This window comes from Pongo pygmaeus, chromosome 23, assembly GCF_028885625.2.
Source record: "Pongo pygmaeus isolate AG05252 chromosome 23, NHGRI_mPonPyg2-v2.0_pri, whole genome shotgun sequence".
NCBI classification, from domain to species: domain Eukaryota; kingdom Metazoa; phylum Chordata; class Mammalia; order Primates; family Hominidae; genus Pongo; species Pongo pygmaeus.
In genome coordinates this window covers 53986641-54055208 of record NC_085931.1, presented here as the reverse complement: position 1 = coordinate 54055208, position 68568 = coordinate 53986641, and the positions used below count along the sequence as shown (strand labels likewise).

General features: G+C 51.1%; 1 protein-coding gene and 1 pseudogene across 9 annotated transcripts; one reads left to right on the top strand and one right to left on the bottom strand.

Moving 5' to 3' along the window:
• Positions 1 to 10773: 10773 nt before the first annotated feature.
• Positions 10774 to 12045, bottom strand: LOC129023169 (small ribosomal subunit protein eS25-like; annotated as a pseudogene).
• A 2663-nt stretch (positions 12046 to 14708) lies between these two features.
• TTLL1 (TTL family tubulin polyglutamylase complex subunit L1) lies at positions 14709 to 64691 on the top strand. Of its 9 annotated transcripts, XM_063662983.1 has the most exons (13): positions 14717 to 14858; positions 15196 to 15258; positions 16616 to 16829; positions 18008 to 18039; positions 28639 to 28755; positions 34351 to 34559; positions 35588 to 35768; positions 39818 to 39952; positions 40216 to 40324; positions 44589 to 44732; positions 52470 to 52556; positions 57768 to 57931; positions 64430 to 64691. In XM_063662983.1, exons 3-13 carry the CDS (start codon positions 16794 to 16796, stop codon positions 64557 to 64559), a joined length of 1344 nt encoding a protein of 447 aa, XP_063519053.1. In that variant the 5' UTR covers positions 14717 to 14858; positions 15196 to 15258; positions 16616 to 16793; the 3' UTR covers positions 64560 to 64691. The 9 variants fall into 9 exon arrangements, with proteins under 9 accessions (XP_054325990.1, XP_063519053.1, XP_063519054.1 ...); XM_063662984.1 differs by lacking the exons at positions 16616 to 16829; positions 18008 to 18039 and adding an exon at positions 24193 to 24236; XM_063662985.1 differs by lacking the exons at positions 16616 to 16829; positions 18008 to 18039 and adding an exon at positions 24193 to 24278.
• The last annotated feature ends 3877 nt before the right edge of the window (positions 64692 to 68568 follow it).

Here is a 68568-nt window from a genome sequence, read left to right as displayed (position 1 = left end):
TTACAGGCACCCACCACCACACCTGGATAGTTTTTGTACTTTTAGTTGAGACAGGGTTTCACCATGTTGGCCAGACTGGTCTTAAATCTTGACCTCAAGTGATCCACCTGCTTCAGCCTTGCAAAGTGCTCAGTTTATAGGCATGAGCCATCGTGCCCAGCCCTCTCTCTCTCTCTCGCTCTCTCTCTCTCTCTCTCTCTCTATATATATACACTTTCTTTTTTTTTGAGACAGAGTCTCACTTTGTCTCCCAGGCTGGAGTGCAGTGGCGCATTCTCGGCTCACTGCAACTTCCACCTCCTGGGTTCAAGCCATTCTCCTGCCTCAGCCTCCCAAGTAGCTAGGACTACAGGCATGTGCCACCATGCCTGGCTAATTTTTTGTATGTTTAGTAGAGAGGAGGTTTCACTGTGTTAGCCAGGATGGTCTCGATCTCCTGACCTTGTGATCCGCCCGCCTCAGCCTCCCAAAGTGCTGGGATTACAGGCGTGAGCCACCATGCCCGGCTTTAACTTTTTTTTTACAGACATTATGTTGAGTGAAAGAAGCCAGAGACAAGGCCGGGTGCAGTGGCTCACGCCTGTAATCCTAACACTTCGGGAGTCCAAGGCAGGTGGGTCACCTGAAGCCAGGAATTTGAAACCAGCCTGGCCAACCCTGTCTCTACTAAAGACACAAAAATTAGCCAGGTGTGGTGGCACATGCCTGTAATCCCAGCTACTCGGGAGGCTGAGGCAGGAGAATTGCTTGAACCAGAGAGGTGGAGGTTGCAGTAAGCCAAGATCGTGCCACTGCACTCCAGCCTGGACAACAAGAGCGAAACGCCATCTCAAAAAAAAAAAAAAAAAGAAGCTGGACACAAGATAAAGCATGCTGTAATTCCATTTCTATGACGTTCATAACTAGGCATAACTAGGCACAACTAATCTATGGCATTAGATGTGAGATTGGTGACTCCCTCTCCAGGGTGGGGTTAGGTATTGGCTGGGAAGGGGCATGATGGAAGCTTCTGGGGTAACACAGATGGTGGCTGCAGGGGTACGTATGTATGCAAACATACATTGAACTGAATGCTTAAGATCTGTGCGCTTTGGGGTATATCAATTAAAACTCAATACTAAAAAATAAAAGCAAAGCAAAGCCCAGTGGATCAAACTGGAAATAGTCAAGATCAAGGATTTTAATCCAGATCTGGATTCACAGCCGCCAGGGTGCTTGGTAGGCCAAGGCCATGGTGGGCTCTGAGAGGCCAGCTTTGCAGGCGACAAGAATAATGTAACTGAAAACAGGACCAGTGCATTTCAGAGCAAATTATGGAGGCTCAACCCACCAGGCCTCTCAGCTCAGTGCCACAGCCATGTAACAGACACGCGTTTGGGCCAGATATCCAAATGGCTAGTGTGACCAACATGAGCTACTGTGGCCTGTCAGGGGGAGGGAGAACAGGCCTCCATTCTGTAAGACAATTCCAGGAATCCAGGGTCAGAAAAGAGGTGATCTCAGCTCCTGCAGCATTGCGGAGGCCTTGGGCAGCAGGCCGGGGACGTCCTACAGTGATGGCCACTGCTGTCCCTGCCAGGAGCAGGCTCAAGGCCCCAGGTTATCACTCAAGCCGGGTCTGACGGGAGGGGCTAGGCCCATGTGGTGTAAGCAGGAAGGACCTCCAGTCCTGCGGAACCTCCTTTCGCCCAGAAATAACATCCTTTCTGACAGCTGAGCTTATCAGAGTGATAGCAGATATTTTCAAAACAATAGCAGCCCTAGCAGCTCCTGGGGTTCAACCTGCACCGTCAACGAGGATGGAATTGGCAGTGGGCGCCACCCACACCTCTGCTCTCAGGGCACCGTGGGAAGGACCTCTTCATCTCCATTTTTTTTTTTTTTTTTTTGGAGACAGAGTTTCCCTCTTGTTGCCCAGGCTGGAGTGCAATGGTGCGATCTTGGCTCACCGCAACCTCTGCCTCCTGGGTTCAAGTCATTCTCCTGCCTTAGCCTCCCGAGTAGCTGGGATTACAGGTGCCCGCCACCATGCCTGGCTAATATTTTTGTATTTTTAATAGAGAGGGGATTTCACCATGTTGGCCAGGCTGGTCTCGAACTCCTGACCTCAGGTGATCTACCCGCTTCAGCCTCTCAAAGTGCTGGGATGACAGGCCTGAGCCACTGTGCCCGGCTGGGAAGAATCTCTTCTAGCCAACCCTCCTCTGGTCTATCAGCCCCAACACGGGTGTACCTTTTTGCTCCTCTGCACCCCAAAAAGCGGACCCTCAGTAGATATCTGTTGCACAAATTAGTGGATTTTTCCATCCCGTTTCATCTCCACAACAACCTTATGAGACAATTTCTGCTGTTGCCACTTTACAGGAGAGGAAACTGAGGCCAGACAGGCAAAATGATGCCCTGAGGTCTTGTGGGCCATGGGAGGACCCAATTTCTCATTCCAGGCCCACAGGTCTCCTGGTTTCACCACTCTCTCCAACTTTCCTTCTCCTGCCTCGAAGAATGAGGAAGACTCAGGAGACTACAGCGTGCTGGGATTTTCCCCTCTTGTGAGTAACTGTTTCTTTTAAAGTTCTGTAATAGTTATATCTTTTTTGCCCCAGGAAGTTTATGTTACTATGTCCCCACGAATCATGAAAGAGATGCAAAGAAAAGCAGCAACGATGCTCTCAGCATTTCATCCTTTGATGGCCTGTCAGACAGGCAGGAGCCTGGCCGTCTTGTCAGCCTGTGCTGGGAATACACACAGACACACCCTCTTAGGAGGGCAGTCTGGTGAATACCTCAAAACATTTAAAATGTGGGGCAGGGCTGGGCACCGTGGCTCACGCCTGTAATCCCAGCACTTTGGGAGGACGAGGCGGGTGGATCACAAGGTCAGAAGATCAAGACCATCCTGGCCAACATGGTGAAACCCCATCTCTACTAAAAATACAAAAATCAGCTGGGCATGGTGTCATGCGCCTCTAGTCCCAGCTACTCAGGAGGCTGAGGCAGGAGAATCGCTTGAACCCGGGAGGCGGAGGTTGCACTGAGCCGAGATTGCGCCATTGCGCTCCAGCCTGGGTGACAAGAGTGAGACTGTCTCAAAAAAAAAAAAAAAAAAAAAAAAAAGTGCATGGTTGGTCCGGGCATGGTAGGTCACACCTGTAATCCCAGCGCTTTGGGAGGCCAAAGCAGGCGGATCACTTGAGGTCAGGAGATCGAGACCAGCCTGGCCAACATGGTGAAAACCTCTCTTCACTAAAAATACAAAAATTAGCCAGGCAGGGTGGCGCACGTTTGTAATCCCAGCTTCTCTGGAGGCTGAGGCACGAGAATCACTTGAACCCAAGAGGTGGAGTTTGCAGTGAGCCGAGATTGCACCACTGTACTCCAGCCTGGGCAACAGAGTGAAACTGTGTCTCAAAAAAAAAAAAAAAAAAGATCAGCCTGGCCAACATGGCAAAACACCATCTCCACTAAAAATACAAAAATTAGCTGGGCATGGTGGCGGGCGCCTGTATTCCCAGCTACTTGGGAGGCTGAGGCAGGAGAATCACTTGAACCTGGGAGGTGGAGGCTGCAGTGAGCCAAGACTGCGCCACTGCACTCCAGCCTGGGCAACAGAGTGAGGCCCTGTCTCAAAAAAAAAAAAAAAAATGACCCAGATATGTATTTCATTTAGGACATTCTAGATAGAAGCACCCCTGTGAGCGAGCCAAGGTGAGGAACACAAAGTCTGAGTGTTGACATGTAGCAGCAAAAGCTAGCCTGGCTCTTTGCCTCGGAAGGAAGGGAGCTACCAGCCAAGTTGGTTGCAGGGGGTAAGGCCGAGAACTGCAGGGGCTAGAGAATTCCAGACAGGAGGCCCCAGTGGGAACCTGGAACCTGGAGGTGGGTGGAATCCCTTGTCTCAGCTGCCTGTGAAGCATTTGCAGGGTTAGTGTTATTTCTGCTTCTCTCTAACCTGGTGAAGTGTGTATCATGAGCACATTTCACAGACGCGGAAGCTGACTTCAGCCAGGGTCAGCCCTCCTGCACAACCCCAGTTTGAAGTCAGGTGTATCCAAGTCCCAATTTCTTTTTTTTTTTTTACTTTTTGAGACGGAGTTTCGCTCTTGTTGCCCAGGCTGGAGTGAAGTGGCATGATCTGGGCTCATGGCAACCTCCGCCTCCCAGGTTCAAGCGATCTCCTGCCTCAGCCTCCTGAGTAGCTGGGACTACAGGAGCGCACCACCACGCTCAGCTAATTTTTGTACTTTTAGTGGAGACGGAGTTTCACCATGTTGACCAGGCAGGTCTCAAACTCCCGACCTCAGGTGATCCACCCACCTCGGCCTCCCAAAGTGCTGGGATTATAGGATTATAGGCACCGAGCCCAGCCCCAAGTCCTAATTTCAAGGTCACCCATTTTCATATTCCCAAACCTTCGCCAGGAACCTCCCCTGAGTGTCCGGACTCCAGAGACACACACAGTGTCTAAAGTCCCTGCCCTCAGGGCACTCACCATATAGGGGGTGGTTGGAATTGTGAAAAAAGTTTCCAGCAAATGGTGTGGAGGCCTGAGTCCTCCCTTTATACCAGGGTCTTCTTTAGCAGGGTGGGATTGGGTCCAAGGAAGTCGTGAACCCATATGGAGCTCATTTGGGATCAGACGTGTGCCTTGGTCAGAGTGCCGGACCAGGCAGATACTCTTTTTTTTTTTGAGAGGAGTCTCGCTATGTGGCCAGGCTGGAGTGCAGTGGCGCAATCTTGGCTCACTGCAACCTCCGCCTCCCGGGTTCAAGTGATTCTCCTGCCTCAGCCTCCTGAGTAGCTGGGATTATAGGCATGCACCACCACGCCCAGCTAATTTTTGTATTTTTAGTAGAGACAGGGTTTCACCATGTTGGCCAGAATGGTCTTGATCTCCTGACCTCGTGATACACTCACCTTGGCCTCCCAAAGTGCTGGGATTACAGGCATAAGCCACCGTGCCCAGCTGGACCAGGCAGATATTCTATAGGGTCCGGGCCAGGGCTGTGTTGGCCCCAGACAAGCTCTGGGCCTGGGTCAGCCTCTGCATGTCCATGAGCCTCAGGTTCCTTCTGTGCTAAACAGGGAAAACCTAAAAGGGACTGCTGTGGGGTCAAGTGGACGTCCTGATGTAAACCAGACCTTAGTTCTCATTTTCCTGCCTTTCCTGTTGGGGCTGGGAGCTTAATTGATTGACAGAAACTTTTTTTTTTCTTTTTTTTGAGAAAGAGTCTCGCTCTGTGGCTCAGGCTGGAGAGCAGTGGTGCCATTATAGCTCATTGCAGCCTCCAACTACTGGGCTTAAGCAATCGTCCCGCCTCAGCCTCCAAAAATGTTGGGACTACATAGGCCCAGCAGGAACTCTTCCACCATCTCTCGCCAACACAACCCTGCCTTCCTGTTGCCCCATTGCCCTTCCCTGACTCCCTCAGCTGTGAGTACTGCCTCCGGCGCTGTCTGGGGGTGAGGTGTGCAGTGCGCCTGACGGAGGGAGCAAGGAGGGCTCACTGAAGTCAAGACCCACATTCCTGGCACAGTTTGCTGTCTTCAATTCTGCCTCCTCAACAGCATTGCAAGGCCGGGTGCATGGCTTCTTCTTGATGGAGAAACCAAGGCCCAGGGACCTGGAGGGCCAAGGTTAGGTCCAGTGAAGAGGATCAGAGGTTCAGCTCTCTTCTTCTTCTTCTTTTATTTATTTATTGAGACGGAGTTTCGCTCTTGTTGCCCAGGCTGGAGTACAATGGCACAATCTCGGTTCACCTCAACCTCCACCTCCCGGGTTCAAATGATTCTCCTGCCTCAGCCTCCCGAGTAGCTGGGACTACAGGCATGTGCCACCACACCCAGCTATTTTTAGTAGAGATGAAGTTTCTCCATGTTGGTCCGGCTGGTCTTGACCTCCCAACCTCAGGTCATCTCCCTGCCTCGGCCTCCCAAAGTGCTGGGATTACAGGCGTGAGACACCGCGCCCGGCTCAGATCTCTTCTGAGGCAGTCTTGCTGCATCCCAGGAGGGCCCAGGGCTGAGAGCAGTCTGAGGGTCCTAGCTGCCCGCTCGTTATAGGGTGCAGTTCTTCCCGCCATCCTTCACAGGACTTACTGGTCATCTTTCAAGGCCAGGCCCATGTAGGTCTCTGGGGTACAGAGTAGAGCCTCTCCAGGCAGGTGAGAGCAGCAGACCAGTGACTGGTCAGGCCCGTAAGATGGGCTCTGTGCTGCCTGGGCTCCCTGAGCCTCCCTTACCTGCACCCCACCTCCCAGGCTCCACTATCCACAACCCCTCACCCACACACCTCTGCCTTCCCCCTCCACCATCCAGCTGATACAAAAGAAAGAGCACCAAACACAGAGGCCTCCAGACCTGGGCTCAGATCCCCTCTGGAAGCCGCTGGCTCCTCCTGGCTTGCAGGGGTCCAACCCCAGGCAATTTGGAGGAAGACGGAGTAAGGATTGGTTTCTGCGTCTCACTGGGCCGTGGGAAAGCATGCAGGACCCAGCTCCTGGGAAGATCAGCCCCATCTTCCTCAGCTGGGGCCCCTGCTGTCTGTGCTAGGTGCTGCTTAGCAGGGGGTCAGGGAGGAGCTCTAGTCCCTTCCAGCTTCAAGCCCCTTGTCCCAACCCTCCCCACCAACCTCGGGTCCTGCTGTGGGTGGGGTGAACACACACATACACACACAATCATTCACACATGTTGGGAATGAAGTTTTTTGTGTCACAAAAAAAAAAAAATTAACGCAGGAACAAATGATCTCTCAGCAAGGTGAGCTTTTCTTTCTGCAGAAAGGGTGCTACTCAGTAGCTGCCTAGCCTCAATAGCTGCTCAGCCACGAGAGCACACTGAACAAAGGAGACAGTTATTTGTAACCTAACACGTCTACCCTACTGCCGTGTCCAGTTTCCATTGGCTGGAATAGGACCTCACATTTTACACTTTAGTCGACTGGCTATTAGTTTAAAACGTTTTGGCCAGGTGCGGTGGCTCACGCCTCTAATCCCAGCACTTTGGGAGGGAGAGGCGGGCGGATCACGAGGTCAGGAGATCGAGACCATCCTGGCTAACACAGTGAAACCCCGTCTCTACTAAAAATACAAAAAATTAGCTGGGCGTGGTGGCGGGCGCCTGTAGTCCCAGCTACTCGGGAAGCTGAAGCAGGAGAATGGCCTGAACCCGGGAGGCGGAGGTTGCAGTGAGCCAAGATTGTGCCACTGCACTCCAGCCTGGGCGACAGAGCGAGACTCCATCTCAAAACTAAAACAAAAACAAAAACAAAAAAACGTTTTAATTGGGTAAGGGGGACAGAACAAAGAAAGAAAAGGAAGTTGCCCAAGGATAGTTAAGGAAGCATCTCCAAATAAGGAATGGGATGCACTATGGGCTGGGGCTTGTCTAGTTCTGTCCAGGCATGCCAGAACAAGCTAGGACAGCTGATTTGGAATATATATATATAGTGGATAGCAATCCTATAGTAATAAATTGTGACTTTTTATAATCTTTGAAGAACTTTCCCAGTTCTTACACACACACCACACACACACACTCACACAAACACACCACACACACAATAACACAGTCGTTCACACACACAACACACATACACTCACACACAACACACATACACTCACTCACACACACTCTCACACTCTGGGCATGCGGTCCTCTCTGAGCAGCCTCCCTTGATTGATCATGAACAGTCTTCCTAGGAGCTGCCCTCTGTGCGGGCTGCATGCTGAGCACGGTCACCCGCATGGTCTCATCTGATTGTCACAGCTGCTCTGGGAAGCTGGTTCTATTATTAACTCCATTGTAAAGAGCAGGAGCGAGCAGAGGTTAAGCACTCGAAGTCCACTTGTGGGGAGGCTCTCCGGGGTACCAGTCGGTACTTTTGTTATTGTCCTTTACCCTTCCCTGACCGGACACCTCCTTGGCTTTACCTGGGTGGACACTTGGGTCCCCAGGACTGGGGAACTGGGGCACGGGGGACTTGGCTGCCCAGCAGGAGGGCAAAGGGGTGGAAATGGATGAGAAGGGAAGGGGGAGAGAAGGAGGGAATGGAAAGCCAGGCCCCCCAAGGGAAACAAACAACCACCCTGTGGGCAGTTCTTGGAGGAATAACAGGTGAGGAGCAGCCCTCGTCTCCCACCAGCTCTGGGGATTGAAGATTCTTTTCTTTTCTTTTCTTTTTTTTTTTTTGAGACTGAGTCTCCCTCTGTTGCCCAGGCTGGAGTGCAATGGTGCAATCTCGGCACACTGCAACCTCCGCCTCCCAGGTTCAAGCAATTCTCGTGCTTCAGCCTCCAGAGTAGCTGGGATTACAGGCACATGCCACCACACCTGGCTAATTTTTTGTATTTTTGGTAGAGACAGGGTTTTGTCATGTTAGCCAGGCTGATCTCGAACTCTTGGCCTCAAGTAATCCACCTGTCTCAGCATCCCACAGTGCTGGGATTACAGGCATGAGCCACGCACCTGGCTGGCTTTCTTATTGTTCTCTGAGCCCCCAGGGACTCCACCCTTTGGCCCCAGGCCAGGAGGCCTGCCCTCTGGGCCTCAGCCCCTCGGGGCTAGAAAAGGGCCTGACAAAGCCAGAGCCTGAGGCCCAGCTGTCTAGCCTCTCCCTAATCCTTCTAGGTGCTCAGGCAAATGGGCAAGGAGGATAAGGAGAGATCCTGAGAGCACCTGGTTCTTTCACCTGGAGAAGAGGCAGCCTTCCCACCTCCATGCTGCAAGGGGAAGGGATGAGGGGACAGAGACCCTGGGAAGTCAGGGCCTGCGGTGGGAAGTGGGGGAGAAGGGGGCAAGGCTGCTGGAGGCTGAGGGTGGGGCAGCATGGGGAGGAGCATGGCCAGGTCTATGCAGGTTCGGGGCCAGCTGGCCGGCCAGGGGGCTGCAGTAGCATGGGGCACGCCCGAGGGCTCCTGTTGGCCTCAGGGAGCATCAGACTGGAGCAAAGGCGAAGTCCTTGCCTGTGCTATTGGCTGGCACTGTGACAGCGGCGAGCCGGCCTCCTGGTGGCAGTGTGAGTGGGGCTGATGTGTTTTGAGACATCTGCCCAGTGACGATGACGATTGCTGTAGTGATGGCTGCCTGGCCTTGGGCAAGTTACTCACCACCTTCAAGCTTCAGTTCCCATATTTACAAGGCAGGGAGGATGTCACACACGTTAGAATAACTGCTATCAAAAAATAGAAGATAACAGGTATTGTCCAGGATGTGGAGGAATTGGAACTCTGGCACGGTTGGTGGGAATGTGAAATGGTGCAGCTGCTGCGGAAAACCTTATGGAGAGTCCTCGGAAAGTTCAATGTAGAATTCCTACATGATCCAGCAGTCTCACGCTGGGTACATACCCCAGATAACTGAAAGCAAGGAGCCTGGGGTGGTGGTTTGTGCCTGTAATCCCAGCACTTTGGAAGGCCAAGGCAGGTGGATCACTTGAGCCCAGGAATTGGAGACGGCCTAGGCAACATAGTGAGACCGCATCTCAATTACTAAGAAAAAAAAAAAAAGAATTGAAAGCAGGCTCTCAGATATACACCCGTGTTCATAGTAGCATTAATCACAATAGCCAAAAGGTAGAAACTGATGAATGGATTTTTTTTTTTTTTTTTTTTTGAGGCAGGGTCTTGCTCTATCCCCCAGGCTGGAGTGCAGTGGCATGATTTCGGCTCACTGCAATCTCTGCCTCCAGGGTTCAAGTGATTCTCCTGCCTCAGCCTCCTGAGTGGCTGGGATAATAGGCACCCGCCACCACGCCTGGCTAATTTTTGTATTTTTAGTAGAGACAGGGTTTTGCCATGTTGGCCAGGCTGGTCTTGAACTCCTGACTTCAGGTGATCTGCCTGCCTGGGCCTCCCAAAGAGCTGGGATTATAGGCATGAGCCACCAGGTCTGGCCCTGGATATTTTTTTTTAAATTATACTTTAAGTTTTAGGGTACATGTGCACAACGTGCAGGTTTGTTACATATGTATACATGTGCCATGTTGGTGTGCTGCACCCATTAAATCGTCATTTACATTAGGTATATCTCCTAATGCTATCCCTCCCCCCTCCTCCGGGCCCTGGATTTTTTAAAATGCCTTAAAAACATAAAATTAAATGTTTTCAGCCTTAAAAAAAAAAAAATCCATACTACAACAGGGATGAACCTGAGGGCATTATGCTACGTGAAATAAGCCAGTCACAAAAAGACAAAAATTAGCTGGGTGTGGTGGCACATGCCTGTGGTCCTAATTGCTCCAGAGGCTGAGGAAGGAGGATCACTTGAGGTCCAGAGCTCAAGGTTACAGTGAGCTATGATCCTGCCACTGCACCCAGCATGGGCCACAAAGCAAGACCTCCTCTCTAAAAATAAATAAATAAATAAATAAATAAATAAATAACAAATACTGTATGATTCTACTTTCTTCCTTTCTTTTTTCTTTTTTTTTTTTTTTTGGAGATGGAATCTCCCTCTGTCGCCCAGGCTGGAATGCAGTGGCATGATCTTGGCTCACTGCAACCTCCGCCTCCTGGGTTCAAGCGATCCTCCTGCCTCAGCCCACCTAGTGGCTGGGACTACAGGTATGTGCCACCATGCCCTGCTAAGTTTTGTATTTTTAGTAGAGACGGGGTTTCGCCATGCTGGCCAGGCTGGTCTCGAACTCCTGAGCTCAGGTGATCCACCCACCTCGGCCTCCCAAAGTGCTGGGATTATAGGCGTGAGCCACCGCGCCCGGCCTCTTTTTTTGATTTAATGAAGTTTTATTTTTGCAAATGTACAGTTGGTTGGACCTGTTCATGTATTGTCACCAGCAGCTATAACATGTCCACCCTTGGTATTTCTGATGTAAATTACTTGAGCTCTGTGCTTTGAAACCAGTTTGTTAAGTCCTTTACTAAGGTTCTCCTGAAGGGCTGCCCTGGCCAGGAAGCCTCGAATCTTCAGTTTGTCAGACACCACAGCAGGGCTTATAAGTTTATGGTTGGGAACTTCCTTACAGAGATTGTCATAGGTAGGTTTGTCAAACACGACTCACTTATTGAGCTTGTCCCGGACTTTGCCTTTGGACCACTTCTTCTTTTGGGCCCTGCCCCCAGACTTGTTCACTGAATCTTTGTCTTTCTTAGCGACTTTCCGGTGTCTTCCTTCTTCTTGTCATCCTTGGATGGCACTGCGAAGCTCAGCGAGCAGCAGCGAACACTTTCTTCCCTCCCTCCCTCCCTTCCTTCCTCCTCTTTCTTTCTTCTTCTTTTTTTTTTTTTTTTTTGCAGAGACGAGGTCCCCCTATATTGCCCAGGCTGGTCTCAAACTCCTGGGCTCAGGCAATCCTCCTGCCTCAGGCTCCCAAAATGCTGGGATTACAGGCGTGAGCCACTGTGCCCGGTCCGGCCCAGATTCCACTTAGATGAGGTACTTAGGGAGTCTAATTCATTAAGACAGAAAGTCTTAACCAGGGGTTGGGGAAGGAAGGATGGGGAATTGTGTTCAATGGGTAAAGAGTTTTAGTTTTGCAAGATGATAAAGTCTTGGAGATTGGTTGCACAACAATGTGAATATATTTAACATCACTGAACTGTACATTGAAAAATGGCTAAGATGGTTACGTTTTATGTTATATGTATTTTACCAATTTTTCTTTTTTTTTTTTTTTAGACGGAGTCTCGCTCTGTCGCTAGGCTGGAGTGCAGTGGTGTGATCTCGGCTCACTGCAACCTCTGCCTCCCAGGTTCAAGCGATTCTCCTGCCTCAGCTCCCTGAGTAGCTGGGACTACAGGCGTGTGCCACCATGCCCGGCTAATTTTTGTATTTTTAATAGAGATGGGTTTTCACCATGTTGGCCAGAATGGTCTCGATCTCTTGACCTCATGATCCGCCCACCTCGGCCTCCCAAAGTGCTGAGATTACAGGCGTGAGCCACTGCGCCCGGCCAATTTACCACTATTTTTTAAAAAGTGGTGATAACACCATTAACTCAGCAGAGTTCTTGTGGGGATTCATTGAAGGGAGTTGTGGCCAGCTTCTTAGGGTAGGGCCAGCCTCATGGGCCTGTGACCTGTACAGACCCATAGGACCCGGTGCTCAGACAAGCCCTGTAGTTAGTTTAATGCTGCTGTTGCCATCTTAAAGTTTTTTTTTTTTTTTTTAAGACGGAGTCTCGCCCTGTTGCCCAGGCTGGAGTACAATAGTGCAATCTCGGCTCACTGTAATCTCTGTCTCCCAGGTTCAAACAATTCTCCTGCCTCAGCCTCCCAAATAGCTGGGATTACAAGTGCGCACCACCATGCCCGGCAAATTTTTGTATTTTTAGTAAAGACGGGGTTTCACCATGTTGGCCAGGCTGGTCTCGAACTCCTGACCTTAGGTGATCCACCCGCCTCGGCCTCCCAAAGTGCTGGGATTACAGGCGTGAGGCACCATGCCTTGCCTTAAAATTCCTTTTTTTTTTTTTTTTAACTTTTTTTCTCTAAGAGACAGGGTCTTCTTCTGTTGGCCAGGCTGGAGTGTAGTGGCGGGATCATAGCTCATTGCAGCCTCAATCTCCTAGGCTCAAGTGATCCACCTCAGTCTCCTGAGTAGCTGAGTAGGACTGCTGGCGTACGCCCCCATACCCGGCTGATTAAAAAGATTTTTTTTTTTTTTTTTTTTTTTTTGAGACGTAGTCTCGCTCTTTTGCCCAGGCGGGACTGCAGTGGCACTATCTCGGCTCACTGCAAGCTCCGCCTCCCGGGTTCACGCCCTTCTCCTGCCTCAGCCTCCCAAGTAGCTAGGACTACAGGCGCCCGCCACAGCGCCCAGCTAATTTTTTTGTATTTTTAGTAGAGATGGAGTTTCACCATGTTAGCCAGGATGGTCTCGATCTCCTGACCTCGTGATCCGCCTGCCTCGGCCTTCCAAAGTGCTGGGATTACAGACGTGAGCCACCGCGCCCGGCCTTTTTTTTTTTTTAGAAATGGGGTCTTGCTATATTGGCCAGGCTAGTCTGGAACTCCTGACCTCAAGCGATCCTCCCATCTTGGCCTCCCAAAGTACAGGGATTGCAGGCATGAGGCAACATGCTGGAAGGCTACAATGTTTATTGAACACTTTACTATGCCAGGCCCTAGCCACATCTTGCAAGCTTTCACTCATCTCCTGGGTTTAAGGTGAGAACACTGTAGTCAGAAGCCTTGGGACTTCTCAAGGCCTCGCAACCAGACAGCAGCTGAAGGGTATGAATTGGCAATTTGGACTCCAGATTAGTGTTCGTTCCACTAGATGGTGCCAAAAGTAAACGATGATGGGCTGAATGTGCTCTGGGCCTGGGAGGCGGTTGTGTGGGAGATTATAGGAAGTGATGTTAGCAAAGCTCCAATCATCACTAAGAAAGCACGCCACCACCCCTCCTGAGAGGCAGCAGCATGAATGGTCAGGTGTCCTGGATTCCAAGCCAGACTCTGTCACTTACAAGTTGCACAAGTTTGCATAACTCTTTAAATTGATGAAATTAAAAATGAATAATTGTATAGAAAATTCGAGGTAACACAGGTCTATAACGAGAATAATAAACTTTTTTTTTTTTTTTTTTGAGACGGAGTCTTGTTCTGTCGCCCAGGCTTGAGTGCAGTGGCACGATCTTGGCTCACTGCAACCTCTGCCTCCCGGGCTCAAGCGATTCTCTTGCCTCAGCCTAGCCAGGATGGTCTCGATCTCCTGACCTCGTGATCCACCCGCCTCTGTCTCCCAAAGTGCTGGGATTACAGGTGTGAACCACCGCACCTGGCCCAGATAAACACTTTTAAAAAAGTATTTTATTTTTATGTTATTATTATTATTCTTCTTATTATTATTTTGAGATGGAGTCTCGCTCTATCGCCCAGGCTGGAGTGCAGTGGCACGATCTTGGCTCACTGCAACCTCTGCCTCCCGGGTTCAAGCGATTCTCTTGCCTCAGCCTAGCCAGGATGGTCTCGATCTCCTGACCTCGTGATCCACCTGCCTCTGTCTCCCAAAGTGCTGGGATTACAGGTGTGAACCACCGCGCCTGGCCCAGATAAACACTTTTAAAAAAGTATTTTATTTTTATGTTATTATTATTCTTCTTATTATTATTTTGAGATGGAGTCTCGCTCTATCGCCCAGGCTGGAGTGCAGTGGCACGATCTTGGCTCACTGCAACCTCTGCCTCCCGGGTTCAAGCGATTCTCTTGCCTCAGCCTAGCCAGGATGGTCTCGATTTCCTGACCTCGTGATCCACCCGCCTCTGTCTCCCAAAGTGCTGGGATTACAGGTGTGAACCACCGCGCCTGGCCCAGATAAACACTTTTAAAAAAGTATTTTATTTTTATGTTATTATTATTCTTATTATTATTATTTTGAGATGGAGTCTAGCTCTATCGCCCAGGCTGGAGTGCAGTGGCGCAACATCACCATTTCTTCAGATAAGGAAGCAGAGGTAGAAGGGGTAGGAGAGGCTAAACAGCGGATTAACACCGAACCCACGATTCGGACCTAATCATCGTACCACTCTACGTTTCTTTTTAGACTTAATCCTGTGCTCCAGACCCTTCTCAGTCTCCTTTCTGGGCCCCGAGAGGGTGGACGGCCTGGCATTTCCTAGGATCCAAGCCCTGGGCATAGCGGCCGCCCGAGGTAGGGAGCCCAAAGGAGCCCCAGGCAAGTCTGACTCCGGAAGTAGTCGCAGCGCCGGCGGTCGCGTCCTGGGTTGCCAGGGCGCCGCCCTGGAAGTAGAGTGCAGCGCGGGGCGGGGCGGCGTGGTGTGCCTGGCAGCCGGCTGCGTCCTCCTGCGAGCGCCGGAGAGGGGCTGGAGGCGGGGCGGGGGCGCGGCTCGAGGCATCCCTGCAGGGCGCTCCTCCGAGTCCCTCGGCGCTGTGAGCCCACAGGTGAGGTCCTGTCCCCCAGGCCGCCGCCTCCAGGGCACCGAGGGTGTGGCTGCGCGCGGGCTGGCGAGTGCGCATGGGTGAGAGAGTGTGGGCGCCAGTGTCTACGCGGCTGCGAAAATGCGGTTGAGATGCTGCTTGCCGGATCCGCGTCCTCCAGGAAGCCCGCGCTAACCACCGTGCCTTTCTCCCTCCCCTGAGTTCCTATGACTTACCTCGTGCTGTCCGACTGTTGTAATTGCATCATTATATTTATTATTTGTTATCCCAGACTTTCATTGTTCCTACACGTTTCCCATTCGTTTGCAATCTGTGTTGTTTCTGTTGGCATCTTTTGCAGGGCGCAGTGTACCTGTGGAGAGAACTCAGGGCAGGAGACAAGAACCTTGTGTCTTCCCTCTAGGTGACTGGACCAAGACATTTCCCCTCTCTGATTCCCCATCAGCTAAGAGGGCAGGCTGGGGTAGTCATCCTTTTCCATAGAGTAGCTGGGGCATTAGAGGAGATTAATTCTGGAAGTGAAAGTATCTTATCATTGTTAGCCCTTTTGGCATTTGCAAAGCAGGTTCTTTGCTCAGGAAACGTTTGATGAGCACATTATGGTGCCGGGTTGTGGCGGTACAAAAAGATGGGCCCCGGCCAGGCGCGGTGGCTCACGCCTGTAATCCCAGCACTTTGGGAGGCCGAAGCGGGAGGATCACGAGGTCAAGAGATCGAGACCACCCTGGCTAACACGGTGAAACCCCGTCTCTACTAAAAATACAAAAAAAAAAATTAGCCGGGCGTGGTGGTGGGCGCCTGTAGTCCCAGCTACTCGGGAGGCTGAGGCAGAGAATGGCGTGAACCCGGGAGGCGGAGCTTGCAGTGAGCCGAGATTGCGCCACTGCACTCCAGCCCGGGCGACAGAGCGAGATTCTGTCTCAAAAAAACAAAAACAAAAACAAACAAAAAAAAAGATGGGCCCTGCTCTGCCCTCAAATTACAGACACTGGTAAGCAGTCACTGTGGAGCATGGTACTGTCACCCAGTGTGGGCGTGGAGATGGACAGTGACAATACCGCCGTGAACGAATGCACTGCTCAACGCGAAGTCGTCATTGACATTGTTATTACTTGATTTATTTGTTTATTTATTTTTAGACGGAGTCTCACTTTGTTGCCCAGGCTGGAGTGCGGTCGCTCTCGGCTCACTGCAACCTCCGCCTCCCGGGTTCAAGCAATTCTCCTGCCTCAGCCTCCCGTGTAGCTGTGATTACAGGCACGCGCCACCATGCCCGGCTAATTTTTTAAATTTTAGTAGAGATAGGGTTTCGCCATGTTGGCCAGGCTGGTCTCGAGCTCCTGACCTTAGGTGATCTGCCCACCTCGGCCTCCCAAAGTGCTGGGATTACAAGCGTGAGCCACTGTGCCTGGCCATATTCTTGTTCTTTTTTTTTTTGAGACCGTCTCGCACTGTCACCTAGGCGCTGGAGTGTGCAGTGGTGCGATCTTGGCTCACTGCAACCTCTGCCTCCCGGGTTCAAGCAATCCTCCCACCTCAGCCTCCCAGATAGCTAGGATTACAGACGCCCACCACCACGCCCGGCTGATATTTGTATTTTTAGTAGAGACAGGGTTTCACCATGTTGGCCAGCCTGGTCTTGAATTCCTGACCTCAGGTGATCCACCCACCTTGGCCTCCCAAAGTGTTGGGATTACAGGCGTGAGCCACTGTGCCCTGCTAAGAATCTGTATTTCTTTTTTTTTTTTTTTTTTTTTGAGATGGAGTCTCACTCTGTTGCCCAGGCTGGAGTGCGGTGGCGCGATGCCAGCTCACTGCAACCTCCACCTCCCAGGTTGAAGTGATTCTCGTGCATCAGCCTTCTGAGTAGCTGGGATTACAGATGTGCACCACCACGCGCAGCTAATTTTATATTTTTAGTAGAGACGGGGTTTCACCATGTTAGCCAGGCTGGTCTCAAACTCCCGACCTCAGGTGATCCACCTGCCTTGGCCTCCCAAAGAATCTGTATTTCTAACAAGCTCCAGGTGCTGCTCACCCATGGGCCATGCTTTGAGTAGCACTAGACTAAATGATTGCTTACAACCCAAGTGCCATGGAGAAAATAAAGTGACAATGTGGTGGACTCAGGAGGATTGAGATTGAGTGGTTGGGGAAAGCCACTCTGAGCAGTTGACTTTTGAGAAGGGACAGATCTGGAGGAAGAGCAAAGGCTTAAGACAAAATGCAGCCTGTGGGGTGTCAGGAGCTGAAAGAAGGCCAGGGGCTAAAGAGGGTTGGTGAGAGACAAGGCCTAAGAGGTGATGGTCCATATCTGCAGGGCTGGCCTGGTAGGCCATGGAGGACCACTAGCTTCGTTCTGAATGCAGTATGAAGCTACTGTGGGGTAGTGAGCAGGGTGACATGGTTAGTGTTGTGTGTGTCACACATTGGTCCACTGCTGGGTGGGAAATGGGTTGTAGTGGAGTGAGGAGAGTAGCAGGGGACAGAGTGGGGCCTGCTGCAGTTGCCCAGGAGAGAGGGGACATTATGGGAGTTGAGGATGGATTTGGAATCTTCTGGAGTGGAGCTGACCTGATTTGCTGCTGGATCAAATTAACCATCCCTTCCTTCCCCGGCTACAGTTGAACTGTGATGTGTTGTTGAAGCTCTTTGCTGCAGGCAGGCCTTGCAGCTTGTTAAATGTGTCTCCTGCGCTCCTTGCCCCCATCTGGGCTCTCAGTTTAATGTCTGTTACAGGCCTAGCACTGAATGGCTGTCAGGGCTGTGTGGATGGATGAGAAGTTAGAACACCAATGGCCCTGATATCCAGGGTGTTCGTGGGAAACCTTCTCTTCGAGCTCATTATGATCCTACCCAGTTGCCCCAGGAGCGAGACCCCAGGTTGTCTTCTGAAAATAACCAGCAGCTCTCTGGTTTCAGGATGGCTTTCTGTGGTTGATACACCTCAGGTGGTGACAGCCCCAACTCCAATTTTGAGCTGCATTCAACATAAAAGGTCAATATGTCACTCTCTGTTTTTCCTGGTTAGGCTTTTATGATGCTCAGTTTAGAAAGTGGCATAAAATTCAGATGCATCAATTCACGTGAACCAGGAGAGATAATAACACGTTACTCAGTACCCTTAACCCCATTTCTGTTTTCTGTTTTAGGAGGAAGCAACAATAAAACAATCTGATATCAGGTATTTATTTACTTTTCTAAGGAAAACGGCTTAGTATTGCTTAGGGTTGGGAAGGAATCACCCATTCTTCCGCACTGTGGGGCGTGGTCCGGTGGATCACTTGTCTACACATGATTTTGGAGCCCCACACCAGGCCTGGCTGGCTGCATGCCCGACATGAGAACAGACACGAGTCAGCCCACTCCTGAGCCAGCCCACTCTGCTGCCCCACAGGAGGTTGCTCTCTGATGTGGGAGGCACATTCGAAATAACAGTTGCCATCTGCTGTGGGAGGGAAGTGTGTAGGCTGTCCACAGGCTGCACTCTCTCCTCTTCTTTTTATTCTCTGGCCCCCATTTCCCTCATCTGTAAAATGGGGAGAATTCCTGCTGTATTAGTCTGTTCTCATGCTGCTAATAAAGACATACCCAAAACTGGGTAATTTATAAAAGGAAGAGTTTTAATTGACTCACAGTCACAATCATGGCGGAAGGTGAAGGAAGAGCAAAGGCACGTTATACATGGTGGCAGGCAAGAGAGCTTGTGCAGGGGAACCTGCATTTATAAAACCATCAGATCTCACAAGATTTATTCACTACCATGAGAACAGTACAGGGGAACCACTCCCATGATTCGTGTATCTCCACCTTGCCCTGCCCTTGACTCGTGGGGATTATTACAACTCAAGGTGAGATTGGGATACAGACAAATCATATCATCTGCCTTTGGGCATCACATGAGACGATAATATACACAGTGGAGAAGAATATTCATAAACTACCCCACCCAGTACCTGACACATGCTAGAGCTTAATAAGTGGTAGTTTTGCCGGGCGCGGTGGCTCACACCTGTAATCCCAGCACTTTGGGAGGCCGAGGCAGGCGGATCACGAGGTCAGGAGATGGAGACCATCCTGGCTGACACAGTGAAACCTCGTCTCTATTGAAAATACAAAAAATTAGCCAGGCATGGTGGCATGCGCCTGTAGTCCCAGCTACTCGGGAGGCTGAGGCAGGAGAATCGCTTGAACCTGGAAGGTGGAGGTTGCAGTGAGCTGAGATCGCGCCACTGCACTCCAGCCTGGGCGACAGAGCGAGATGCCATCTCAAAAAAAAAAAAAAAGGTGGTAGCTTTTGTTCTTAATGATGATATACATTTGTCATTCCTTATTCTGTGCAGGCATGGTTGGGCTCCAGTGCCCAGGGCTAGAATTACTCCAACCTAACCACCTGATGATAAGAGATCGGAAGCTTGTGGTTGAAACCTAGAAAAAAGGCTGGGCGCGGTGGCTCACGCCTGTAATCACAACACTTTGGGAGGCCGAGGCAGGCAGATCACAAGGTCAGGAGATCGAGACCGTCCTGGCTAACACGGTGAAACCCCATCTCTACTAAAAATACAAAAAATTAGCCAGGCGTGGTGGCGGGCGCCTGTAGTCCCGGCTACTCAGGAGGCTGAGGCAGGAGAATGGCATGAGCCTGGGAGGCGGAGCTTGCAGTGAGCCGAGATCGCGCCACTGCACTCCAGCCTGGGCGACTGAGCGAGACTACATCTGAAAAAAAAAAAAAGAAACCTAGAAAAAGCAGGTGGGGAGCCTGCAAAGAAAGAAAGAAAGAAAAAGATGTCAGCTGGGCACAGTGGCTCTGAGCCACCTGTAATCCCAACACTTTGGCAGGCTGAGGTGGACGGATCACCCGAGGTTAGGAGTTCAAGACCAGCCTGGACAACATGGTGAAACCCCACCTCTACTAAAAATACAAAATTAGCTGGGCATTGTGTTGGGTGCCTGTAATCCCAGCTACTCAGGAGGCTGAGGCAGGAGAATCGCTTGAACCTGGGAGGCGGAGGTTGCAGTGAGCTGAGATTGAGCCACTGCACTCCAGCCTGGGCAGCAGAGCTAGACTGCATCTCAAAAAAGAAAAAAATATATGTTTAGAGTTTTTTCAGAAGACAGGAACTCTGTTTCTATCTTCCTTGGTATCCCTTTTGACGAGAATAAGGATTTAGTTTATTTTAATGCCATGATATTGTTAGGTAAAATGGTTAGTATAAAGTATGACACAAAGTAGCAATTTGGTAAGCATTAGTAAATAATGTCAAGGAAATTAACCAAACTGCTTTGAGAGTCACAACTTGTTAAATCTCAGTTGGCTCAGTTGATCTGTCAAGACACTTGTAGCTGACACATATCCTTTTTTCATTTTTTTTTCTTGATTAATTAAATCAAGAATTTTGCTCAGGGAAGGTGATCATATCCCCAACTCAGGAATAAATCCAAATTAGCCTGAGCCAGTTTGATACGCTCATTCCCTTGCCAGTGGGTTTTTGTTGTTGTTGTTGTTATGGTGGTTGTTTTTGAGATGGAGTTTGTTCTTGTTGCCCAGGCTGCAGTGCAATGGTGCAGTCTTGGCTCACTGCTGTCTCCGCCTCCTGGGTTCAAGCAGTTCTCATGCCTCAGCCTCCCGAGTAGCTGGGATTACAGGCATGCGTCACCATGCCCAGCTAATTTTGTATTTTTAGTAGAGACGGGGTTTCTGTTGGTCCGACTGGCCTTGAATTCGTGACCTCAGGTGATCCGTCCATCTCGGCCTTCCAAAGTGCTGGGATTACAGGTGTAAGCCACGACACTTGACCAGCCTATGTTTGTTTTAGGAATTGGTGGGTGATAAAATTTTGGCCAGTGAGAGAGCTATATATGTTTTTTGTTTGTTTGTTTGTTTGTTGGTTTGAGACGGAGTCTCGCTCTGTCGCCCAGGCTGGACTGCAGTGGTGCAATCTTGGCTCACTGCAAGCTCCGCCTCCCAGGTTCATGCCATTCTCCTGCCTCAGCCTTCTGAGTAGCTGGGACTACAGGCGCCCGCCACCATGCCCAGCTAATTTTTTGTATTTTTTTAGTAGAGAAGAGTTTTCACCATGTTAGTCAGGATGGTCTCGATCTCCTGACCTCGTGATCCACCCACCTCAGCCTCAGAGTGCTAGGATTACAGGCATGAGCCGCTGCGCCCAACCTATATATGTATTTTTAAAAAGGAGTATTGTTGGTCTTTATTTATTATTATTATTATTTTTGAGACGGAGTTTTGTTCTTGTCACCCAGGCTGGAGTGCAATGGCACGATCTCGGCTCATTGCAACTTCTGCCTCCCGGGTTGAAGCGATTCTCCTGCCTTAGCCTCCCAAGTAGCTGGGATTACAGGCGCCCGCCACCATGCCCAGCTAATTTTTGTATTTTTAGTAGTGACGGGGTTTCGCCGTGTTGGCCAGGCTGGTCTCGAATTCCTGACCTCAGGTGATCCACCCACCTTGGCTTCCCAAAGTGCTGGGATTACAGGCATGAGCCACCGCGCACAGCCTATTTTTTATTATTTTTGATACGAGTCCCATCCTGTTGCCCAGGCTGGAGTGCAGTGGTACAATCTCAGTCCACTGCAAACTCCGCCTCCTGGGTTCAAGCAATTCTCCTGCCTCAGCCTCCCGAATAGCTGGGATCGCAGGCGCACGCCACCATGCCCGGCTAATTTTTGTATTTTTAGTAGAGACGGTATTTCACCATGTTGGTCAGGCTGGTCTCGAACTCCTGACCTTAGGTGATCCACCCACCTCAGCCTTCCAGAGTGCTAGGATTACAGGCGTGAGCCACTACACCCCACGCCCTGTCTGGCTTTTTTTTTTTTTTTTTTCCAAAAGATTTTCTCACATAAAAAGAAACCCTGAAAAAGAAACAGGCTTTTCCTCTCCTAGAAATGTAGCTGTCTTGACTGGGCTTGACTGAGGACAGAGCCAATTTTCTGAGGATGGCAAAATGGAAAATGGGAAGAACTCAAGCTATTGGTGATGATATCAAGCCCAGAAATTACCAGCTCTGGAGCCTTTGTAGATATTATTAATGTGACGTAATCAATTATCTGTGTTGTTTAAAAAAAAAAATGGAAGGGGTCCAGGTGCGGTGGCTCACACCTGTAATCCCAGCACTTTGGGAGGCAGAAGGGGATGGATCACTTGAGGTCAGGAGTTTGAGACTAGCCTGGTAAACATGGTGAAATCCCATCTCTACTAAAAGTAGAAAAACTAGCCAGGCGCGGAGGCATGTGCCTGTAATCCCAGCCACTTGGGAGGCTGAGGCAGGAGAATCGCTTGAACCCAGGAGGCGGAGATTGCAGTGAGCCAAGATGGTGCCATTGCGCTCCAGCCTGAGTGACAGAGCAAGACTCTGACTCACAAAAAAAAAAAAAAAAAAAATAGGCCAGGTGTGGTGGCTCACACCTATAATCCCAGCACTTTGGGAGGCCGAAGCGGGTGGATCATGAGGTCAGGAGTTCAAGACCAACCTGGCTAACATGGTGAAACCCCTATCTCTACTAAAAATACAAAAATTAGCTGGGTGTGGTGGCAGGCGCCTGTAGTCCTAGCTACTTGGGAGGCTGAGGCAGAGAATGCTTGAACCCAGGAGGCGGAGGTTGCAGTGAGCTGAGATCGCGCCACTGCACTCCAGCCTGGGCGACTGAGCGAGACTCTGTCTCAAAAAAATAGAAAAATAAAATAAAATAAATAAAAAAATGGAAGGGGTGTGTGGGGAGCTTTGGAGCAAAGCTCTTTCTGCTGCATGTACTTGTTTCAGACAAGTTAGGACTTCCCCATAAGTTTGTGGGGACACAGCTTAACCCATAACAACACATCTCTATGGGAGCGACTGTCAAAAGCAGAGTCAGGTTCAAGGGACTCACCTGGAGGGTTTACCCACTCCCTCCCTTACGCACTGAATATTTACCGTGGGCCTTGCCTGTGCCTGGGCTTGTGCTAGAGATGTTCAGGTCAGGCAGGATGGACGGTGGGCTTTGATGCACGTGCCTGCACCACAGCCTGGAAAGATTCTGTGCAGCCGGGCGCAGTGGCTCCCGCCTGTCATCCCAGCACTTTGAGAGGCCGAGGCAGATGGATCACCTGAGGTCGGGAGTTTGAGACCAGCCTGGCCAACATGGTGAAACCCCATCTCTACTAAAAATACAAAAATTAGCCAGGCATGGTGATGGGCGCCTGTAATCCCAGCTACTTGGGAGGCTGAGGCAGAAGAATCGCTTGAGCCCAGGAGGCGGAGGTTGCAGTGAGCCAAGGTCGCTCCAGCCTGGGTGACAGAGTGAGACTGTCTCAAAAAAAAAAAAAAAAAAAAAGAATTGCTTGAACCCAGGAGGCAGTGAGTCAAGATGTGCCATTGCACTCTAGCCTGGGCAACAGAGCAAGACTTTGTCTAAAAAAAAAAAAAAAAGTCATGCAGGAGTGGGAACAGGTGACTCAGAGTCCCACCCTCCTGTGTTTATAGAAGGAATGTACTTAAAGGGCTGAAATGCAAAGTAGGCAATTCTGAGTGCCAACAAGGATGGCAGGAGAGGAGACAGAGGGTCTGGGGAGGGCAGCTTAGCTCCATCCAGCTAAGGCTGAGAATGGCTGTCTGTGGAGGGAGTGGCCTTTGAACTGTACCTTGCATGATTGGTAGGAGTTGGAGAAGAGGCAGTGCAGAGGGGCCGTTCCAGGTGGGGCACAGGGTGTACACAGGCTTGCAGGCTGGAGAAAAAGGTCGGGCAGGTGTGGGAAGGGGCGGAGCTCAGCTGGAGTGAGGGGTGTGTGCCATGAAGGGTGGTGTGGCAGCTTGAGAAGGCCAGCTGGAGCCAGTAAGTAATACAGTTCAGAAATTCTTACTGTAATGGGAAGACCTTAAGAGCATCTTTTGGTGTACATTTGTTAAACAAAATGCCAGCCACTGAATATTCTGGCTAGTTATGGTTTTGTCGTAGTATTCTTAAAATGGTTAAAGAGGCCAGGCGCGGTGGCTCACGCCTATAAATCCAGCACTTTGGGAGGCTGAGGCGGGCAGATCGCTAGAGCCTGGGAGTTTGAGACCAGCCTGGCCAACATGGGGAAACCCTGTCTCTACAAAAAATACAAAAATTAGCCGGGTGTGGTGGCACTTGCCTGTAGTCGCAGATACTCAGGAGGCTCAGGTAGGAGAATCACTTGAACCCGGGAGGCGGAGATTGCAGTGACCCGAGGTCATACCACTACACTTCAGCCTGGGTGAGCAGAGTGAGAACCTGTCTCAAAAAAAAAAAAACAAAAAATGGTTAAAGAGTGTCTTCTTAATGTGTATGATGTACATTTCATCTGTGTGTTAACTTTTAGGGAAGAAGGAGGGGCCGGCGTCAGTGACGTCAGGGAGACATGAGGTGAGCGTGGGTGTTGCCAGTGTTGCTCCGTCAGTGCCTATGGTAGGTACAGCCTGAGACGGCCCCTTAGGGACCATTTGTCCACACGGTGGGAGAGAGGGCGCGGGGCCTGGGAGGGACACCTGATGGTCTGGCTAAAGCACCTGCCCCACTTGCTTAGTGAAATGTGGATGAGGATGTTTGGCCCGTCTGCCTCGGTGGGTTTGGGGTCTCACACCTGGAAGCGTTGAGGCCTGGGGAAGCACTGTGTGAGAATCACGCACAGCCTGCCTGGTCTCCAGTCACTACTCTTCTGTCACCTCCAGGTAGATGTCAGTGGCTGCTGTGAGGTCACCCACTAAGATGCTTGCTTTAAGTACAACGTGTGAACCATGCAGCCTGGACGGCGGTGGTTGAGGGGGGTCCCCAGGCCGCAAGCAGGATTCATCAGGAAATCACAGCTGTGGAGGCTGAAATCACATAGTGAAAATGAAAAGTCCCCTGAGCCATTGGTGTGGCCCCTGTGTCTGCGGGTGTGAGGGGTGTGGGATGGGCTCACGCTCTGGGATGCAGCTCCCGTGGCCCCCGTGTCTGCGGGTGTGAGGGGTGTGGGATGGGCTCACGCTCTGGGATGCAGCTCCCGTGGCCCCCGTGTCTGCGGGTGTGAGGGGTGTGGGATGGGCTCACGCACTGGGATGCAGCTCCCGTGGCCCCCGTGTCTGCGGGTGTGAGGGGTGTGGGATGGGCTCACGCTCTGGGGTGCGGCTCCCGTGGCCCCCGTGTCTGCGGGTGTGAGGGGTGTGGAATCGGCTCACGCTCTGGGATGTGGCTCCCGTGGCCCCCGTGTCTGCGGGTGTGAGGGGTGTGGAATCGGCTCACGCTCTGGGGTGTGGCTCCCGTGGCCCCCGTGTCTGCGGGTGTGAGGGGTGTGGAATTGGCTCACACTCTGGGGTGCGGCTCCTGTGGTCCCTGTGTCTGTGGGTGTGAGGGGTGTGGCATTGGTTCACGCTCTGGGGTGCAGCTCCTGTGGCCCCCGTGTCTGTGGGTGTAAGGGGTGTGGGATGGGCTCACGCTCTGGGGTGCAGCTCCCATGGTCCCCGTGTCTGTGGGTGTGAGGGGTGTAGGATGGGCTCATGCTCTGGGGTGCAGCTCCTGTGCTTTTACTGTCATCTTGGTGTGACTGCTGAGGTTCCACGTGCACCGTGACGGATCACCTAACAGCAGTCCTTTATACAGCATCTTGTAGCTTCCAGAGAGCGATTCTGTTTATTGCTCGTTGACCCTGTGACCTGGGTGTTGTCATCATCCTGCCAAAGGCCAGGTTCACAGAGGGAAGTGATGGGCTGTGTGGAGAGAGGCGGCACTTTAGCGTAGTATCACCCTGGCTTTGAACCAGGGCACCAGGACTCCCTTAAGTCTGGTTCCTTCTCTCCCCTCCTCTCCCCTCCCCTCCCTTCGTCTCCCCTCCCCTCCCCTCCCTTCCCTTCTCTTCTCTTCTTTTCTGACAGAGTCTTGCTGTGTCACCCAGGCTAGAGTACAATGGTGCGATCTTGGCTCACTATGACCTCCACCTCTCGGGTTCAAGCGATTCTCCTGCCTCAGCCTCCTGAGTAGCTGGGATTACAGGCATGCGCCACCACGCCCAGCTAATTTTTGTATTTTTAGCAGAGACGGGGTTTTGCCATGTTGGCCAGGCTGGTCTTGAACTCCTGACCTCAGGTGATCCGCCCGCCTCAGCCTCCCAAAGTGCTGGGATTGTAGATGTGAGCCACTGCATCTAGCTGAGTCTGGTTCTTACACAGGCTCTTAACTATTGAGCCTCAGCTTCCTCATTGGTGAAGTGGGGATGATGATGATAATAGTGAATGTCTGTTGAGTGCTTTTTTTTTTTTTTAAAGACAGGGTCTCACTCTGTCCCCCAGGTTGGAGTGCAGTGGCCTCATCCTGGCTCACAGCAGCTTGACCTCCCGGATTCAAGTGATCCTCCTGCCTCAGCCTCCCAAGTAGCTGGGACTATTGGCGCATGCCACCACGCCCAGCTAATTTTTGTATTTTTTTGTAGAGATGGGGTTTTGCCATGTTGCCCAGGCTGGTCTCAAACTCTTGGGCTCAAGTGATCCGCCTGCCTCGGCCTCTCAAAGTGCTGGGATTACAGGCGTGAGCCACCGCGCCCGGCCAGAAGATCGTCTTAAGTACAATCTGTGAATTGTACAGGCCAGATGCCTGTGGTGTGGGGGTCACCAGAGTGGGGAGGCAGCCTCCTGTAGCCTTCCTGGTCTGAGCTGGGGTGGGAGCCTTGAATCTTGGGCTGCCTGAGCAGTTTGAAAACCAGACTTTTCAGAGCAAACCGAGGTCCAGAGTCCTCCTGTAACTATGATAGCTCTGAGTCCCACAGTGGCGCTGACAGGCCTGGGACTGCAGCCAGTTTCTCCGTCTGAACTGAGCATCCCTCACGTGCCAGGCATGGAGCTGGGCCCTGGGCACATAGCAGTGAAGAAGAAAGCAAGCCAGCTCCCTGGCCCCCAGCAGGGACAGCAGGTGCTCGATACAGAGCTCCGGGGGTGCCGAGGGGTCCAGCACCTGGTTTGGAGGGTCAGGGAGGCTTTGTGGAGCAAGCAACATTCATTTATGCTGGCAGAAGAGCGGGAGGCGGCTTAGCCAGGCAGACAGTGAGGGCAGCATGCTGCAGGCAGAGGGGCCCAGTGTGTGCGAGGCCTGTGGCAGGATTGAGAGTGGGCGGAGAAGCCCAGCATGGCAGAACAGAGGGTAAAGGAGGAGGTGGTGTGAGGTGGACCTGGAGAAGCAGGTGAGGGCCAAGGGTCTGTGTGTTTAAGTACCCTGGGGAGTCATGGAGGTTATTAAATGGGAGTGATGTGGTCAGATAAACAATTTTTTTTTTTGAGGCGGAGTCTCGCTCTGTCGCCCAGGCTGGAGTGCAGTGGCGCGATCTCGGCTCATTGCAAGCTCCACCTCCCGGGTTCATGTCATTCTCCTGCCTCAGCCTCCCGGGTAGCTGGGACTACAGGCGCCCACCACCACACCCGGCTAATTTTTTGTATTTTTATTAGAGACAGGGTTTCACTGTGTTAGCCAGGGTGGTCTCGATCTCCTGACCTCGTGATCCACCTGCCTCAGTCTCCCAAAGTGCTGGGATTACAGGCGTGAGCCACCATGCCTGGCCCAGATAAACACTTTTTTAAAAAATTATTTTATTTTATTTATTATTATTATTATTATTATTATTATTATTATTATTTTGAGATGGATTCTCGCTCTATCACCCAAGCTGGAGTGCAATGGCGCAATCTCTGCCCACTGCAACCTCTGCCTCCCAGGTTCAAGTGATTCTCCTACCTCAGCCTCCTGAGTAGCTGGGATTACAGACGCGTGCCACGATGCCCGGCTAATTTTTTGTGTTTTTTTTGTAGAGATGGGGTTTCACCGTGTTAGCCAGGATGGTCTCAATTTCCTGACCTCGTGATCTGCCCGCCTCAGCCTCCCAAAGTGTTGGGATTACAGGCGTGAGCCACCGCACCCGGCGTATTTTTATTTTTTGAGACGGAGTCTCGCTCTATCACCCAGGCTGGAGGGCAGTAGCGCGATCTCAGCTCACTGCAACCTCTGCCTCCCGGGTTCAATCGATTCTGCTGCCTCAACCTCCTGAGTAGTTGGGATTACGGGTGTGCACCACCACACCTGGCTAATTTTTGTATTTTTAGTAGAGATGGGGGTTTCACCACTTTGGCCACGCTGGTCTTGAACTCCCGACCTCAGGCGAACTGCCTGCCTCAGCCTCCCAAAATGCTGGGATTACAGGCGTGAGCCACCACGCCCAGTCCATATAAACACTTTCGGTCACTCCACAGTTACAGAGGGTGGGACTTGAAGTAGGGAGACAGGCAGTGCCTGGAGGGATGTGGGACAGGCATGCTGATCCCCACTCACCCATTGGAAGTCGGCCCGAGGGTCCCCTTCTCAGGGTGGCCCTCCCCAGCTGCCCTGTCTCTGGCTCTCAGAGCCCCATGTGCCCCTCCTTTGTGGCTCCTGGCACACTTGCAATTGAACACTCCCGGGTAGTGACTTGGTGGCTGCCTGTGTCTCCCACCATACCAGGGTTTCTCAGCCTTGGCACAGTTGACATTTGGGGCTGGATAATTGGTTGTGAGGGGTCATGTGTGCAGTCGGATGTTGAGTGGCATCCCTGGCCTGGACCTGCCTGATGCCAGAGGCATCCCCCGGTCGTGACAACCAGACTCTCTAGACACTGCCAGATGTCCCCTGGGAGATGGAATCACTCCTGGTTGAGAACCATTGCCGGGGTAAGATCGAGTTTGGGGTGGGCGTGCTGTTTAGAGGATTCCTTGGGTTTAAAGGGAAGTGAGCTGTTGAAGTTTCGTATCTCTAATATTTTGATCTCTTCCAGGATTATGGCAGGAAAAGTAAAATGGGTCACTGATATCGAGAAGTCAGTGCTGATCAATAACTTTGAAAAGAGAGGATGGGTCCAAGTGACAGAAAACGAGGACTGGAATTTTTACTGGTAAGCATACACAGCAGGGCTGGGTGGTTTCTCTGAGGCTTACGTATTGGTTTTACTAATTCCAGTGCCTCCCAGAGAGTGGCCTCAGAGCCAGTGTCTCCTGTCATGGTGCGGTCTTCCCGCACACACTTTTCCTTAAGGTTCTTTGTGAGAGTATGTGTTGTGGTGTGTTCCCATATCACTGTGTTCAGCCTGGGGTATGAAGTCTGGGGTGTTTCAGCGCAGCAACCCTGTGGGGAGTTTGGGTGAGAAACAAGAGCCTTAGCCCTCCCTTTCCAGTGAGCGTGCGTTATAGCTGGGCCAGAGGACAGGACAGAGTCTTGCTCTGTCACCCAGGCTGGAGTGCAATGGTGCGATCTCAGCTCATTGCAATCTCTGCCTCCTGGGTTCAAGCGATTCTCATGCCTTAGGCTCCCAAATACCTGGGATTACAGGCGCCACCACACCTGGCTAATTTTTTTGTATTTTTAGTAGAGACGGGGTTTCACCATGTTGGCCAGGCTGGTCTTGAACATTGTGATCCACCCGCCTCGGCCTCCCAAAGTGCTGGGATTACAGGCGTAAGCCACAGCGCCTGGCCACATTTTTTTCTAATTTTATAGAGACAGGGTCTTGCTATGTTGCCCAGGCTGGTCTTGAATTCCTGGCCTCAAGGGATCTTCCCATCTCGGCCTCCCAAAGTGCTGGGATTACAGGCATGAGCCACCATGTCCGGCCATAAATAAGAAGCAGTTTGGAGTTATTCTTTTTTTCTTTTTCTTTTTCTTTTTGGTAATAAAGCTGCTGTTTATTTATTTATTTATTTCAGAGACAGAGTCTCCCCAAGTTGCCCAGGCTGGTCTCAAACTCCTGGACTCAAGTGATCTTCCCGCTTCAGCCTCCCAAAGTGTTGGGATTATAGGCGTGAGCCACTGTACCCAGCCTTCAGAGCTATTCTCAACAAAAGCAAAAAATGGAATGAGATAAAGAAGAAAAAAGCTAAACAGTATAATAGCCTTGGCTAATTGATATATATATTTTTTTCTCTCTCTTTTTTTTTTTTTTTTTGAGATGAAGTTTCGCTCCTGTCACCCAGACTGGAGTGCAGTGGGGCAATCTCGGCTCATTGCAACCTCCACCTCCCAGGTTCAAGCGATTCTCCTGCCTCAGCCTCCCTAGTAGCTGGGATTACAGGCATGTGCCACCACGCCTGGCTTATTTTGTATTTTTAGTAGAGACGGGGGTTTCTCCATGTTGGTCAGGCTGGTCTCGAACTCCCAACCTCAGGTAATCCACCCGCCTTGGCCTTCCAAAGTGCTGGGATTACAGGCGTGAGCCACTGTGCACGGCCAAGCTAATTGATATTTTGAGAGCTCTTGTTCTGGCCGTGCACGGTGGCTCGTGCCTGTAATCCCAACACTGTGGGAGGCCAAGGCCGGTGGATCACTTGAGGCCAGGAGTTCGAGACCAGCATGGCCAACATGACAAAACCTTGTCTCTACTAAAAATACAAAAAAACTAGCTGGGCGTGGTGGTGCCTGCCTGTAATCCTAGCTACTCGGGAGACTGAGGCAGGAGAAGCGCTTGAACCCGGGAGGTGGAGGTTGCAGTGAGCTGAGATCGCGCCACTGCACTCCAGCCTGGGTGACAGTGAGACTCTGTCTCAAAAAAAATTAAAAAATAAAAATAAAAAAGAAGAACTTCTGTTCTAAGCACTAAATGTACTATCAGGTTTACAGAAAAATTGGAAACAACTAAATGTTAAACAGTTTGGGGGGGTGGGGTAAGTATTTTGAGTGGATTATGGTGCAGCCATTAAAATAATTATGATGGGCTGGGCACAGTGGCTCATGCCTATAATCCCAGCACTTTGGGAGGCCAAGGCGGGTGCATCACCTGAGGTCAGGAGTTGGGGACCAGCCTAGCCAACTTGGTGAAGCCCCATCAGTACAAAAATACAAAAATTATCTGGTGTGGTGGTACACGCCTATAATCCTAGCTACCTGGGAGGCTGAGGCAGGCAAATGGCCTGAACCTGGGAGGCAGAGGTTGCAAGTGAGCTGAAATCACACCACTGCACTCCAGCCTGGGTGACAGAGTGAGACTATATCTCAAAAAATAAAATAAATAAATAAATAAATAAATAAATAGACCGGGCACAGTGGCTCACGCTTATAATCTCAGCACCTTGGGATGCCCAGGCAGGTAGGTCACCTGAGATCAGGAGTTTGAGACCAGCCTGGCCAACCATGGCCAACATGGTGAAACCCTGTCTCTACTAAAAATACAAAAATTAGCTGGGCTCAGTGGCAGGCACTGTAATCCCAGCTACTTGAGAGACTGAGGCAGGGAGAATTGCTTGAACCCAGGAGGCGGAGGTTGCAGTTAGCCAAGATTGCACCCCTGCACTCCAGCCTGGGCGACAGAGCAAGACTGTCTCGAAAAAAAAAAGAATAATTGCAATGGATTGAAACTTATCATATGTGTTTGAATTTATAAGTTCATACAACTACAAACAGAAAAATACCCCAAAAGCCACATACCCAATTTGTGGCAGATTAAAGATGGCCACAGGCCAGGGCATAGAACTCTTGGGCACAGTGGCTCATGCCTGTAATCTCAGCAATTTGGGAAGAGTTTGAGACCAGCCTGGGCAATATACTGAGACCCTGTCTCAAAAAAATCAGCTGGGCGGTGGGGTGCCTAGGTGCAGTGACTCATGCCTGTAATCCCAGCCTTTTGGGAGGTGGAGGCGGACAGATCTCTTGAGCCCAGGAGTTTCACACCAGCCTGTGCAAATGGTGAAACCTCATCTCTACAAACAAATACGAAAATTATCCAGGCATAGTGGTTCGTGCCTGTAGCCCCAGCTACTTGAGAGGCTGAGGTGGGAGGCTTGCTTGAGCCCAGGAGGTCAAGACTACAGTGAGCCTTGATTGTGCTACTGCACTCCAGCCTGGGCAACAGAGTGAGACCCTGTCTCTAAAAGAAATAAAGAAAGAGAGAAAATAAAGATGGCGGCCGGGCACGGTGGCTCACGCCTGTAATCCCAGCACTTTGGGAGGCCGAGACGGGCGGATCACAAGGTCAGGAGATCGAGACCATCCTGGCTAACATGGTGAAACCTCGTCTCTACTAAAAATACAAAAAAATCAGCTGGGCGTGGTGGCGAGTGCCTGTAGTCCCAGCTCTCGGGAGGCTGAGACAGGAGAATGGCGTGAACCCGGGAGGCGGAGCTTGCAGTGAGCCGAGGTCAAGCCACTGCACTCCAGCCTGGGCAACAGAGCGAGACTCCGTCTCAAAAAAAAAAAAAAAAAGAAAATAAAGATGGCTACAAAGTTCTTGCCACTACTTCACTCTAAAGTTGAGGTCTTTGTCCTTTCCTTGTGAAAGACTCTTGACCACAATGACCAGTGAAATACTGTAAAAATCATACATGCCTGGGCCCAGGCCAGTTCCTCTGTTGGAAACATGCAGGTGCCCTGAGCTGTCCTGTGAGAAGGTACCATCCTGAAGCCCTCGTGCCACAGCGGCCACAGGTAGGTGTTGTACATGGCAGTGCAGCTGTGCCCACCTTCCAGCCTCCAGCTAGGCCTGCCAAGGTGTTAGACATGAAGAAAGCCTTCTGGGACCCCCAGCTCATCCCATCGGCTGGCTCTAAACTTCTGAATGACCTCAGTCAGTGCCACAAGGAGGAGCAGAATTGCTCAGCTGAGCCCTGCCCCAATTCTCACCTTCCAAAGTACTGGATTATAGGCCGGCACGGTGGCTTATGCCTGTAATCCTAGCACTGTGGGAAGCCAAGTCAGGCAGATCACCTGAGGTCAGGAGTTTGAGACCAGCCTGGCCAAACTCCTGGCAAAACCCCGTCTCTACTAAAAATATAAAAATTAGCGGGGTGTGGTGGTTCATGTCTGTAATCCCAGCTACTCGGGAGGCTGAGGCAGGAGAATGGCTCGAACCTGTGAGGCAGAGGTTGCAGTGAGCCAAGATCGTGCCACTGCACTCCAGCCTGGGCAACAGAGTAAGACTCTATCTCCAAAAACAAATAAACAAAACAAAACAAAAGTGCTGGATTACAGACATGAGCCACTGCGCCCGGCCAGTTCTTTTATTTTGAAAAACTGATAAATAAAGGGAAAGAATCAAGCACTGATTCTGTGTTTTGTGTATGAACTGTTCTTGAGGCATCTAGATTGTTGAAGGGAAGCTTGTCCCTATAGAAGTATTCCTGCCATTGCCAAGCACGGTGGCTCACGCCTGTAACTGCGGTACTGTGGGAGGCTGAGGCAGGAGGATCAGTTGAATCCAGGAGTTTGAGATCAGCCTGGGCAACATGGCAAAACCCCATCTCTACAAAAAAAATTATAAAAATTTAGCTGGACACGGTGGCCCCTTCCTGTAGTCCCAGCTACTTGGGAGACTGAGGTAGGAGGATTGCTTGAGCCTGGGAGGCAGAGGTTGCAGTGCGCCGAGATCAAGTCATGACACCCCGGCCTGGGCAACAGAGTGAGACCCTGTCTCAAAAATAAATACATACATACATACATACATACATACATATTGCTTTTTTAGTTCTGATAATTATATAAAATAGGATATCACATAATAGAACATGGAGTCTTGAACCGTTAGAGAATCTTACAGAAATGCTTCGGATGAAATAATATGATGTCTGGGAATTGGTTCAGAACATGCCAGTGCTGAGGGGGGTGGAGGTTCAGACTAAACGAGACTGGCCACGTGCCGTTAACTGGTGAAGTGAGGCAATGGGGGTCCCTTAACGCTTTCTCTCTCCTTCTGAGTGTGATGGAGGTTTTCCATAATAAAAAGTCAAAAAAGATTCCCTTTATTCTAGCCATCCTGGAATCCACAGCAACCCTTCGGGGGCTCCGGGCACCCTCTCTAGGGTGGTGCTGTGGGGTGGGGGTAGGCTGGGGGCACAGGGACCACAGTGCAAGAGGCTGGGGCCACTTGCCATGTTTTGTGACTCTTGCTCTGAGCGGGGGCCAGCCCTTCCTCCATACCCCTTCCCTGCTTCTTGTGGGGTTGGTGAGGACAGGCGTGTGGCAGGGAGACCATGGTTTTCTCAGAGGCTCAGAAGGAATCTAGTTCTCTTTCAACTCTGTCGTCCCCAACTTGCCCCTTCAGCAGACTCTCCAAGAATATCAAGTATTGACTCAGGGCCCTTAAATAACCCCTGTGATTTTATTTTTAAAGGGTCCTTGACCTTCCTGAATTTCGGTACAGATCCTGTTTAAATGAATTTCCTGACTTCAGAGTCTGAAAAGGGTATATCTTTTATTTGTTGACAGTGTTATCATTAATCCGTGTTATCACTAATCAGTAAACATCTATTGAGTGCCTGCTCCGGGCCAGAGAGGGAAACAGCTCAGAATCAGCACAGCTCCCGGCCCTCACACGGCTTGGGTCCCGGCCTGTCCCTGGGCACCCGTTCTGTGCTGCTGTGGGCCGGCGGCCCCTGGCTCAGGTGCCGGGGGATGTGGGAGTAGTGGAGAAGGGTGCTGAGGGTTCAGGGTGTTTGCAGGGACGGGAACAAGGACTTCTGCCACACAGACATCACTGCCAAGCGTCCCTCCTGCTCATCTCTTTCAGGATGAGTGTGCAAACCATCCGAAATGTGTTCAGTGTCGAAGCTGGATATCGGCTCTCAGACGACCAAATAGTCAACCATTTTCCAAACCACTATGAGCTGACCCGGAAGGACCTGATGGTGAAGAACATCAAAAGATACAGGAAGGAGCTGGAGAAAGAAGGGAGTCCTCTGGCGGAAAAAGATGAAAATGGAAAATACCTCTATCTGGGTTTGTGCCTTTTCCACCGGCTCATGTTTTCAGTAAACAGCTGAATTTTTTCTTTGGGGCGCGAGGCGCTGAGGTGGTGACTGTTGGCTTTGATGCATGAGCATGTCCACGCAAGTTGTGGCACCTGTTTCATTTCAGGTGTCTCCAGAATGAGGGAGAAGGAGGGGCCTGAGTTTGGCGTCCTAGTTTCTGTGAGTGCCTTGGGAATTGCCTGGCATGGAGTTTTTTTTTTTGAGACGGAATCTCACTCTGTCATCCAGGTTGGAGTGCAGTGGTGCGATCTCAGCTCACTGCAACCTCCGCCTCCCGGGTTCAAGCAATTCTCCTGCCTCAGCCTGCCAAGTAGTTGGGACTACAGGTGCCCGCTACCATGCCCGGCTAATTTTTTTTTTTCTTTTTGTATTTTTAGTAGAGATGGGATTTCACCATATTGGCCAGGCTGGTCTCAAACTCCTGACCTTGTGATCCACCCGCTTCTGCCTCCCAAAGTGCTGGGATTATAGACGTGAGCCACCGCGCCCAGCCAGCATGGACTTTGTGTAAGCCAGAGGATGCCCTCAGCGCTCGGCCTGGGGAAATACTTCTTGAGGCACAGGCTGCCACGAGGGCTCATGACTGTGTCTGGCTATACCCAGGGAAGACAGTGTGTCCCTGTCCAGTCCGGGATAAAAGCTGGACTGAATAGTTTCAGATTCCTTCACAAACCTGGGCAGAATTCTCTATCTGATCTCCCTGGGCCTCAGTTTCCTCATCTGCTAAATGGGAATTATTACAGAGTTTACAGTAGCTCCCAGGTGGCTGTGGGGATTGAAAAATACAGGTTTGTAAGGTGCTTAGGTAGGCTCTGTAAATGTAACTTGTGAGTGTTGCCCAGGGATTGTGCAGCAGAGGCCCTTGTTCTGTTAGCTGCTGGGTTGCGGTGAGGGGCACTAAGCCCACAGGCCCTGGAAAGGCAGGGGCAAGATCTTTCTGTTCATGGCCACTGTTGGGCTGGCTGCTTACCAGTGCTGGGTGTCTTTGCCTTGCAGACTTTGTTCCGGTCACCTATATGCTGCCTGCTGACTACAACCTGTTTGTAGAGGAGTTCCGGAAGAGCCCGTCTAGCACGTGGATCATGAAGCCTTGTGGCAAGGCCCAGGGAAAGGGCATCTTCCTTATCAACAAGCTCTCACAGATCAAAAAGTGGTCCCGGGACAGCAAGACGTCTTCGTAAGTGTGGGCAGCCACCCACTTTGTGTGCCAGGTCCCAGTTCACCGTTTTATGCTGTTCTGCAGTCTTTGTGGTTTTTTGTTTGTTTTTTTTTTTGACAGAGTCTCGCTCTGTTGCCCAGGCAGGAGTACAGTGGCACAATCTCAGCTCACTGCAACCTCCGCCTTCTGGGTTCAAGCGATTCTCCTGCTTCAGCCTCCCAAGTAGCTGGGATTACAGGCATGCGTCACCACGCCCAACTAATTTTTGTATTTTTTTTAATAGAGATGGGGTTTTGCGGCCGGGCACGGCGGCTCATGCCTGTAATCCCAGCCCTTTGGGAGGCCGAGGTGGGTGGATCGCGAGGTCAGGAGATCAAGACCAGCCTGGCCAAGATGGCAAAACGCCATCTATACTAAAAATACAAAAAAAAAATTAGCCAGGCAAGGTGGCAGTTGCCTGTAATCCCAGCTACTCAGGAGGCTGAGGCAGGAGAATCGCTTGAACCCAGAAGGCGGAGATTGCAGTGAGCTGAGATCGTGCCATGCACTCCAGCCTGGGTGACAGAGTGAGACTCTGTCTAAAAAAAAAAAAAGAGAGAGAGAGGTGGGGTTTTGCCCTGTTAGCCAGGCTGGTCTCAAACTCCTGACCTCAGGGTGATCCACCCACCTTGGCCTCCCAAAGTGCTGGGATTACAGGCGTGAGCCACTGTTCCTGACCTGTTCTGTGGTCTTTGGCCACGAGCCACACAGCCCATGCTTGCTTTTGCAGGTGTGCATCATCTGTCACATGGCGTCACAGTGGGGCTCTGTGGCTGTCTTCGTGTGATTAGTCGCAGACTCTGCCCAAGGCAGGCCATGACGAAGGGTGTAGGTCATGGGCCAGGGCCTGCAGCCACTTTTCGATTACAGGCTGGTGTGAGAACCGCTCAGTCATGGTGGTTCTGAGGCAGCAAGGCACCTGCCAAAGTCCTGGGACTCGCGGCCCTAGGGTCCTGGGATTGAAGCCCAGTCTCACACGAAGTGGCTGAGCATATTTTGTTCTTCAGACTCTCCATGTCTTACATTCTGCATCTGAGTAAACCAGGGACACCAGCAGCACCACCGCCATGGGGTTGTGGTGGGGATGGAACTAGTTAACACACGTGAAGTATGAAGCATCTGGGAGGAGCCGGGCACAGCCGAGCAAGTGGTGGGGCAGTGGCCTCGTGGCAAGCCCGGGGGCCTGGGTCTGCTGGCTCCTCTGTCTTTGTTTTTTGTCAGCTGCTCAGAAGTGCCCGGGGCCCACTGGGGCAAAACTTCCATCTGATCCTTTTCCAGTGGGGAGATGACTCACTTCTCAGGAGTTCCCAGGGTGACAGGAGACACCTTCTCATTTTACAGCATGTTTACTTTTTTTTTTCTTTTGAGATGGAGTCTCACTCTTGTTGCCCAGGCTGGAGTACAGTGGTACAATCTCAGCCCACTGCAACCTCACGCCTCCCAGGTTCAAGTGATCTGCTACCTCAGCCTCCCAAGTAGCTGGGATCACAGGCGCCCACCACCATGCCTGGCTAATTTTTTTATTTTTAGTAGAGATGGGGTTTTACCATGTTGGCCGGGCTGGTCTCTAACTCCTGATCTCAGGTGATCCACCCACCTAGGCCTCCCAAAGTGCTAGGATTACAGGGGGTGAGCCACTGTCTGCGGCCTAAAAAAAAATTTTTTTTGTTTTAAGATGGGATCATGGCTCACTGCAACCTCAACCTCCTGGGCCCAAGTGATCCTCCCACCTCAGCCTCCTGAGTAGCTGAGACTATAGGTACACACCACCACATCTGGCTAACTTTTCTTTTTTGTAGAGGCAGGATTTCACCATGTTGCCCAAGTTGATCTCAAATCCCTGGGCTCAAGTGATCTGCCTGCCTCAGCCTCCCAAAGTGCTGGGACTACAGGTGTCAGCCACCATGCCTGGCCATGCTTAAATCTAATTACACTTTGCCAGCCCCCGGATGGCCAGGCCCAAGGAGCATTTCCCTGAGTGGACTCCTGGGGACTGTCCTGCAGCTGCTTGCACTGTCCCCTGGGGCAGGGGGTGTGTCCTCCATGGATACACCCCACCCCTATTTCCTTCCTGATGACGCAGCCCCTCACAGTGAGAGGCCGGGAGCATGTTGCCAGCTGACTAAATATACCTTTGGTCTTTACCATCCATTTTTTTTCTAGTAGCTTGATTTTTTTTTGGTTTTGATTTTTTTTTTTTTTTTGAGACAGTGTCTCGCTCTGTCACCCAGGCTGGACTGCAGTGGCACGATCTCAGCTCACTGCAACCTCCACGTCCCAAGTTCAAGCGATTCTCCTGCCTCAGCCTCCTGAGTAGCTGGGACTACAGGCACCCACCACCACGCCCGGCTAATTTTTGTATTTTTAGTAGAGACAGGGTTTCACCATGTTGGTTAGGCTGGTCTGGGATTACAGGCGTGAGCCACCGCGCCCAGCCTCCAGTAGCTTGATTTTTTTTAGAGCAGCTTTAGGTTTACTGCACAATTGAAGAAGATACAGAGATTTTTTTTCCTATACCCCTTCCCCCACACATGCACGGCCTCCCCCCTTATCAGCATCCCTCACCAGAATGGAACATTTGTTAAAATTGGCAAACTGATTAGCTTGGGTGTTGTGGCGCATGCCTGTAGTCTCAGCTACTCTCCAGGCTGAGGTGAGACTATCACTTGAGCCCAGGAGACTGCAGTGAGCTGAGATCACACCACTGCACTCCAGCCTGGGCAACACAGCAGGACCATCTCAAAAAAAAAAAAAATTTGGCCATGTGTAGTGGCACAAGCCTGTAATCCCAGCACTTTGGGAGGCCAAGGTGGGCAGATCACTTGAGGTCTGGAGTTTGAGACTAGCCTGGCCGACATGGCAAAACCCTGTCTCTACTAAAAATACAAAAATTAGCCGGGCATGGTGGCTGGCGTCTGTAATCTCAGCTACTCGGGAGGCTGAGGCAGGAGAATCATTTTAACCCAGGAGGTGGAGGTTGCAGTGAGCCGAGATCACGCCAATGCACTTCAGCCTGGGCGACAGAGGAAGACTCTGTCTCAAAAATATATATATATATATAAATAAAAATTGGCAGACTGACACCAACTCATCATCACTCAAAGGCCATAGTTCACATTAGGGTTTATTCTTAGTGTTGTCCATTTTGGGAGCTTAGACAAATGTATAGTGACATGGATCTACCAGTATTTTATTTATTTATTTTTTGAGATGGAATCTCGCTCTGTTGCCCAGACTGGAGTGCAGTGGCAGGATCTTGGTTCACTGCAAACTCTGCCTCCCGGGTTCAAGCGATTCTCCTGCCTCAGCCTCTCGAGTAGCTGGAATTACAGGCGCCTGCCCCCACTCCTGGCTATTTTTGTATTTTTAGTAGAGACAGGGTTTCACCATGTTGGCCAGGCTGGTCTCAAACTACTGACCTCAGGTGATCCACCTGCCTCGGCCTCCCAAAGTGCTGGGATTACAGGCGTGAGCCACCAAGCTTGGCCGGATCCACCATCATAGTAACATACAGAGTAGTTTCACTGCCCTCAAAATCCTCTGTGCTCTGCCTGTTTATCCCTAGTCTGTGGCAACCACAGATCTTTTCACTGTCTTTATTTATTTATTTACTTATTTATTTATTTGAGATGGAGTCTTGCTCTGTCGCCCGGGCTGGAGTGCAGTGGTGCAATCTCAGCTCACTGCAACCTCCACCTCGTGGGTTCAAGTGATTCTCCTGCCTCAGCCTCCTGAGTATCTGGGACTACAGGCACACACCACCACACTGGGCTAATTTTTTTTCTTTTTAGCAGAGACGGGGTTTCACCATGTTGACCAGGCTCGTCTTGAACTCCCAACCTGAAGTGATCCACCTGCCTCGGCCTCCCAAAGTGCTGGGATTACAGGCTTGAGCCACCGCGCCCGGCCAAAACTCTTTAATTTTTTAATTTTAATGAAGTCCAGCTTATGAGTTATTCCTTTCATGGCTTGTGTCTTCGGTATTGCATCTTTTACCATCTAATTTTTACTTTCTCTGCCATGTTTAGGTTTGTGTCTCAATCTAATAAGGAAGCCTACGTGATCTCTCTCTATATTAACAACCCATTACTAATTGGCGGGAGGAAGTTCGACCTGCGCTTGTACGTTTTGGTGTCCACGTACCGTCCACTGCGCTGTTACATGTAAGCATCCCTAAGGTTTTGGTTCCCTCTTGATTGTGTTTTCACCCAAAACATCTTTCTTCTTAGCACCATTGTGAGGTTTTGTAAAACAGTGCATGTGCAGTGCCTGGCACGGGGCAGGGATTGAGGGAAGTAAGAGCAGTCAGTCCCGATGCTGATGTGAGTCGTGTAAATCACACACACAAAAGCAGCTCTTTTTAGAGAATGGTGTCTTTTCTTTGTGCTTCTCCTCAGAGTTTGAATTAATCTGCATTCCCTCCTAGGTACAAGCTTGGGTTTTGCCGGTTCTGCACAGTGAAATACACCCCGAGTACCAGTGAGCTGGACAACATGTTCGTTCATCTCACCAACGTCGCCATCCAGAAGCACGGGGTGAGTGTGTCTTTCATTTGTGCTTACAGAAATGGACTGACTTTCAGGCCAGGTGCGGTGGCTCACGCCTGTAATCCCAGCACTTTGGGAGGCTGAGGCGGGTGGATCACCTGAGGTCAGGAGTTCAAGACCAGCCTGACCAACATGATGAACCCCTGTCTCTACTAAAAAAAAAAAAAAATACAGAAATTACCATGGTGGCTGGCGCCTGTAATTCTAGCTACTCGGGAGGCTGAGGCAGGAGAATTGCTTGAACCGGAAGGCAGAGGTTGCAGTGAGCTGAGATTGCACCATTGCACTCCAGCCTGGACAACTGAGCGAGACTCTGTCTCAAAAAAAAAAAAGACCGATTTTGTCGGTTTCTTTCTTCTATTTTTGCAAGAACAGGGTGGGTATAGGAGTGATACTCAAAGAGTATCCTGGTCTAAGGTCTGGCACTGATGGGACTGGGAGGCTCTAGGCATCAGGCAGGCTGGCCTGGGGCACATCAGCTGAATGCCGGGGCTGGGTGGGAGCACCTGGAGAAAGAAGGCAGCAGGCTCAAGCCCTGCCTTTCTAGTTCTGTGGCCTCGGGAAGTCAGTGTAACTCTCAGAGCCTCAGTTTCTCCATTTATAAAAGGAGATCATAGTATTACCTGGCGGGACTGTGGGAGGATGTCATGAGGTGACTTCTGCTTAGACCGTCCCTGAGGTACCCTGCCTCAACTTACAATTTTTCAAGCTTCCAGTGGTGTGAAAAAGACATGCATTCAGTAGGAACCGTACTTCAAGTACACATGCAACCATTCGGTTTTTTACTTTGAGTAGAGTAGTCAATAAATTATGTGAGGTATTTCACACTTTATTATAAAACAGGCTTTGCCTTAGATGATTTTACCCAACTGCAGGCTATTGTAAGTGTTCTGAGCATGTCTTAGATAGGCAAGGCTATGATATTCAGTAGGTTAGGTATATAAAATGCACTTTTTTTTTTCTTTTTGAGGCAGAGTCTCGCTCTGTTGCCCCAGCTAGAGTGCAGTGGCATGATCTCAGCTCACCACAACCTCTGTCTCCCAGGTTCAAGTGATTCTCCTGCCTCAGCCTCCTGAGGAGCTGAGCCTACAGGCATGTGCCACCATGCCTGGCTAATTTTTGTATTTTAGTAGAGACGGGGTTTCACCATGTTGGCCAGGCTGGTCTCGAACTCTTTATCTCAAGTGATCCGCCCACCTCAACCTCCCAAAGTGCTGGGATTACAGGTATGCGCCACTGCGTCTGGCGTTAAATAATGCAGTTTCTTTTTTTTTCTTTTTTCTTTTCCTTTCTTTTTTTTTTTTTTTTAAGAGATGGAGTCTCGCTCTGTTGCCAGGCTAGAGTGCAGTGCCGTGATCTCAGCTCACTGCAACCTCCGCCTCCCAGGTTCAAGCAATTCTCCTGCCTCAGCCTCCCGAGTAGCTGGGATTACAGGTGTGCGCCATCATGCCCAGCTGATTTTTGTATTTTTAGTAGAGATGGGATTTCCCCGTGTTGGCCAGAATGGCCTTGATCTCTTGACCTCGTGATCCACCCGCCTCGGCCTCCCAAAGTCCTGGGATTAGAGGCGTGAGCCACTGCGCCCGGCCAAATCCACTTTCAACTTACAGTATTTTCAACTTGCTATGGGTTTATCTGGACGTAGCCCCATCGGAGGGGCATCTGTACCCATTGAGTACCTATGTGAGTTGGTCCCCTTCTGAGTGCCCAGGGCACAGTGTTAGGCAAAGCTTACTTTAGTACCTACTCTCACGGATCCCAGAGCTTCCAGGGGAGATAGTCATCAAATAATCACCCTGATGAACATGAAATTACAAACTGAGCTGCTTGCTCTGAAAGTGAGGAACACACATCTAGAAGAGCATGGAACAAAAGAAGCCCCTCATCCAGTGGTTGGAGAAGGCTTCCCTGCAAAGTGGTGCTGGAGCCGAGATCTGAAGCATGAGTAGGGATAATCCAGAGCGGGTAGGGAAGGTTCCATAGTGGTAGGTACAGCGTGTGCCGAGGCCCTGTTGCCAGAGGGAGCATTACAGGGGCCGAAAGGATGCCCTGGCTTGAGGGCAGTGGATGGGGAGGGACTGGAGAGGCCAGCAAGGGCAGACACACAGGACTTTGTGGGCCCAGTTCAGGTTTGGGGCTCTAATTTCACCCCAACACAAACCAAGGTCTCGTTTCTTTATGAAAGACTCCGTCTTTGATTTGAATCCTCTTTGGATGGAAGCCTTGAATGCTCTGGTCTTTTTTCTAATTTGAGGAGAAAGAGAGAGTATTGGTATGAAATATGCATTTCTGAAGAACCTGCTGAAGAGTTTGGTCAGACGAGGCTGGACTCGGTCCTCCGCCCATCACTTACCTCTGTGTGACTTGGGCAGCTCACCAGCCCTCCGGGCCCCACAGCTGCCAACAGGAGCCAGGGGTTCACCTTGCTGGTCTTGGGATGACGATGGCCACCGCTTACCAGGGCCAAGTGGCTTCCACATGTGGCTGGCCTAACTCGCTTCCCCTTCAGGTCTTCCTCAGAGCAAACCAAGCAAGCGTCAGTTTTACAAATTTTATTTTTTATTTATGTATTTATGATTATTAGTTTTTTTAGACAGAGTCTTGCTCTGTCACCCAGGCTGGAGTACAGTGGCGGGATCTCGGCTTACTGCAACCTCCTCCTTCCAGCTTCAAGCGATTCTTCTGCCTCAGCCCCCCGAGTAACTGGGGTTACAGGTGCACGCCACCACACCTGGCTGGGGTTTTTAGTAGAGATGAGGTTTCACCATGTTGGCCATGCTGGTCTCAAACTCCTGACCTCAGGTGATCCTCTCACCTTGGCTTCCCAAAGTGCTGGGATTACAGGCGTGAGCCACCTTGCCTGGACTTTCTTTTAAAATATGGTTAATTCTCCTTTTATCTGCTTTGAGTCAGTGGTGTTGGCTCAAGCAGTTAGTAGGCTGGTTTTGTTTTAGTTCGTGGTTCTCACTTTTATACTTAGAAAATGAAATTGCAGTCTCCTAACAGTGTAATACATGTGGGTATTTTCTAGCTCTTTGCCTTCAAAGGCAAGCATTGTGTGGAGAATTTAATTTTCAGGGGTGGCAAAACAGGAAGAGCTCAGAACTGGCATCAGAACATTTGGGCTGGGGGCCCGGCCCCATCCCAGCCCAGCAGGAAAGCTTGGCCAAGTAACAGCTTCTCTGAGCCCAGCCTCCCCTGTGAAATGGGATGATAATGGCGTCTTCTCAAGGTTGTTAGAGGGTTATGGGTGTGGTGCTTTTAAACTGCAGTGTGCAGCCCAGGCATGTCTTAGGTTGGCTTCCCCAGGAAAGACTCTGAGGTAGAAGTCAGCAAGCTGATGTTGCTGCAGTGGAGGCCTCTGCCCACCCTGGGGCGCTGTGGAGCAGGGGTGGCGCTGCAGAGCTGTCCTGGAGGGAGCAGGGGCTGACACCTGCCATCGGCCAGACATGGTATGCTGCTGCCTTGGGGAGGGCTTTCGCCCTGGATTAGGCAGCTCCCTCAAGCCAAGGGCACTCCCAGTGAGGGTGGGTCTCAGCTAGAAGAATGAGTGCCTTGGTCTTGAAGGGTATCCCGGCAGCACTCCACAGCCTGTGCTGTGAGGCATAAATGATTAAGCCTGAGAGTATTAGGGAGATGAGCATTTTAAAATACCCACGGAAGTCCAAGTGCGGTGGCTCACAGTGCAGTAAGCCGAGATCGTGCCATTGCACTCCAGCCTGGGCGACAAAGTGGGACTGTGTCTCAAAAAACAAAAATAAAAACAAAAAACCCCACATAATAGGAGGCCCAGGTGGCCAGGCACAGTGGCTCATGCCTGTAATCCCAACACTTTGGGAGACCAAGGCAGGAAGATCACTTGAGGCCAGGAGTTCAAGACCAGTCTGGGCAACATAGTGAGACCTCTTCTCTACAAAAAATTTAAAAATTAGCCAGGCATAGTGGCACATGCCTGTAGTCCCAGTTACTTGGGAGGCTGAGGTGGGAGGATCGCTTGAGCTCAAGAGGTCAAGGCTGCAGTGCACCAAAATCATGCCACTGCACTCCAGCTTGGGGGACAGAGTGAGACCCTGTCTTAAAATGGAAAATAGCCGGCCCAGATCTCCCTGGGGCAGGGGTCCGGACGTTTGCCTTGTTGCTGGATGCCCACACCCAGGGGGCACTCCAGAAATGCTTGGGGGATGCAACGGTTCCACTGGGTTCCTCTGGGCTGCATAGCCTAAGGGATGCCTGCCCGCTTTCCCGTCACCAGGAGGACTACAACCATATCCATGGGGGCAAGTGGACAGTGAGTAACCTGCGGCTCTACCTGGAGAGCACCCGCGGCAAGGAGGTGACCAGCAAGCTGTTCGACGAGATCCACTGGATCATCGTGCAGTCCCTGAAGGCCGTGGCGGTGAGTTTGGTGCAGGCGGGGGAGCCCAGGGCCCGTTTGGGAGTGGAGGGCTTGCTGTCTTTCTGTTAAAAATATCTGTTTTCAGCCGTGCGCGGTGGCTCACACCTGTAATCCCAGCACTTTGGGAGGCTGAGGTGGGCAGATCACCTGAGGTCAGAAGTTTGAGACTAGCCTGGCCCACATACGTGGTGAAACCCTGTTTCTACTAAAAATACAAAAAGTAGCTGGGCATGGTGGCATGCACGTGTAATCCCAGCTACTTGGGAGGCTGAGGCAGGAGAATCGCTTGAACCCGGGAGGCAGAGGTTACAGTGAGCGGAGATCACACCACTGCACTCCAGCCAGGGTAACAGAGTGAGACTCTGTCTCAAAAAACAAAAAACAGGCCGGGCGCGTTGGCTCATGCCTGTAATCCCAGCACTCTGGGAGGCCAAGGCGGGTGGATCACCTGAGGTCAGAAGTTCAAGACCAGCCTGGACATGGTGAAACCCCGTCTCTACCAAAAATACAAAAAATTAGCTGGGCGTAGTGGTGCACACCTGTAATCCCAGCTACTTGGGAGGCTGAGGCAGGAGAATTGCTAGAACCCGGGAGGCGGAGGTTGCAGTGAGCTGAGATCGCACCATTGTGCTCCAGCCTGGGCAACAAGAGTGAAACTCCGTCTCAAAAAAAAAAAAAAGAGCCTGTTTTCATGTTCTTGCCACCTGCATGTCTGCCAGAGGCTGCAGTGTTTTCAGGAAGGGAAAGGGGCTACCTTCCAGTGCAGTGCTGCTTGCGGGGTGAGCCAGGCTAGCCTCTCAGGTGTAGCCACAGGCCCTGGCCCCTTCACTCCTCTTATACCCACTAAGTCAATAATAACTATTTTGGCATAAACTGATATATTGGAGATGGACTTCCAGCAGCCTCTTGTTTGTAGATGTCCTGACTTTAGTATTTCATAGATATTTCGGGCTGGAAATGGCATGCCTCTTCTTTTTTTATCTTCACATTTTATGTTTGTTTGCTGGTTTTCAGTTGGCATTCGTGTTTTGTTTCACAGTGTTAAAGCTGGTGCACATCTATTTTTAAGGGAAAGGAGAGAAGGGAACATCTGAGCACCAGCAAGCTGGCTACTGTTAATATTTCCGGGGCCAGGCGCTGTGGCTCACGCCTGTAATCCCAGCACTTTGGGAGGCCGAGGTGGGTGGATCATGAGGTCAGGAGACCGAGACCATCCTGGCTAACATGGTGAAACCCTGTCCCTACTAAAACTACAAAAAAATTAGCCAGGCGTGGTGGCAGGCGCCTGTAGTCCCAGCTACTCTGGAGGCTGAGGTAGGAGAATGGTGTGAACCTGGGAGGCGGAGCTTGCAGTAAGCCGAGATCGCACCACTGCACTCCAGCCTGGCGACAGATTGAGACTCCATCTCAAAAAAAATAAAAATAAATATTTCCAGTGCTCCCCAGAAGGTGTCTTGGGGGTGTTTTTTACCCCTATATGACTCCTGGGACAACGGAGGCCCAGGCCCCAGAGCTGGGAAGTAGAACAGGTTTCTGGCCCAAAGCCCGTGAAATCTTCCCATCTCACCTATGAGGGAGGGGCAGGAAAGCAGCCCACCCACCCTCCCCAGCCCACTCCAGGAGCCCACCCACCCTCCCCAGCCCACTCCAGGAGCCCACCCACCCTCCCCAGCCCACTCCAGGAGCCCACCCACCCTCCCCAGCCCACTCCAGGAGCCCACCCACCCTCCCCAGCCCACTCCAGGAGCCCACCCACCCTCCCCAGCCCACTCCAGGAGCCCACCCACCCTCCCCAGCCCACTCCAGGAGCCCACCCACCCTCCCCAGCCCACTCCAGGAGCCCACCCACCCTCCCCAGCCCACTCCAGGAGCCCACCTACCCTCCCCAGCCCACTCCAGGAGCCCAGTTTCACCTGTCAGTTTCGTGGTCTTTTGTTTTTTTCTCTGAGGGCAAGTATGGTCTGTCCTTCTACCTTTTGAGGTGGCCCCTGAGAGACCCACCCACTCAGATGTGGGCCCAGAGAGTGGATGCCACATCACCATGGAGCGTGTGTGTGGTGGGATACTTCCCATTCTTTTAACAAAGGTGCTTTACAAAACTCCCAAAGCTCAAAGAATCACCACCACGTCAAAGAGCAAAAGTAACCATGGCCAGACTGTGATATGTGTCCCCCACACTGGCGTCAAGAGGCTGTGAGAAAGAGCTTCGCTCCACAGTCAGAAATGTATGAAATTGGCCGGGCACAGTGGCTTACGCCTGTAATCCCAGCACTTTGAGAGGCCGAGGTGGAGGATCACTTAAGCCCAAAAGTTTGGGACTTGAGGTTAACAAAGCAAGACCCTGCTTGCTTTTTTTTTTTTTTTTTAATTTGAGACGGAGTCTCATTCTGTTGACCAGGCTGGAGTACAGTGGCACAATCTCGGCCCACTGCAGCCTCTGATCCCTGGTTCAAACAATTCTCCTGCCTCAGCCTCCTGATTTTTGTATTTTTGGTACAGACAGAGTTTCACCATGTTGGCCAGGCTGGTCTGGATCTCCTAACCTTGTGATCCACCCACCTCGGCCTCCCAAGGTGCTGGGATTACAGATGTGAGCCACCGCGCCTGGCCAAGACCTTGCTTCTAAAAATAAAAAAATAAATTAGCTGGGTGTGGTGGCATGTGCTTGTGATCCCAGCTAGGCAGGAGGGTGAGGTGGGAGGATCGCTTGAGTCCGGGAGTTTGAGGATACAGTGAGCCATGATCACACCAATGCACTCCAGTCTGGGTGACAACGAGGCCCTGTCTCTTTAATGTTTTTGTTTTGTTTTGTTTTTGAGATGGAGTCTCGCTCTGTCACCCAAGCTGGAGTGCAGTGGTGCGATCTTGGCTCCCAGCAACCTCCACCTCCCAGGTTCAAGAGATTCTCTTGCTTCAGCCTCCCAAGTAGCTGGGACTACAGGTGCACGTCACCATACCTGGCTAATTTTTGTATTTATAAGTAAGACAGGGTTTCGCCATGTTGCCCAGGCTAGTCTCAAACTCCTCACCTGAGGTGATCCACCCACCTGGACCTCCCAAAGTGCTGGGATTACAGGCATGAGCTACTACACCCGGCTAGTCCTGTCTCTTTAAAAAAAAAAAAAGGACGAAGAAGAAGAAAGATAGAAGGAAATGTGTGAAACTGCTGTTCTGGAGAAAGTGTGATGGCATCAAGGTTGATGTGTGAACATATTTTTTTTTTTTTCAATTTTTTTTTGAGACGAGTCTTGCTGTGTCGCCAGGCTGGAGTGCAGTGATGCGATCTCGGCTCACTGCAACCTCCGCCTCCCAGGTTCAAACAATTCTCTTGCCTCAGCCTCCTGAGTAGCTGGGACTACAAGTGCGCACCACCACGCCCAGCTAATTTTTGTATTTTTAGTAGAGACAGGGTTTCACCATGTTGGCCAGGCTGGTCTCGATCTCTTGACCTCATGATCCGCCTGCCTCGGACTCCCAAAGTGCTGGGATTACTGGCAGGAACCACTGTGCCCGGCTGTATGAACATATTTATATAAAACATTCTCTGTGGAGGCCAGGTGTGGTGGCTCACACCTGTAATCCTAGCTCTTAGGGAGGCAGAGGCAGGAGGATAGCTTGAACCCAGGAGTTCGAGACCTGCCTGGGCAATATAGCGAGACCTCCTTCTCCACAAAAAGGGGGAAAAAAAAAGACAAAAAAAAGAAACATACTCTGTGGAAAATTAAGGCCTTGACTTCTACTTTTACCTTTGAACATATCCACTTACATTGAGCCTCTTTGAAGTGAAAGGCTTCAGTGAAAAACAACCATGAAAATTAAGAGGCTGGGCATGGTGGCTCATGCTTGTAATCTCAGCCCTTTGGGAGACTGAGACAGGAGGATTGCTTGAGGCCAGGAGTTCAAGACCAACCTGGACCACATAGCAAGATGCTGTCTCTACAAAAAAAAAAAAATTTTTTTTAATTAGCCGAATGTGTTGGTGCACACCTGTTGTCCCAGCCCTTTGGGAGGTTGAGGTGGGCAGATTGCTTGAGCCCAGGAATTTGAGACCAGCCTGGGCAACTTGCGAGACCCTGTCTCTACAAGAAACACAAAAATTAGCCAGGCATGGTGCTGCATGCCTATAGTCCCAGCTACTGGGCAGGCTGACCTGGGAAGATCACTTGAGCCTGGAAGATTGAGGCTACAGGGAGCCGTGATCACACCACTACACTCTAGCCTGGGTGACAGAGTGAGACCTTGTCTCAAAAAAAAAAAGAAAGAAAGAAAGAAAAAGAAAAAAGAAAGAAAACTATAGACAGACGTGGCCAGGCACAGTGCTGTAATCCCAGCACTTTGAGAGGCTGAGGTGGGCGGATCACATGAGGCCAGGAGTTCAAGACCAGCCTGGATAACATGATGAAACCCCATCTCTACTAAAAATACAAAAATTAGCCAGGCGTGATGGCACACACCCATAATCCCAGCTACTCGGGAGGCTGATGGAGGAGAATCGCTTGAACTTGGGAGGTAGAGGTTGCAGTGAGCGGAGACCACACCACTGCACCCCAGCCTGGGTGACAGAGTAAGAGTCTGTCTCAAAAAACAAAAAGAAGGGGCTGGGCGCGGTGGCTCACACCTGTAATCCCAGCACTTTGGGAGGCCTAGGCAGGCAGATCACAAGCTCAGAAGATCAAGACCATCCTGGCTAACATGGTGAAACCCCGTCTCTACTAAAAATACAAAAAATTAGCCGGGCATGGTGGCGGGCACCTGTAGTCCCAGCTACTCAGGAGGCTGAGGCAGGAAAATGGCGTGAACCCGGGAGGCGGAGCTTGCAGTGAGCCGAGATTGCGCCACTGCACTCCAGCCTGGGCCACAGAGCAAGACTCCGTCTCAAAAAAAAAAAAAAAAAAAAAAGGCCAGATGTGGTGACTCATGCTTGTAATCCCAGTACTTTGGGAGGGCAAGATGGGTGGATCACCTGAGGTTAAGAGTTCGAGACCAGCCTGGCCAACATGGTGAAATCCTATTGCTACTAAAAATACAAAATTAGCTGGGTGTTGTGGTGCACACCTGTGATCCCAGCTATTTGGGAGGCTGAAGCAAGAGAATCGCTTGAACCTGGGAGGCAGAATTTGAGTGAGCCGAGACGGTGCCATTGCACTCCAGCCTGGGCAACAAGAGCAAAACTCCATCTCAAAAAAAAAAAAAAAGAAAGAGATGATGTCGGTGGGCACCTTGACTTTCTGCACTTTGAGTGAAGCTCTTCCTGCTTTCAGAGTGGTGCGTGAGCATGGTGTGTGGTTCGTTCTGTGTCTTTGGCTCACAGTGAGGATTTGACAGAAAAAACCCGGGACCTAGTTCATTGCTGGAGATACAGCTTAGGGGCCGAGTGCCCCATCTCTTGTCCCACTGAAGCTCCTTATACCTTGGTGGCTTGGGTTGCAGCTTGGGTGGCAGGTAACGAGTGTGGAGTTCAGATCTGATTCCATGCCAGGCCCCACCATGTCCCGACAGGGGACTTTGCTCAAGAGCCCACTCTTGCTGGGCCTCAGATGCCTCATCTGTGAAACTGGGACCCTGACACCAGTGTCACGGCGTATACGTGAACAGTGCTCTGCAGAGACTGACTTCATGATTGAGAAGAGTTAAATTCCGCTCATCTGTTAACACGTGATTGTGTGAATTCTAATGCCGGATTAACCAGCCCTTTGCTCTCTCTCCCTCCCCAGCCCATTTTGGTAGAGCTTTGAGAAAAAGTTAGCTGTTTAATCAAGGAAACCTGTATTCCTTCAGCCTGGCCCTCTGGCAGGTGCCTCTGAATGACTCCTTCTGGGCCTCAGTTTCCTGAACTGAAAAGCGGTTATGATAGATTTCTAAGGCTCTGCGAGGCTTTGGGAGCAGGAATTTATTATTCAGTTTTTATTCACTTAGCATATATTTCATCACCTGGTTTTTACCAGGCATGTTGTCCTCAGAGTGAGGCAGACAAGGAAACAGGCACATGGGAGGGGCCTGGTGCAGGACGGGAGGTGGCTCTGAGACCCCCCGAGGAACCCAAACCTGCAGCATGAGACTGGACAGAGATGCTGAGAGCTACGCGATGCCGTCAGCCTGCTCAGGGCTGGAGGCAGAGCGGGGTTTGGAGAATGACAGTCAGGCTGATGACTTCCTGTCTTACAGACATTTTCTGGGACAGTCATCTGAGCACTGGCCTGGATGAGGATACCAGGCTTTTAGTTTAAATGTAATTCCACTAAATTACATGAAGAGGCAGCCAACCAGAGCCTCCCTTTCCCTCAGTGAGTGAGGAGGGTGGTCCGGGCTCTCTCCTTCCCAGAGTTTCTAGCTTCAAGTGTTTTGTTGAAGCGGAGTCCGATGCCCTCTATCGTGTGACAAGACCTCCCTACCCCGTCTCTATGCTTCACTGACTATAGGGTGCACAAGTCTCTGAGGAGCCTGTAAAACTGTGGTGCGTCTCCAGAGGTTGAATCCAGGCAGGCTGGGGAGGGCCCAGGAATCTGCATCATAAGCAGCTGGCTTTGGGGGGCTTTTTTGTGTTTTTTTTTTTTTTTTTGAGACGGAGTTTCGCTCTTGTTGCCCAGGCTGGAGTGCGGTGGCGCAGTCTTGGCTCACTGCAACCTCCGTCTCCTGGGTTCAACTGATTCTCCTGTCTCAGCCTCCCAAGTAGCTGGGATTACAGGCACCCGCCACCACGGCCCACTAATTTTTTGTATTTGTAGTAGAGATGGAGTTTCACCATGTTGGCCAGGCTGGTCTCGAACTCCCGACCTCAGGTGATCCACCCGCCTCTGCCTCCTAAAGTGCTGAGATTACAGACATCAGCCACTGCGCCCAGCCAGTTTTCTTTTTTTTGTTTGTTTGTTTGCTTTTAAGTGACAGGTTCTTGCTCTGTCACCCAGGCTGGAGTGCAGTGGCACGATCATGGCTTACTGCACTCCAGTACTCCTCACGGCACTCCTCTTCCTCCCAGCCTCCAGCCGTCCTGAGTAGCTGGGACTACCGGCACATACCACCACACCCAGCTAAATTTTTTATTTTTTGTAGAGGCAGGGGTCTTGCTGTGTTGCTCAGGCTGGTCTCAAACTCCTGGGCTCAAGTGATCCTCCCACCTTGGTCTCCCAAAGTGCTGGGATTACAGGCGTGAGCCACGGCACCCAGCCTCAGGTGGTGTTATTTATGTATCTGGAGAACAGTTAATCTAAGGTGTATCCAAATGAAATGGAATTGAAAATTACAAAGGAAATTCAAATATTTGTATGTAAATGGATTTACTTTTGTCACTGGGAACAGAGGTTAATAGTCTGGCACCCGGATCCCTAAGGGCCTGGGAAGGGGTGATGGGCAGCCTGGTGGACAGTTTGTGTTTGTCTGTGGTAAGGGTGCACAGACCTTCACTGCAGGTTCTGGGCTTGGAGCTGGACATCCGTCCACTCTGATGACAGTCTCATGCCGACAGAGGGGTTGGGTGCTAGTCAAGCCTCTGATGAGTGAGATGCAGAGATGCCCGTTACGGCTTCATCAGTTCCCTCTATCAGGCTGAGGAAAGTGCCCAATCTCTGAGCTCTGCAGGAGGAAGAGGGAGAGGAGGGAAGGAAGCGTTTGTGGTGGAGGGTGGGAACCCGTGCTGTGGGAGGTTGGGACCATGGGACGATACTGCTTGTCTCTGTGGCGTTGGTCTCAGCTGCGCCCTTCGATGCTGGCCATGTTACCCACTGGTCACTCTCTCTGCAGCCAGTAATGAACAATGACAAGCACTGCTTTGAATGCTATGGCTACGACATCATCATCGACGACAAGCTGAAGCCCTGGCTGATCGAGGTAATTGCGGGAGCACCTGCACCTGGTCACACCACACATAGCCCCCGACACGCTTCTGCCCCGATTTGGGCCCAGCAGTCCCCCAGGCCCCAGCTGTTTCTCAGGCCAGTCAGGAAGGGGACTGATGTTCAGGTTTGATTGTTTGCTGATGGTTAAGATATAAGCACATTCCTGCCTTGCTCCCCTCCCAGAGTCCAGCCCACGACAGGGAGCTGTGGCCCATCTCACGTGAACTTGGTGGCTACGACACCTCCAGGGCGCATCTGGGCTAGTCCATCCTCCCTCAGTCCTGTACCCTGTCCCCCAGGCCCTCCCCTGTCCTCATGGGTGACAGTGTTCCCATCTAGGAAAGCAGCTCACAACCTCGGCAGCCCTTGGCCAGCAGGAGCACACTCTCCTGAGGGAAGGAACGCCCGTGCTGTTCTTCAGAATATATGAAGGTAGAGTTTGGAAGTGGATTCCTCTGCCTCTTTCAGTGGGTAGAGAGGATGTCGTGGTGGCTATCTGTTTAGCACTACCTCCTGACACCAAGCCTGGCTGGTGCGACCTCAGCCACAGTGGGCGCTGGCGCGCTTCTCAGAGGCCCCAGCTTCAAACCCACCTTGCCCAACCATTGCTCTGGAGCCAGGAGGAGGAGCTTCAGGCCTCCAAGGGGACAAAAGAACTCCGGCTCTGTTGGTTCATCTCCCTGCATGCCCTCCCAACCAAGTTCATTTGCCGGTGGATGGCTCCAGCCCTTCATCTAGGTCACATTTTGAGCCAGGACACCCAAGTCCACAATAGCAGGTTGTAGGGAGTGGTTCCCTTGGGTAGAGTCATGGGAACCCCTGCAGGAAGCTGCTGAAGAGCCAAGTGAGCTGGTTCCATCGTGGCATTTTCCAGGCAACTCCTTATGCCGCCAAAGCTGGGTGTGTGAGCGGGGAATTGATAGCCAGTGTTTGTACTTTCTTGTCCTCCATGTTAAACAGAATAACTTGAGGCCGGGCATGGTGGCTCACTCCTGTAATCCCAGCGCTTTGGGAGGCCAAGGCAGGTGGATCACCTGAGGTCGGGAATTCAAGACCAGCCTGGCCAACATGGCAAAACCCCGCCTCTACTAAAAATAAAAAAATTGGCCAGGTGTGGTGGTGTGCACCTGTAATCCCAGCTACCGGGGAGGCCGAGGCAGAAGAATCACTTGAACTGGGGAGGCTGAGGTTGCAGTGAGCTGAGATCGCGCCACTGCACTCCAACCTTGGGTGACAGAGGGGAGACTTTGTCTCAAAAACAAACAAAAAAAAATGAGTGACTTGAATGGAAGTCTCTCCTGGATGAACTAGGATCTTAATTGTGAACATTACTTCTTTTTTTTTTTTTTTTTGGGGGGATGGAGTCTTGCTCTGTCACCGAGGCTGGAGTACAATGGCACAATCTCTGCTCACTGCAACCTCCGCCTCCTGGGTTTAAGCGATTCTCCTGCCTCAGCCTCCTAAGTAGCTGGGATTACAGGCATGCGCCACCATGCCCAGCTAATTTTTGTATTTTTAGTAGAGATGGTGTTTCACCATTTTGGTCAGGCTGGTCTCAAACTCCTGACCTCGTGATCTGCCTGCCTCGGCCTCCCAAAGTGCTGGGATTACAGGTGTGAGCCACCGCACCCAGCCCTACTTTTTATATAATAACAATTCTGTTTTTATGTTTTTGAGACGGAGTCTCACTCTGTTGCCTAGGCTGGAGAGCAATGGCACAATCTCGGCTCACTGCAAGCTCCGCCTCCCGGGTTCAAGCAATTCTCCTGCCTCAGCCTCCTGGAGTAGCTGGGACTACGGGTGCATGCCGCCAACCCCGGCTAATTTTTTGTATTTTAGCAGAGATGGGGTTTCACCATGTTGCCCAGGCTGGTCTTGAACTCCTGAGCGCTCAGGCAATTTGCCTGCCTCGGCCTCCCAAAGTGCTAGGATGACAGGCGTGAGCCACCGTGCCCAGCCAACAATTCTTTTTTTTTTTCTTTTTTTTTTTTTTCTGTCTTGAGACTGGGTCCCACTCTGTGGCCTGGGCTGGAGGCAATGATGTAATCATAGCTCGCTGCAGCCTCCAGCTTCCGAGCTGAAGTGATCTTCCTGCCTCAGCCTCCTGAGTAGCTGGGATTACAGGCCTGTGCCACCATGCTTGGCTAATTTTTGTGTGTGTGTGTGTGGAGATGGGGTCTTACTGTGCTGTGCAAGCTGGGTTTTTGTGTGTGTGTGTGTTTTGTTTGTTTGGTTTTTGTTTTTTTGAGACGGAGTTTAACTCTTGTTGCCCAGGCTGGAGTGCAATGGTGCCATCTTGGCTCACCACAACCTCTGCCTCCCAGGTTCAAGCGATTCTCCTGCCTCAGTCTCCCGAGTAGCTGGGATTACAGGCATGAGCCACCACGCCTAGCTAATTTTGTGTTTTTAGTGGAGACGGGGTTTCTCCATGTTGGTCAGGCTGGTCTCGAACTCCTGACCTCAAGTGATATGCCCATCCTGGCCTCCCAAAGTGCTGGGATTACAGGTGTGAGCCACCACGCCCAGCCTCCCAAGCTGGTTTTGAACTCCTGGGCTCAAATGATCCTCCTGTCTTGGCTTCCCAAAGTGCTGGAATTACAAGTGTGAGCAACTGCTCCCAGCCTTTTTTTTTTTTTTTTCTTGTTTCAGGGGGCACATATGCCGGTTTGTTACATGGATACATTGCAGAATGCTGGGCTTTGGGCTTCTCTTGAGCCCGTCACCCAAATAGTGAACATAGTATTCAATACGGAGTTTTTAAATTCTCGCCGCCTTCTTCCCTCCCCCCTTTTGCAGACCCTAATGTTTTGGGTATTTTTTATTTTTATTTTTATTTTTTTGAGACAGAGTCCTGCTCTGTCGCCCAGGCTGGAGTGCAGTGGCACGATCTCGGCTCACTCCAACCTCTGCCCCCTGGGTTCAAGTGATTCTTGTGCCTCAGCCTCCTGAGTAGCTGGGATTACAGGTAACTGCCACCACGCCTGGCTAATTTTTGTATTTTTAGTAGAGATGGGGTTTTACCATGTTGGTCAGGCTGGTCTTGAACTCCGGACCTCAAGTGATCCGCCCATTGCAGCCTCCCAAAGTGCTGGGATTACAGGTTTGAGCCACCATGCCTGGCCTGGGTTTTTTTTTTTTTAAGAGACCAAGTCTCGCTCTGTGTTCCAGGCTGGAGTGCAATGTCACCATCATTGCTCGCCGCAACTTGAACTACTGGGCTCAAGTGATCCTTCTCACCTCAGCCTCCTGTGTAGCTAGGACTTAGAGGTGTGTGCCACTCTTCCCAGATAATTTTTTTTTTCTTTTTTTTGGTAGAGATGGGGTCTCGCTGTGTTGCCTAGGCTAGTCTCGAACTCCTAGCTTCAAGCGATCCCTCCACCTCGGCCTCCCAAAGTGCTGGGGTTGTAGGTGTGAGCCACTGCACACAGCCTAAAACAATTCTTTTTTTTTTTTTTGAGACGGAGTCTCACTCTGTGACCCAGGCTGGAGTGCAGTGGTGTGATCTCAGCTCACTGCAAGCTCCGCCTCCCGGGTTCAAGCGATTCTCCTGTCTCAGCCTCCCAAGTAGCTGGGATTACAGGTGCCCGCCACCATGCTTCGCTAATTTTTTTTATTTTTAGTAGAGACAGGGTTTTACCATGTTGGCCAAGCTGGTCTCAAACTCTTGACCTCATGATCCACCCGCCTTGGCGTCCCAAAGTACTAGGATTACAGGCATGAGCCACCGTGCCCGGCCCCTAATAACAATTATTAATCTTCATGTATTCATAATAAGAATTATAGTATTATGGTATACTGCAGTGGTCATTTTGAGGGCAATGAGATCTGTGCAATTCTTTGGCACAGTGCATATTCGATACCCTGCTAGCAGCACAGGCAGGCAGTCTGACTGGGAGAAACCTGAACAGCTTACAAATTTGCTCCCTGTAATCCCCCATGACCTGAAACAGCTAACCAAGGTCATTAGAACAGTGCCTAAAATATGAGTAAATAAGTAGTGACTGGCTGGGCATGGTGGCTCACGCCTGTAACCCCAGCACTTTGGGAGGCCGAGGTGGGCAGATCCCCTAAGGTCAGGGGTTCAAGACCAGCCTGACCAACATGGTAAAACCCTGTCTCTACTAAAAATACAAGTATTAGCCAGGCGTGGTGGTGCGTGCCTGTAATCCCAGCTACTCAGGAGGCTGAGGCAGGAGAATTGCTTGAACCCGGGAGGCAGAGGTTGCAGTGAGCTGAGATCGCACCACTGCATTCCAGCCTGGGTGACAGAGCAAGACTGTCTCAAAAAAAAAAAAGTAGCGACTGAGGGCCTATGGGACTCTCCACAGAACAAAGCGAATGTCTTCATTTTAATGTGTGGATTTTGTGACATTGCTTAGCTTCTCAGAGGCCTTATGGGACCCCCTTTCCATGTGTTGGAAGGAATCATCATTTGAGTGAGAATGCTGCTTTATTGATGAAATATTACTCTCGTAGCAAAAAGGGAGCCCATTGCCTTTTACTTAAACCCACACTGCTGCTTGGGCAGGGTCGTTTGGTTCACTGATTCTAACAAACCCCTGTGGGGCTCTTGGTTCTTAGGACAGAACCAGTCACACAGGTAGGCACTGATAATGTTTGTGATATACATTGGCCCAAAATGTTTGTGTGATCACTGATTTGTAGATCATAATTCTAATCCTACCTTTAAGTATTACTTATATTTCATTGAACAGCTAATAAAAGTGGATCACAAAGTGCTTCCTATCCAAGGTGCTCTGACGGTATTAGATAGTAGCAATATTAAATAACCATTTGCCAGGCACGGTGGCTCACACCTGTAATCCCAGCACTTTGGGAGGCCGAGGTGGGAGGATCACCTGAGGTCAGGAGTTCGAGACCAGCCTGGTCAACATGGTGAAACCCCATCTCTAATAGAAGTACAAAAAATAGCTGGGCGTGGTGGTGTGTGCCTGTAGTCCCAGCTACTCGGGAGGCTGAGGCAGGAGAATTGCTTGAGCCCGGGAGGCGGCGGTTGCAGTGAACCGAGATCACGCCACTGCACTCCAGCCTGGGCAACAAGAGCGAAACTCTGTCTCAAAAAAAAGAAAAAAAGTAAACTTGACTAAAGTGTGTAGCGGCCAGCATCTCCTTCTGCAGTGCACATTTTCATTCCAAAAGAGCAAGAGACACAGGTGAGGAACGTGGGTCTTTCATCTCACAGGTGAACGCGTCCCCGTCTCTCACGTCCAGCACTGCCAACGACCGAATCCTCAAGTACAACCTGATTAATGACACCCTCAACATCGCTGTCCCAAACGGCGAAATCCCAGACTGCAAATGGAACAAGTCGCCCCCAAAGGAAGTCCTCGGCAATTACGAGATTCTGTAAGTTTGTGTGTGACTGTGCACTTGTCCTTCTGTGTTTCTGAATGGCGTGTGCCATAGCCCAGCTTGGATTTCTGGGTGTATGTGGATTCTCCTTATTTGGGCAGAGTGTTTCATTTACTAATGACATGATGGGATAGATCGTGTTGTAGCAGAAAAGCAATTTGTTTATTTATTTTATTTATTATTATTATTATTATTATTATTATTATTTTGAGAGGGAGTCTCACTCTGTCACCAAGGCTGGATTGCAGTGACACGATCTCGGCTCACTGCAACCTCCGCCTCCTGGGTTCAAGCAGTTCTCCTGCCTCAGCCTCCCAAGTAGCTGGGATTATAGGCATGTGTTACCACTCCTGGCTAATTTTTGTATTTTTAGTATAGACAGGGTTTCACCATCTTTGCCAGGCTGGTCTTGAACTCCTGACCTCAAGTGATTCTCCCACCTCGGCCTCCCAAAGTGCTGAGATTACAAGTGTGAGCCACTGCACCCAGCCCAGAAAAGCAGTTTGGGTGCTAAACTTGATCATCGTGTATGCTCCTACTCACGACATATGTGCGGTGCACTGATCATGTGCCAGGCCCCCATTGGCCGCTGGGATAGCTGGAGCAGGCTGGGTGGAGCGCTTGGCCGCCGGGATAGCTGCAGCAGGCTGGGTGGAGTGCGTGTTTCTCACAGGTCACCTGGGCTCATTCCCTGGCTTTGCCACATAGAGCTGGGTGACAGGGAGGAACTCAGTGCAACTGTTTGAGCCTCAGTTTGTCCACCTTTAAATGGGTATAATAGACCAGGTGCAGTGTCTCACGCCTGTAATCCCAGCATTTTGGGAGGGTGAGGCGGGCGAATCACCTGAGGTCAGGAGTTCCAGACCAGGCTGGCAAACATAGCAAAACCCCATCTCTACCAAAAAAAAAAAAATGGGTATAATAAGATCTATCTTACAGAGCAGGAAGGAAATAGCTAACTTTCGAGGGCTTGTCATGTGTCAGAAACTGTGCAGAGTGCTTTACACACAGTATCAATTCCTTTCCCTGGTAATATTTTGAAGTAGGTAAGACTATTAGCTCCATTTCACAGGTGTGGAAACAAAGGCTTAGAGCGGTTCAGTGGCATACTTGTAGTGACGAAAGTGGGAACAAAGTGAGAGCCCATCAGGACTGTGGTGGCTGAACATGGTGTGGTTCATTCATTATGTGGTCTATTAAGTGGCCTTTAAAAGATTCACCTGGCCGGGCACGGTGGCTCACGCCTGTAATCCCAGCACTTTAGGAGGCTGAGGCGGGTGGATCACGAGCTCAGGAGTTCGAGACCAGCCTGACCAACATAGTGAAACTGTATCTCTACTAAAAATACAAAAATTAGCTGGGTATGGTAGTGTGCGCTTGTAATCTCAGCTACTCAGGAGGCTGAGGCAGGAGAATCGCTTGAACCCGGGAGGCGGAGGTTGAAGTGAGCCCAAATTGCACCACTGCATTCCAGCCTGGGCGACAGAGTCAGACTCTGTCTCCAAAAAAAAAAAAAAAAAAAAAAGATTGACCCAGAGCTACACCATGGGGCCTGGGAGGTTGCCTGGGAAAAACACACTGCAGAAAAGGGTGTATAATGTAATCCTTGTAAAACACTGGCCTCAGAATCCCCTGTGTGTACGTACAGTGACGTGTGCAGTGGCCTACATGCGAATGCATGAGCAGGGAAGCATGGAAGGACACACATCATGTTGTTGGCATCGATACTGCGGTCGAGTGGGCGTGGAGAAGAGAGGGAAGCAGACGGCGGTAAAAGGCAGAGGAGTAGGTGTGTTAGGATCACAGTTACATGCTTCTGTCAAAGCAAAAATGTGCGTTTCATTTAAATTTTTTAAAAAACTAAGGAAGAAATATTTAATGAAATTTACACACACACACACACAGAGACGTCAGGCTTGTAGCTGGTAGGCGCTGCTGGTGGGAGGATCTGAACACAGGTCCAGGACTCTGGAGCCCATGCTCAGCTGCCTCCTGCCCCTGCTGTGTGTGGTGCGGATGTGCATGTTACAGCTCATTGTCTGGAACAGGAGGAGCAGGTGGAAGGGGAGTTTAGATGGAAGTATGCTGGGCTTGCTGGCAACCTCACAGCCACAGGGTAGTGGCTGTGAACTTCAGGGACGACCAGTCAGTGTGTGTGGTTGGTTGTTCTCTCCTCCCTGGTCAGCTGCCCAGGCTAGGTACAGAGAAGGCAGAGGGCTGGGAGGGACCAGGATTGGGAGCTTGCGATGGCAAGAGAGAGGGCAGTGGGGACAGGGAGAAGGCGGGGGTGGGTGGCAGTCCTGCGAGGAGGAGGGTTGTTGGAGTCGGGCACTAGGGAAGTGGGCTGGGAGGAGAAGGGGCAGCGGGGTCAGGGACTGAGCACTTGCCATGGAGATAATGCGAGGGGTGACGAGGCTTGGGGACTCCCTGGGGATGGGACTGAGATAGAGTAGAGGACAGGGTCACCAGAGGTCAGGGAGTTGGGGGTTCATCTGTTTGGTCATTGCCGTCACTCGCCACCATGAACTAGGAGCCTGGCTCTCCAAGGGATCTGGGGTGGTGACCTGGAGGACTGGAGGTGACTGCACAAGGAGGAAGGTAACTGTGGTGACCAGGCCTGGAAAGAGCCGGGGGCTTTAGAGAGGAGGCCCCCTCCAGCCAGGAGTATGGTGGGTGAGAGAGAAAGCAGCCTCCACACCAGGGGCTGCAGGGGAAGCAGCGTCTCGCAGGAGCCCCTTAGAGCAGGAAGGGGAAGCGGAGATTGAAGGACAAGCAGACGGCATGGTGGGTGCGATGATGGGCAGAGAGTTCTGGAGCCCACAGAGGGTGAGTCTGTGGGGATGGGGTCAGACTGGGATTGGCAGCCTGGGAGGTGAAGGGTGAGATCAGGCTTGGGGACGGCAACTGTGATGGCGGCCTTGGGGGCTGGGTCCTGATGGCCCCTGTGCTGGAGGACTGAGGGGGTCTGTGAGGGTGTACGGGGTGGGGACCATTGCGGGGAGACTTGTCAGTAGCATGAGGACCTTGGGGGGTTCTCTTCAGTCCAGTTGAGGGTGGTAGAGAGGCTGGCTTGTTGGGAGTGCGTGGAGCCTCTGCCCCGTCCAGCCCGTGGCCTTCTTGGGGGAGTGGGCCAGACTCGCCATTTCCAGGCTAAGAAGCAGAGGCCAGGCTGGGTGTGGTGGCTCATACCTGTAATCCCCGCACTTAGGGAGGCCAAGGCAGGTGGCTCACCTGAGGTCTTGAGTTCAAGACCAGCCTGGCCAACATGGTGAAATCCCGTCTCTACTAAAAATACAAAAATTAGCCAGGCGTGGTGGTGGGCACCTGTAATCCCAGCTACCTGGGAGGCTGAGGGCAGGAGAATGGCTTGAACCCAGGAGACGGAAGTTGCAGTGAGCCGAGATCGTGCCACTGCACTCCAGCCTGGGTGACAGAGCGAAACTCTGCCTCAAAAAAAAAAAAAAAAAAGAGAAGAAGCAGAGGCCAGAGCCTCACTGCTTTTAGTTGAAGAGACAACAAGGTGACCCCCCTCCCTGATCCAGCCGTCCTCTCCCGGCTCCTGAGGGGTAATGGAAGGCTCTTGTGTGGAGCTGATGGCCTCTAAACACTTCAGTCGGGGCTTGCTTCCCTTAGGCATTCAGCTGATCAAAGAACCCCAGCTCCATTTTCAGGTGTAGCCACCTGCAGCAGTAGCAGTTGGTGCTGACCGGGAGGGCCATGCATCTGAGCGGCGCCGCCCGTCCGTGCCAGGTGCTCTGCGTGCCCACAGCAACCCCTCAGAACCCAGCAGCATCTAGCAGAGGACACTGGCCGCATGAGGTCATGTGCCCCAGGCCACGCCATTGGCTGTGGCCCCACAAGGCCTGGCACTTTGCATCTGCCACCTCCAGGACCCTGTTCTAAAGTTGCTGACTGTACTTTTACAGCCTTTAAAAAACCCTAACAGTGACTAGATTCTTTCTGTGAAAACCCAGAAGAAAAGCCTGCTAGAACAGGAACTTCGAAGAACCATCTTGGCTCTGATTCTCCTCTGTGTTGGCTTGGTAGGTGGCCAGACCACCCTGGGAACAGCGCATCCCGGTGCCAGCTGCTTGCCAAATGCTCCTTTCTGTTTGTTTTGTTTTTTTGAGCTGCACAGATCAGCACAAGTGCTCCGTGAAACCGGTCACCATATGTGGTCCTTTTCTCCATTCATTCAGTAGATTCCTATCCACCAGACCTTGAGCAAGCTGCTGGGGGCAGCCACGAACCAGACAGGCGGTCACTGCAGCCCCCTGGCCAGTGAAGCAAACACAGGGGGGCAGTGGAGTGATGACATTTATGAATGTGGAGTCCCCACGGGGTAGGGGTATCTGATCCTGTGGAGAGGCGCCAGGGAGGCTTCCTGGAGGACCCCCCACCCAGAAAGATTCCAGAGTTCCGGGTGTGTCCTGTGTGGCTTCCTTGTGTCATAGGGACTGTGGCTGTGTCTCTCCTTCAAGAGCCAGAGAGGAAGCAGGCCCCTGTGTCATCGTCCTGACAGCCCCACCCTGGTGCAGAGCCTGGATCCCTGTGGTGTCTGCTTCACAGACAGAAGTCAGAAAATGCGACTAGGCGCAGTGGCTCACACCTGTAATCCCAGCACTTTGGGAGACCGAGGCAGGAAGATTGCTTGAGCTCAGGGGTTCGAGACCAGCCTGGGCAACATGGTGAAACCCCATCTCTACCAAAAATACAAAAAATTTGCCGGGCATGGTGGCATGCACCTGTAATCCCAGCCACTCAGGGGGCTGAGGCATGAGAATCTCCTGAACCCAGGAGGCAGAGGTTGCAGTGAGCCAAGATCACGCCACTACACTCCAGTCTGGGTGACGGTTTCAAAAAAAAAAAAAAGGAATCAGAAAATGCTTTCTTCCCACCTACTCTTTCAGTCCCAGTTTGCCACCAGAAGCACAATGCAGAAAATACATTATTTAACCTCAGAAGTTTCTAACTCACACTACATTCAACCTGCAGACTCTGGTTTTGGTAATAAGCTTATCACAGAAATCCACCCTTTTCCAGGAGTCCACATGATTAGCACTCAGCATCTGGGTACCTTTTGTGTTTGACGTAAATACCTACATACAACCGAGGGTCCTAGTCAGGATGGCCAGCGCAGCACACTGACAGATGTGCTTTAACTGGGGAAAGATGCTTTCCACACTCCTCAGCTCTGCGGGACAAAAAACTCCGAATTAGAAACCAGAAGTCCTAGAGGTTAATCTTACCTGTGCCACGGGCCAGCTGTGGGACCCTAGGCCCTGAGCAAACCTCTAGAACCCCAGTTTCCCCCCATAGGAAGCAAGTCCTGCTGCTGCTGCCCGAATTGGGAGGGTAATGTCAGTCACCATGGAGGGGGCGGCCCCATTCCCCCAGCCTGCTCCCTGCCACAGCCTGCAATAGGTGCAGGCAGCAACAACCATGCTCTGGGACCCCGTGAGAGAAGGGCCCCGCCACTGTGGGAAGGACCCAGGACTTGCCCAGATGCTGTGACCGCCCCGTCTCAGGAGCTGCAGCTGGCATCCAGCTTTTCCAGACGCGAAAATTCAGGCTGTTTCCTGCACTGCTGCCTCCTTAGCGCACGCGGCCTTAGGATGCATGAATGTTAATTGGGAAACAGGCAGTTAAAGAAAATGGGGGCCGGGCACGCTGGCCCACGCCTGTCATCCCAGCACTTTGGGAGTCCGAATGGGCAGATCACCTGAGGTCAGGAGTTCGAGACCAGCCTGGCCAACATGGGGAAACCCCATCTCTACTAAAAATACAAAAATTTGCTGGGTGTGGTGGTGGGCACCTATTATCCCAGCTACTCAGGAGGCTGAGGCAGGCGAATCGCTTCAACCCGGGAGGTGAAGGTTGTAGTGAGCCAAGATTGCGCCACTGTATACCAGCCTGGGTGATAGAGCGAAACTCCATCTCAAAAAAAAAAAAAAGAAAGAAAGAAAATGGGGAGGGGTGGTGTGGGTCACACTGGCAGAGTCTCTAGCTGAGTGTACACCGTGGGGCCTCTGCCCTAGCCTCCACTGGCCGGTGCTCATGTGCCGCTCCCATCTGGAATGGAGTTAGTCCCCCCAGCCTGCAGGTGCCTTGTGTGAAGCGTTTCCAGCCAGGCAGTCTCACCTCACTTACCCTGGGCTCGTTCTGTGTCACCTCATTCATGTTGCCTTTGGAGTCATTGCCAAATTTGACCTGGTGACCTGTATAAAATGTCAGCTTCCGAGGGGAGAACACTGTCCACAATAACAACTTAACAAGGTTGTACACATAGGCACGGTGGCCTTGGGGAGCGTTTGCTGGGCTGCGAAAGCCACCTGGCGGGCAGGTGGGCGGGAGCCAGCAGGAGTCGCGGGGGTGGGGCCCCCTCGGGCCGCTTCTCTGGGTGATGTCGTATTTGCCACACAGCAGCCTGGTGGCCCTGCCTGTTGCCTTCGAAAGAGAGCCTGCCATGATCCTGGCTGTTTCTGTCTCCAGGTACGATGAAGAACTGGCCCAGGGTGACGGGGCTGACCGGGAGCTGAGAAGCCGTCAGGGTCAGTCTCTGGGGCCCAGAGCAGGCCGATCGAGAGACTCGGGGAGAGCCGTCCTCACCACCTGGAAGTGACTCTCACCCGGACCTTATCAAAGCTACTCACTCCACCTGGGCCCCTGCTGAAGCCCTATTTTGAAATTTCCCTTTTCTAGAGTTTTTTTCCTTTCCTGAGCCCTGTAAATAAATGAAGGCACTTCTTTGGAAGGTTATGGAGTCTGACTAGTGCTAAAGGAAACAATTCACACGGATGTATAAAACTCACTCTTTTTTTTTTTTTTTTTTAATTTTTAACCTAAGCAGAATTTTCATATTAAAAATTCACTTTTTTGGCAGAAAGTAACAGCTTCAGCGGGTAATTTGATATGTCACAAGGTTTAAACATTAAAAAAACTTTACACTAAATTAAAAACAAAACAAATCTTATAGACTAGTCCTGCCATGACAGAGGAATGTATTTAACTGACGGCTCTTTTAGTTGCGTTTCTTTTTACCTGACTGCAATTTTTTTTTTTTTTTTTTTTTCTGAGACAGAGTTTTGCTCTGTCGCCCAGGCTGGAGTGCACTGGGACAATCTCAGCTCACTGCAGCCTCTGCCTCCTGGGTAGGAATTCTCCCACCTCAGGCTCCCAAGTAGCTGGGATTACAGTAGCCACCACACCCGGCTAATTTTTGTATTTTTAGTAGAGATGGGGTTTCACCATGTTGGGCAGGCTGGTCTCAAACTCCTGACCTCAGGTGATCTGCCCACCTCGACCTCCCAAAATGCTGGGATTACAGAGGTGAGCCAACACGCCCAGCTTACTTGACTGTGATTTGGAAGAAAACAGGCAACTAGAAATACTCCTCAGTAATTTATCTTTACAAAGGCCTTTGTCTAGGTGCTCCCAGGAAGACCTGTTTTCTTTTCTTTTCTTTTTTCTTTTCAGACAGGATCTCGCCCTGTCACCCAGGCTGGAGTGCCGTGGTGCGATCATGACTCAACTTCCTGGGCTCAAGTGATCCGCCCGCCTCAGCCTCCCGAGTAGCTGGGACCACACAGGCACACACCACCACCCCCAGCTACTTTTTAAAGTTTTTTTTTTTTGTAGAGACAGAGTTTCATCATGTTGGCCAGGCTGGTCTCAAACTCCTGGGCTCAAGCGATCCTCCTTCCTAAGTCTCCCAAAGTGTTGGGATTACAGGCATGAGACACCATGCCTGGCTTCAAAAAGACCTGTTCGTTTCTACCACTTTGGTTTTGTGGATGAGTCTGTTGTAAATTGAAGCACATGAGCGCAGATAGGTCCAGCTATGTGCCTTTTATGACATCAGCAGCTGGGTTTGCTGCAGGGAAGCGCCGTGGGCAGCCAGGAGCTGTGGGAGGAGCGATGGCTGCGGGACAGGCTGCACCAGCATGGTGTTCCCATGCAGTCTCCCAGTAGCCCAGTGACTTACAGGAGTGTATGGAAAGGACCTGAGTTGGTGGGTAGGTGGACAGATGCATTTGAGTAATAACTCATGAGTTACAGTGCTGTTCTTAGGAAGGGTCTTTTTTTTTTTTTTTTTTTTTTTTTTGAGGTGGAGTTTCACTCTTAACACCCAGGCTGGAGTGCAATGGCATAATCTAGGCTCACTGCAACCTCCACCTCCTGGGTTCAGGCGATTCTCCTGGCTCAGCCTCCCAAGGAGGTGGAATTACAGGCGCCTGCCACCACGCCTAACTAATTTTTGTATTTTTAGTGGAGACGGGGTTTCACCGTGTTGGCCAGGCTGGTCTCGAACTCCTGACCTCAGGTGATCCTCCCACCTCCGCCTCCCAAAGTGCTGAAATTACAGACGTGAGCCACCGCGCCCGGCCAGGAAGGGCCTTTTACTCATGGTCGTATTAACACGTATTTGCTGAAGTTTCACTCCCTGTCTTGAGTTTATCTTTAAAGCTTGCCACCTGTTTTTGTTGCAATGCTAGTAACAGGAGTTTGTTCTCCCAAATGGCACCAAGGGTATGTCCTTCAGACAAGGGTCTTCCCTGACTTGCCCAAGCTCTGTCAGTACCCATGCATGGACGTGTGTCAAGTGTACATGCCATATTGTGTGTGTGTATATGTGTACATATATTTAATGATGTTTCACTGCCAATTAGGGAAAAATAGGTCTTTTCAACACATATGGTAGAATAGAAAGTAAGAGGAACATATATACAAATGGTACTTGGCTGGACTCCAAATAAACTACAATTGATGGACTTTTCAGCCGTTCCTTCTTCATTATCTTATTGGTATGTGCGTTGTATGTGTTCCCTGTTGTTTAAGTTTTTGTTCTTTTTTTGTTTTTGTTTTGTTTTTGAGACAGAATCTCGCTCTGTCGCCCAGCAGGCTGGAGTGCAGTGGCGCGACCTCAGCTCACTGCAATCTCTGCCTCCCGGGTTGAAGTGATTCTCGTGCCTCAGCTTCCCAAGTAGCTGGGATTACAGATGTACACCACCATGCCTGGCTAATTGTTGTATTTTTAATAGAGATGGGACTTCACCATGTTGGCCAGGCTGGTCTCAAACTCCCAACCTTAGGTGATCCGCCTGCCTCAGCCTCCCAGAGTGCTGGGAATACAGGTGTGAACCACTGCGCCCAGCCGTGGGGTTTAGTTTTAATGCGTTTGCTGTTGATGGCGGGTGTGGGATGGAGATCCTCGAGTCAGACTTGGCCTTGTGGCCTGGCTCGGCTGTTTATGAGCTGTTTCCCAAGCCTGTCCCTGGGGTCGTTGCACCTTTGTTTCCCACTGTATAAAATGCGGAGTTCTGTGGCCGGGCGCGGTGGCTCATGCGTGTAATCCCAGCACTTTGGGAGGCCGAGAAGGGTGGATCATCTGAGGTCAGGAGTTCGAGACTAGCTTGGCCAACATGGTGAAACTTCATCTCTACTAAAAATACAAAAATTAGCCTGGAGGCTGAGGCAGGAGAATCGCTTGAACCCAGGAGGCGGAGGTTGTGGAAAGCCGAGATGGCGCCATTACACTCAAGCCTGGGCAATAAGAGCGAAACTCTGTCTCAAAAAAAAAAAGGGGGAGCTCTGTTTGCCTCAGAAACAACCAGTACCACCGCACAGGGACCTTGCCCACCTGCCTCGCTGGCTCTGGCGAGCCCTCTTACCCCCCAGGAGGGGGCGTCCTCTGCACAGCTGGCAGCTCCACCTCGGCTCCTACACACAGAGGTGAAAGACACCCTGTTAACTGTTGCCAGCTCTTCCACCGGTTTTTACAACCTGGTTCTCAGTTACATTGTGTTGTTTTTGCCTCTCTCTGGGAGAAGGGTGGAGTCCCTGGTTGGGAACGTTGGCCTCTGAGGCTCCGGGGCCATGTAGTCCTAATGGAGGAGTCACACCAAGTGGTTAGTTTGCTGGTGACCCAGTTGCTAGGTGAGGGTGAGGCTCTGCTAAGTAGATTTATGTCATATAGTGACTGTCTCATTAGTGATGTCATGTTCTGGGCAGATGTTTCCTCTGAGCACTTCCAGGACACGGGTGGGAAGGGTGCGGTGTTGGCAGCTGGCCTCGGGAGGCTGTCGGGCCAGGAGCAGCCCCATTCAGCGGTAGGCTGGGCCTAAGCAGTGAGCCCTGCTGGGAGCTGTCCAGGAGCTGTTGCTGTTTTCTTGTCAGCTCCCACACACTTGATGGGGTGGGTCCCAGGCCAGAGGGTTGCATCCTGTGGTCGTTTTCACCAAGTTTGATAGGCTTGGTTTTTCCCAATATAAACCCATCCTCGACTGGGCACAGTAGATCACGCCTGTAGTCCCAGCACTTTGGGAGGCTGAGGTGGGTGGATCACCTGAGGTCAGGAGTTTGAGACCAGCCTGGCCAACATGGTGAAACCCTGTCTCTACTAAAAATACAAAAATTAGCTGGGCTTGGTGGTTCATGCCTGTAATCCCACCTACTTGGGAGGCTGAGGCAGAAGAATCGCTTGAACCCAGGAGGCGGAGGTTGCAGTGAGCCGAGATCGCACCATTGCACTCCAGCCTGGACAATGGAGCAAGACTCCATCTCAAACAAAACAAAACCAAACGACTATCCTTCACCTCCTTTGCACATGGGCTGCTCCCCGGGTATTAGTG

Excerpts from the sequence above, each read along its gene's own strand:
- TTLL1 (XM_063662983.1), top strand. The coding sequence starts at position 16,794 with ATGTTAGCCAGGCTGGTCTCAAACTCCCGACCTCAG. Across the intron at positions 28,756-34,350 it reads GAGGACTGGAATTTTTACTG|GATGAGTGTGCAAACCATCC; the intron begins GTAAGCATACAC and ends CATCTCTTTCAG. Across the intron at positions 34,560-35,587 it reads TGGAAAATACCTCTATCTGG|ACTTTGTTCCGGTCACCTAT; the intron begins GTTTGTGCCTTT and ends TTTGCCTTGCAG.